General features: G+C 27.3%; 3 protein-coding genes and 1 long non-coding RNA gene across 6 annotated transcripts; 2 read left to right on the top strand and 2 right to left on the bottom strand.

Moving 5' to 3' along the window:
* Positions 1 to 14007: 14007 nt before the first annotated feature.
* LOC127244163 (uncharacterized) lies at positions 14008 to 20116 on the bottom strand. Of its 3 annotated transcripts, none has more exons than XM_051264562.1 (8): positions 19279 to 20116; positions 18480 to 18559; positions 17757 to 17846; positions 16693 to 16749; positions 16055 to 16099; positions 15105 to 15202; positions 14853 to 14968; positions 14008 to 14287 (listed from the first exon to the last, which is right to left on the bottom strand). In XM_051264562.1, exons 4-7 carry the CDS (start codon positions 16744 to 16746, stop codon positions 14887 to 14889), a joined length of 279 nt encoding a protein of 92 aa, XP_051120519.1. In that variant the 5' UTR covers positions 16747 to 16749; positions 17757 to 17846; positions 18480 to 18559; positions 19279 to 20116; the 3' UTR covers positions 14008 to 14287; positions 14853 to 14886. The 3 variants fall into 3 exon arrangements, with proteins under 3 accessions (XP_051120519.1, XP_051120518.1, XP_051120517.1); XM_051264561.1 differs by lacking the exon at positions 14008 to 14287 and adding an exon at positions 14294 to 14707 and having other exon boundaries at positions 17757 to 17841; positions 19279 to 20112; XM_051264560.1 differs by lacking the exon at positions 14008 to 14287 and adding an exon at positions 14294 to 14707 and having other exon boundaries at positions 19279 to 20112.
* Positions 20117 to 20426: 310 nt separating this feature from the next.
* LOC127244162 (ruBisCO large subunit-binding protein subunit alpha-like) lies at positions 20427 to 24053 on the bottom strand. The gene is made up of 8 exons (XM_051264559.1): positions 23843 to 24053; positions 23563 to 23752; positions 22996 to 23117; positions 22642 to 22849; positions 22403 to 22548; positions 21996 to 22302; positions 21265 to 21716; positions 20427 to 20961 (listed from the first exon to the last, which is right to left on the bottom strand). The coding sequence occupies exons 1-8, from the start codon at positions 23897 to 23899 to the stop codon at positions 20662 to 20664; spliced, it is 1782 nt and encodes a 593-aa protein (XP_051120516.1). The 5' UTR covers positions 23900 to 24053; the 3' UTR covers positions 20427 to 20661.
* Positions 24054 to 32246: 8193 nt separating this feature from the next.
* LOC127244326 (uncharacterized) lies at positions 32247 to 33509 on the top strand. The gene is made up of 3 exons (XR_007837149.1): positions 32247 to 32745; positions 32931 to 32983; positions 33197 to 33509. It is a non-coding gene; the product is annotated as an uncharacterized LOC127244326 (long non-coding RNA).
* Positions 33510 to 39828: 6319 nt separating this feature from the next.
* Positions 39829 to 43109, top strand: LOC127244322 (alpha carbonic anhydrase 7-like). Its single transcript, XM_051264807.1, has 7 exons — positions 39829 to 40020; positions 40498 to 40715; positions 41869 to 41975; positions 42070 to 42172; positions 42522 to 42689; positions 42767 to 42820; positions 42922 to 43109. Exons 1-7 carry the CDS (start codon positions 39930 to 39932, stop codon positions 43003 to 43005), a joined length of 825 nt encoding a protein of 274 aa, XP_051120764.1. The 5' UTR covers positions 39829 to 39929; the 3' UTR covers positions 43006 to 43109.
* Positions 43110 to 55797: the final 12688 nt, after the last annotated feature.

The following is a 55797-nucleotide window of genomic DNA, read 5'->3' on the forward strand; positions in this document are numbered from 1 at the left end:
TTTTTTAAATAATGAATATAAAAATAAATTGGACCACAGTTTGAATATGAGTTAAAGCTTGAAATTATTGGGGTTGATCCCATTTTATACTTATACGTATATGATTTATATTTGTTCTTAATGAAAGTTTAAAATTAAATAATTAATGGGAAGAATTGTTTTTATAAAAATAGAACCACAAGAAAAATAAGCAAAAATTTAAAATATACTCCTCGAGTTCACTTACAAAGAATATACGTGTGTTTACTTGTGAAATTTTGATTATGATTTTTCTATTCCAATAATTTTTTTTTCTAAAAAAAATCAAATCAAACATCTATTTCTTATTTATTATATTTCACTAAAAATTTAATTTTACATTCAAAACATCGTATCAATATATTTTTATATCACATCAAACAACTATTTCAATTTAAAATTTTACTATTCAAAATCAAAATCTCACAAATAAACACACCCATATATTTATGTTTTTTAAATGTATACTCCTCCCGTCATTCAACTCTATGCTCAATTTTCTTTTTGGATTGTTATCAAAAAATTATTTTCATTTCTTTTTTAAGTAAAAAATCATTATATTTTTGTATTTTTTTACTATAAAATAAAAAAATAACAATTATTATTCACTTTTATTAAAACTCGTGTCCGGTCAAATAAATACACATTTGCATGGCGGAGTATTTGTTTACATCAATATCATTATATCAATTAAGGAATATAAGGAGTATATCATAATTTTCTCCAACCATTTTTTTGACCATTACTTTTCATTTTCTGTTTTTACGTGGAAACCTGCTCTTTCTATTTTTCGAATGCATTTTGAATGAATTCCGATCAAACCTAGTAGTTTATAAATTAAGTTCGATAAGACAAATTACACTAGACAAATCATATATAACATATAAAACCTAATGTCATCGAAAATATGAATCAATGATTCCACAATCACTAGTTCATTTCATGTCATCGTGACCATACATTTCTGGATATATTTATTGTATATGCAATAACTCGACCACACTACATATATTGATTATTGACAATAATCGGACGATATATTCTCTCCTTTATTATAATAATAATAATAATAATTATTATTATTATTATTATTATTATTGTGTATGAAAAATGTGGGAGTTTCTTGAAAATAATGTCACACTAGAATTTATGGAAATATATATATATATATCCAATCTTTAAAAATTTCCTGATTGTGAGGGAGACAGTGACCTCTCACAAAATATATATTGTGGGACCCAACAAAAATACACACATAAAAAAATAAATAATAACAAATGTGGCCTTTCTTCTTTGTGGACAAAAATAACTCTTTTATACTAATATCCAATCCACATACCAAATAGATTCATATATTGATTCCACAATATATATACATACAAAGAGGGGTGAGCATTCGAATTTTTTGATTCGGATTTTTCCAAATTCGAATCGATCTGAAAATTCAAAATTTTTGAAAAAATCAATCCGAATCGAACTGAAATAACCGAAATCCGAAAATTCAAAATTCGAACTAAAAAATCCAAAATTCTAAATATTTTTAATTATTTTTTTAATCTGTAAATTTCTTTTATATTTTATTATTATTTTATAATATTAAATATATATAAAATATATAAAAGTAAATATATTAAAATATAATTAATAATTTTGAGTTTTTTTATATTAAAATATAATATTTTCTAATTTCGGATATTTTGCTCACCCCTACATATAAAGATTCCATAATTTTCAAACTCTTGATGTTTTCAAATTTTGTCTGTCACATTTTATTCGCCTATTGTGACTTATTTAATGGGCTAATAACATGCATAAATGATAATAATATTTTTTTTCTTCATGTAAAATTTGACAACTCAAAAATAATATAGAATACATACATAACTTGTACATAAATTGAAAAATATTTCTATATGAACTATTTGGGCATGAATTTTATAACATATTAATATATATATATATTTTGTGTTAGTTCATTTGATTTTTATTTACTTTTTTTTTTTTAAAAAAAAAGAAAAGGTTGAAATAAATTTATTTGAAGCAAATATCAAATAACTGGGCCAGCCCCTTTCAAAATTAAATCTGATCCACTTTTTATTTGGGGTCCAAATCTATATATAAAGATCTAAATATTTTTTCAAACTCAATATATTCATTTTATTATTTTTGTTTATCCTATTCAAAATATTTATTTTTCAATTATAGTAAAAGTAATTATATTTAAATATTAACATATTTCTAACTTTTATATAAATATTTGTTTTATCTATATTTTCAAGAACAAAAATATCAACAATATTACACACTTTCATTTACTAACAAAATATTATTGTTGATGTAATTTTTCAACAAAAATAAAGTAAAATTCAAAGATATAGAAAATATCCTAAAACTTGATTAATTAGTGCCTGAGATTAGGAATCTCTAAACACTGTATGGTACAGAAAATAAACTGGAAAATAAAAGACTGAAATTTAAAGTGGTGATCCCCAAATCTGACTTTGCTTTGTTGAAGTTGATTGAAGATGCCTTTTTTCGAACAACACCGGATCCTTAAATAACCCTGTTGAAGAAACGTTTCGAACCGCTATCTGGTCAGTTACCATAACCGTTGTTAACCGCCCCAAAAGTTCTCTTCTATTGACACGTGTGTCAACCGTTCTACTACGTCCGACCTTCAAAAACCGTTCGCCAGTTGCAACTTCCTCCAACCGTCCGCCAGTTGCAACTTCCTCTAACCGCCCCAGAACTGCTCTCTCACCCGACCTGCACATGTTACTTCATTGCCCGACCTCATTACGCCCGACCTTATCCTGCCTCATCTCCACAACAGACCTTACCATACCCGACTCTCGAATTCGGCCTGTTTGCGTCCGACCTTTAAGCTTGGCCCGACCAGGTCCGACCTTATCGCACCCGACCTTCCTCTTGACAGACCTCCGCGACTGCCGATACTTCTTCTTCGCCCGACCTTTATCCTGTTTGACTTCCGTGTCTGACTTTATCACGTCTGATCTCCGTGCCCGACCTTGTCCTGTCCGACAACGTATCGGTCGATCATCCTTCTTGTCCGACTTCTTTTTTGCCCGACTTCTGGGCCGTTTGGCTTATATCCAGACCCATCCGACTTGCTTCTCTGAGTGAGAACCAACCGACTGAGAACCCACCGACTGACTCTGGATACCTTATTATTATTATTATTATTATTTTTGTGCATAACAATTATTATTTTTTAATTTACTTAAAAAAAAAAAAAAGTACATTAAACCAAAATGGAGGATGTATTTAATATTTTAATACTTGCATATATATATATATAAATTAATGAAATATTTTATTAATAGCTTGGGGTTCAATGTTTATATATTACACTTTTTTATGATTTTCCACACCACAAGCAAATCATTAGGACTCTAGTGCTACAATTTTTTGGCACCCTAATAAAATTTATGTCACTTTTTTATTAAAAACAAAATATATGTTTCATTTGTATGTTAAAAAGCATATGAAAACATATATATATATATATTTTATGATGGAGTAGTAGTAGTAATTTACCTCATATTAAAAAATCAGTTTCCATTATATTAAAATATAAAAAATATTATTCTTGTGAATAAAAAATACTTCAATAATATGTTGTAATTGTAATTATCTGTAACTTCACAAACTACACACATATTGTTATCCCAAAATAAATATTTTGGACCAAAAGTCACTTGAGCCCACTGGATGGTGGCTGATCCTTTGTTTTCTTTATTATTATTATTGTTATATTTTTTTTAATTATTTTAGCTTTATTTTCTTTTTCTTTTTGTTTCATTCCGTTTAGTTATCTTTTGGAACATAATTTTAAAATTATTTTCTTGAGAAGATCGGATAATTCACCCGAACTCCGACCAGCTTGCTCTAATTAGTCACCAAAAAATATTTTGAATGACAACATCGCAACACATAGATATAGGTATATAAGGAGACAGACACAATTATTATGAGTTTATTTGATTTTGATTTTAAATTAATTTTTTAGATATAATAATGTAAAAATCAAATTATTCTTATTTTTAGATAAAAGTGCGTAATAAAGTGAAAGTAAAATAATAAATAATTGTAAAAAAATATTAGTAGTTAATGGTAGAGTTCACACTTACTTAAAAAAATATATATAAATTTTTGAATTGAATAAAAAAAAAATAAAAAAAATATATAAATATTAGAAGTGAATGGAAAGAATATTTTAATATAATATATTCTATAAAAAAAATGACAAAAAAATAGGTCAAGTATAGACCTACAAAAAATAATTTAACCTTTTTTTTCTGAAAAAAAAAAAATCTCCAAATAAATACAACTAAAACTACATGGGTTTGTTTATCTAATACTCCCTCCGTCCCAGATACTGTGTCTGCTACACTGTAGACACGATATTTTAGGAGGGGTGTAATTAGTAGATAATTAAGAATGTATTAGTGAAAATAATTATCCTATAATATAAATAATTATAAATTAAGATTAAGATAACTAATTAGTTTAATTAAAATTTAAAAAAAAATTTAAAAATTTAAAATGAGATTAAAGTGTGTAATCATTTTCCAAAAAAGGAAAGTGACATGGTATGTGGGACGAACAGAAACGACAACGTGGACATGGTATTTGGGACGGAGGGAGTATTTTAGTTTGAGATATTATTTTAATCTAGTGTATAAGAAATTTATAGATAATATAAAAAATAATATTTTATACTGTTATATTATTAAATTTATGAGAAAATAGTATTCCTTTCATTCCAATACAATAGTCTTGTTTATCATTTTTGTCCTTCCCAAAACAATAGTTTTATTTCCATAAAAACCATATCACCATAAAATTACCCTTATTTTTTTTTTATTACACAATTACCACTACTTTTTACACTTATACACTCGCAAGAACAAAAAAGTCTTTTATCTATAATTTTTACTAACTACAAATATAATATCAATATTCCTTAAATATCGTGTCCAACTCAATTAAGACTATATTTATGGGTCGGCGAGAGTATATAACTATTATATATATATATATATATATATAAATTGATAATCAAGGAAAAATTTTGGTTGAGCAAACAAATCCAAAATCTAAATAAAATTTTAACGGTTTGTTTCTTTGAGTTTGATTTGTCAAATCTTAATCTAGATTTTGTATTTAAATAATAGTATTTGATAAGATATTTTGTTTGAGAATTTTATTATTATTATTTTTTTAAAAAAACATAAAATTTAAATATTATTTTTTAAAAAAAAAAATTTGAAGTAAAAAAACACACCTTTAATAATTTTATTTATTTTATAGATTATTATGCCATTTATTTGTGAGTGGCTCCTAAGTCAGAGCCACTTTTAATTAAGATACTATAAATGTAATAATGTTCGTAACCTTCTTTTTCGGCTATATATTAATAATTTGTCTTATCCTCATAATTAATTAATGGTCGGCCAAGGAGCAATTGAATTAATATATTTATCATTTACAATTTTATTAAAAGTGTTTAGCATATTCTGATTCTATTTAGTATTTTGAATTTTTATATATTTAATACAAAAGTAGCTATGGAATAAATATTTTAAAATAAAATTAAAAATATTAATTATAATTTTTTAGAAGAAAATTTCTTAGATCTAACCGTATATAAGCGTTTGTTTATAGTGTTTCATAATAATTATATAATTAAAAAAAAAAAAAATTGAATCCAAATTTCAAAATAATTAGATAAAATATTTTAGTAGGTTTACTCATGTCAATGACACTTGTTTCATTTTTTCTTTTTCTTTTTTTTTTTTTAAAAAAATGATAGCAAGCCTTTATTACTAAATGTTGTTCGATTTTTTTGTACCACGAAAAATGCAGTATAAAAAAAGTTATAAAAGTGAATTAAGCAAAATTTATGGACAATTCTTGCCAAATTAACATAACATTATATATAAAAAGAATAAGGCAAATAAGGCGTAACATTATTTTTTTAAATAAGGCATGCCACGATCAATTTCTCAAATTTCAAGCTATCCAAATATTCGATACAAGATACATTGTCATTGTGGTTTCGGTGTTGATTGAGTCAAATCTACACGGACATACATAATTAAGACAGACAATAAATGTTCTATAATACAACACACTACATAAAAATATATGCGGTAAAATTTTATATTTGTGTTGTGTTGTATGAATATATTTATTATGTTGAAATCAATAATATATTGTGTTATGTAAATATCATGTGCTGTCAAGATATATGCTACATAAAATTATATCATTTACTATTAAATGTGTACTACCTTCGTCCGACTCTAAAGGTCTCATTTACTTTTGTGTGTTGATTTTTGAATATTAATTATTATATGAAAATGTAGTACAATTTAAGGGAAAGTGACAAAAATACTTCTATTAGTGCCTTATAATACTATCATAATGACATTTATGCAAAAAAATTATAAAAATATAATTATATTTTTAATGTTAAGTACAATGACGAAAAATGTAAATGAGATCCTTAGAGAGAAGGGATGAAGTATTGTTTATCTTGATTATATGTGTTGATTTGATTAAGAACTTTATATATATATATATATATTGTTAAATCACTCTTGTCATTACTCATTATTCATTATGTTGGAAACCAACGGGGTATCCTCCTTAAACCCAAAAGGCCAATTCCGAAATCACAATAGATAAACATAATTTATTTATTTATTTATTTTAATGGTTTTTCTATGTTATAGCTTGAGTTATTAACAACTAAACTAACCAAAATTCGATCAAGTGCGAAGTAAAAGAAATTATTCACAATATTTGTTGATTTAGATTTTTATCAAATTTATATTTAGGGAATTCAAATCCGCGAGATGTTTACTATAAATATATCACCAAATTAAACAAAAACAAATAAACCAACAAACATCAAACAATAACCATCATCTCCTACAAGTTATTTTACAATGCATTACATAAGAAACTATCATATTGTAGTAATGATACTATAAGATTATCCATGTAGTTGAGAATAAGCATGTTCACAGTGGAGTGGTTATTTTTTTGATTTTGTGAAAATAAATTTTGAAAACTGGAAAATTATATTTTATTGATCATCAAATAAGGAATCTATATATAGGTAACATAAAACAGACTCAATAGACTCAAATCTAAATAATTTAATATATTGATAAGACCAAACCTATTAAATCTAATAACTCTACAACTGAATATCTAAAATATCTCAACATTCCCCCTCAAATTCAAGTGGTGTAACATAAATCAGCTTGAGTTTGCAAAGAGAGATCGAAGATGACGTAGTCATATCGTCCATCATGCCATAATCAAAAGCAGTGTATTCAATTGAATTAGAATCAGAAAAACTCTCACAAGAGCCGGAAAATACAGAACTGGAAAACACAAAACTCTCTCCGAGTCTGGAAAACACAGAACTCTCACCGAAGCCGGGAAAATGACGGGACTCTCAACGCAATCGGAAGTAGCGTTTTATTCTGAACCATAATAAACGATCAAGGGCTGACAGACGAAAAATTAAAAAAGAAATTTGAAGGACAATCAATTGCTGACGGACATTAAAAATGAAAGACCTTCGCTGACTCTATAAAATCATAAACAAAAATCTCAAAATTGGAGACCTTCGGGTACATTCCAAGTTGAATGTACCGGAGAAACACAGGTTAGCATGCTATGTTTACTTTAAAAGAAAAATAGACTCTGATATCATATTGGATGCGCAGAATGACCATCTCCCCTAAAAGCTTGAACTTTTAGGGAAACACATCATTAATTTTTTTATCCTCAAACATGAGTTCCTAATACACCCCCTAAGGTGTAATGGGAGGTATGCAAAACTTGCACATATATATACCAAAATAGGGATGGTTGGACTTGAACTCGAAACCTAGGACCCTATTTGTTTGCCACATAATTCAATTTTTGTTGGGGAGGGTCCGGTATATAGGAGCCTGAAGAGAAGTAGAAGGCAATCCAATACCCCGAACGTAAGGATCCGACGGCGATCTCAAGACGGGTCGAGTTTGATTCGGAAAGCGCAGACAAGGAAATATCGCCACCTATTACGGAATCGGTCCTACTTCCGCCATCAGGTACTCTAGTTCATGCTACCGGTCTGGCCACCATTGGCGTCGCCATTAGAATGGGAGTTACCCTGCGGAATTTCAGCGGCGACCGCAATATTGATCACTAACTGTGCAGAAACAGGCGGAGTGGAAACGATTGAAAGGATTAGCCATAGGAGAAGATATTGTGAGATTAAAATTCCCGCGGACGATAAAAGCACACGCAGGACTCCTCGGCAGTGAATGCGAGCTTGTAGTGCCGCTGTTGGCAGTGGCGACGGTAGACGACAGTAACACCATCACAATTGAAAAAAATAGCAAAAGAATGAAGGATAGGAAAATCGAAAATATGGATGAAAAGAGAATGAAAATTGCAATGCAGTGTAGAAAGGAGACAAATTTCAAGAAGAAAAAAATTTAATATATAAGGGAGAGAACGAGACGAATTTCAAATGAGATGAAGGAAATATCAGAAGTGTTGACAGAGAAGAAGTGAAAGTTGCGCTGTGGATAGTAGGAAATTTCTGAAGAATAGAAGGGTTTAAATATTAAGTCATAAACAAACACAACTGACTCATCGGATTTTTCAAACCCTACGTAAAATCCAAAAATCCAATTAATATTAAATTAAGAGAGTAAATTCATTCCATATCTTGGCCCATTTATCTTAAGGAGAGATGTTGGTTGACTCTCGTTTGTAGATATATAAATAAATAATAAATATCCATAATAGTTTAAACTTTTAGGTGAATTGATCATTTATATCATGTAACATGATATCAAAGCCTTAGATCTCGAGTTCGAGTTTCACCGTTTCCGTTTGTTATTGTCTACGTGCAAGTTGATTTTGTACCAATGTTTGATGTGTCCAGTTAATATTTTGACCATGCAAAATACTCATTTTGAAAACAACACAAATATATTTTTGAATTACATGTTCATAGTGAAAAAGAGTTCTTCCTAATACATTTATATTAATTTTTATAATATATATTATATCAAATACTATCTATTTTATATTTTTTAAAAAAATATAACACAAATTAAAAATTTACATAATAATATAAAAATGTAATGGAACTATTGTCAACTTCAATGATCTTATTCAAATTTGTTTATTTGATATTTGAAATTAGATTTGAAATTTGATAATAATAATAAAACTGTGAAGTGAAATAAATTTTGATGTTACTTGAAAAATATTTAATGTAATATTCTCCATTAAATAATTGAACATTTCATATTTTTATAGTTTTCGTTGTCTTCCTTAAATGTTAAATAATATTTGACCATGCAAAACATCAATTTTGAAACAACACAAATATATTTTTGTATTATATGTTAATGGTGAAAAATAATTTAACATATTTATATTAATTTTTATAATGTAAATTATACCAAATACTATCTATTTTATATTTTTAAGAAAAATACCACAAAAAATTAAAAATTTACATAATAATATAAAAATATAATGGAACTATTATCAACTTCAATGATCCTAGTCAGATTTGTTGTTCGATAGTTGAAATTAGATTTGAAGTTTGATAATAATAAAAATTTGAATTCAAATAAATTTTGATGTTACTTAACAAATATTTAATGTAATATTCTACATTAAATAATTGTATTGGATATGTTTACCCAATCAAAAGTTTTTGATGATGTTTTTTTATAGAGATTATAAATAATACAACATATATGTTTATATAATATATATTCTATCATCTCAAAAAAAAAATATCAATAATTCAATAAAAAAAAAATTATGTTAACGATAAATTTTTATTTTTATTTTTTGCATTTGATATATAAAAAAAATAATCTCAAATTCAAAAAAAAACAACAGAAACGCACCCTTTATAATATTTTGAATAAATATAAATATTTGATTATATGATTATAATGAAAGAAAATGATGAATAGTATAAAATCCATTTGAACAAACAAACAAACAATTTTTGTCAATTCACAAATAAAAATGAAGTATTATAGAGATAGTAAAATGCTCATTCATGCATGTTTAAATTGATAACAAAAAATTTGGTACTTCGATGTGACAATTTGAATTTTAAAAGCTTTAATTTTGAAGTCTACATACATTGAAATAATACACAAATTAGGTTCATAATGATATAAACAAATAGTTCAATTAATATTCAATAAGGATGAAAATAAGATATAATAAAACCAAGCTTCAATTTTGGGTTTTGTTCATTTTAAAAAACACTATGTATTGTTCTAAATAAAAATAATATTATTTTTTTTTTAACAAAAATTTTTAAAAAAGCAAAATGATTTAATAATACATTAACAATTCTTAATAACTAACTATAAAAACTCCAAAAGTTTTTAAACAAGTTTATTTACCTTGTGTTCTTTTGTGTGAGTATTTTTAATGTTAAAAATGAGAATATGGATTAGTAATATAAAAATAATACTCCCTTAGTCTTTAAAAAATATAGTTACAATTTATAATATATTATAGGCAAAACTGCATAAAGCTCACATGTTATTTTACGAAATTACGCCAAATCTTTCATATTTTCAAAACTGCATCAAATTCTCTAATTGTTTCACAAGCTCTACGTCTAACCTGATCGTCGTCTTTATTTAACTGTATTTGACCTACATGCTCCCAAATTGCGAATGAGATTCAAAATCTCTATTTCTAAACTCTTGAAATTATAAATATATTCATTATTTTTATATTTAACCTCAAGAATTTGTAGGTATATAATATGTTAACTTATGTTTCTTTTGTGTTGAATATGCCTAATAGTTTATTGAATGGTAATCTATGCAGATGGGATGATTCAAGCAGATGTTGAGCTACGGTCATATATGTCGATTTTCATCTTTGAAAGAACTTTTACCATAATATATCTTCACATCTATGAATGTGACAAGTTCTCGGTGAATAATCTACAATTTTCCACCAATGATTGGAGAAATTAATATTTCTAATGGAAATTTTCATTTCTAATGGTTAATGATATTTCTTTTTTCAATCATAACATATTGAAATCTTTTACTTGCCTCCAACAAGTGTCATTCCACTTCACAATCATCTTGGAATGACAGTTTCAACAAGTTTCTCTTTGGAACTATGCATATCAAGGTGTATGACTTGTCAAAAGAGCCGTTGAAGAACAAGGATTTAGTGCCAGTACATTCTGTGGATGCAAAAAATATATTTTTGTCTGGATTAGTACTTTAACCTTCTCTATTTTTGTTAATGAATTTTGGTTATTAGATTCATGCAATTCATCAATCAATCTTTCAATGGATAATCGATTTAACAACTTGATTTTTATTTTTTTTATGCGAGACCAAAGACATTTCTACATTATTATAAACTCTTTATATAATATTCTTTCCATCAAGTTAAAAAGTATACACTTACTTTGATGGAGAATTTAAGAAATAATAATACTTTAATTGTAATGGGTGATAAATGAATAATTGGTAGTATTTTAATTTGATTTATTTACTTTGGTGGAAGACTTTGAAAGAAGTTCTTTGATCAAGCTCTGAAAAACAGCAAATTCCTGATTTTGGTGCTATGCGAGAATCAATTCTTTATCGTTTTTTTTTTTCATTCCATGAAACAAAAATTCCAGTCTTAAGTTGTTGCTAAAGTGTTTCTTTGCATCAATATTTTGTTTAATTGTAGCATATTGGCAATCTAACATCTGCAATATCCTATTTTAATTTCTTTTCAAATGAGGCTGACCAAAAGATGATGATAATAGATTTACTATCTTTACAAAGATTTATCCGTAAATTTACACACTATATTGTGAGCAGGGATTGAAAAATGCTAAATTGGAAATATAGGTTGACAGACCAGCAGGTCAATCCCACCCTAACATCCTAAGTAACCATAATTTTGTTTGTTACCCTGCTCTTGCCACATATAACTTTTTTTTTTTTTGTGTCTGTCTATAAAAGACGACCGTGTTCTGTTTATAATAAATTTATTCATCTTAAATATACTTGATAAATATAAATCGATTTAATTAAAATTTTATCCTCATATGATCCACTCAAAACTCTTTTATTTCTATTTCCTCCTCAATGAACAAATATTTTTATATATTCAAAACTTCTCAATTTTTATAAAATTAATTTTAAATTAATTATAAATAAATAAATATATTTTTATTTTATTTATATTATATAAAAATTTTATTATCTACAAAAATGATATTGTGTATATTTATATTGTATATATTTTATTGAGATATAATACTAAAAATATTTTAAATACCAACAATATTACTCGTATAAAAAAAAAACTAAATAATATCATAACTTATTAATCTATACTACCTAAAATACTTTATCCCTAATCGAATGTATCAATAACCCGGAACAGAAAGAGTATTACACATTTTGGTTGGGGTTTGGATTTGGCTGGTGTTTTCTATGTACATTACACGTTGAATTTTAGTTGCGGGAGATGCCGAATACTTTAGAGGATTTGGTTGAGTATTTTTTTATGCTGAAACTCAAAGATTGAATTTGAGATTCCAAGATTGAGACCACTGTTAGTTTCTTTACTTGCTATATATGATTTGGTTAATAGTCTTATTCCTTGATGTATCGAGCAGATTAAATGAAAATTTTTTTTTCTCACTTAAAACTTAGAATTGAGGTTTACAGTGTCCAAGACTCAGGTGTCAAGGGTTGACATTTCTGCCCCAGGTTCTCGATCATAATCTGTCTCATTTGTGCGAGCCTTTGTCATGTACGGCTGATTGACGACATATGTCTTGATGCAAATACGTGTTCCGCATGATTCTCCTATACTGTATAGTATATCCCGGGCGTGTTGCGCACAGGGACGGCTAGTCTGGGCCTCAGCGCGGGCGTGGCCTAGGCGCTGGGCGTGTCAGCTTCCGGATACGTTACTTATGGTATCAGAGCGAATCTTGACGGTGGTGGCGAACGAAGCGAACAAGTGGGACATTGCTCGGGGAGGAGCATGCCAGTTGGCCGAGCTTTGTTCGTGAGGAAAAAACCACGTTAAGTACAATCTTGGGCGAAAATCGCACAAACCGCAACAAAGGGTGTCCCGGATGGTGTGTGGAGATGCGCGGCAGAATCGGTCGCATGTGGTTGTCTATGACAAAAGATCTCGCTGGCTGTTGGTAAGCATAATGAGTGAGGGTATGCAGAAGAGAGTCAATAGAGTGACGTCGGAAGCATATCGAGGGTGCAAGAAACAATGTCAGTGCACTTGAATAGCGTCGCGAGAGGGCATTTGCGACATGAAGTGGAGGAGTACTGTCACGAGTTGACATTTCTGCCCAGGTTCTCGGCCATAATCCGTCTCATGTGTACGAGCCCCTGTCCTGTACGACTGATTGACGGCATATGTCTTGATGCAAGTACGTGTTCCGCATAATTCTCTCATATTGTATGTTATATCCCGAGCATGTTGCGCACAGGGGACGGCTGGTTTGGGCCTCACACGGGCGTGGCCTAGGCGCCGGCCATATCAGCTTCCGGACACGTTACACAGTTTGTCTTTTAATTTCGAAGCTTGCTGTGTCTATGGGATGAACAATCAAAGTCAGGAATTGTGTGTCTTCCTCTTATGTTGTGTGCATACAGGCTGTGGAAGACATAATAATCGAGTTGGAATCGCTCGAAAAAGCCCTCCAAGATGGAATAAGATGGATTAATGGCTACTACTACTAGCAAAAGTGTTGAGAGATTGAAATTCTTTTGTACATACATATATGTGAACATGAAGAATAGGATAAGATGTTCTGTTAATTGAACAGAGAACTGCTAAAGGTTAACAACCTATTAAGCATTAAGTATAACCCCTAGACACAAAACCAAATACCAAAATACCAATCAAACACATCATATAATCAAATAATATATTAATATCAAATAACCTGCCTCAGAAATAATTTCTACAAATAAACCAACCTATTACTAATAGAAAGAAGAAAAAAAAATCGAGGGACTTGAGATATCTTTTTCACAAGAAACTTAAACAATCCAATGCCCTTTCAAGACATATGCATAAATAGAAATCAGGAGAGGGATTCACTCGGATAATCCCAATTTTGTTGGCAACATCCAATGCAACGTAGCCGGGCATCAACCTAACATAAGCCTTCTTTGTACCATCTGGCCTGAGGTGGGGTAAAGAGAGAACACAAAATAAGCATTTGGCAACTTGAGTGAATCGAATTTGGACAAGAAGAGAATCCAGCAGGTCTGGGCCTCGTTTCTAGTAGCCATCAGTGCCTCGGCTCCAATGGGCAATGGAAACCCAGAATGAGGATGATGACTCAATAATTCAATCTCACTATCCCTAGCTCGTTAAGGACTACTGGACTCACTTATTAAAAATCTGATCGAAGATGCATAAAGTGCTATTACCAATTTGCATAATAATCCAATCATGCATCACTAATTACTCATTTTGGTTGGATAATCAATCACATCCGATAACATCAAATCTCAAGTACACATTTGTTCTGCAAGGATCCAAATGTTCAAAAACTTGACTGTCAATGCTGCCATATCAATTTCCCTTTTCATGCTGTGCCCTGATTAAAAAAATAAAAATTATTTTCATTTTTCAGGCTAACACATAATCTTGGTTGGTTGGTTGTTATTGCATTGTCCAATCATAATTTTAAGAAAGAATAATTTCAATGTATCTATCACATTTTGCAAGGAAAAGCCGAGTACCGCATCAACCAAGTACAGTTGAGGATGACCAGAATCAGGCCGCGCCTTTACTGAATTTTCGTCCAGTCATGCTCTCCGATTCATATATCATATGATTGATCAGTCCCCTTGCAGCACTGCTCGTCAAGTAAGAAGCAATATAAATGACCGCAATGTAAAAAGAGAGAATTAAAAGTAACAGATGCAAATGCAAGGCTCCTGTAACTGAAAAGAGTCAATAGCAAAGATATTTCAAGTTAAATCAGGACTCACTCGTCTTGCAACTTTTGAATCTTCTCAGGATCTGTCTCGTGCATGTGTTTTTTGAATTCATCTCTAACCATGGTAACAAGAATTTCCGTATTGTACTTCTGCATTCAAGAAGAGCAAATGTGAAGCATCAGTTCTATTTTATGTTTAATTACTTCGAAACTTAAGTAGTTCATAAACAAAACAAAAGTTAAGACATAACAAATTTAAAGGCTATATTCATCTTTTACCGACAATTCTTATAACTCTTAAGTGAGGCAATGTGAAAACCAAATGACCAAATGTAAGGATGAAGTTTATGGTTTCCTTAAGTCGACAGGACCGTCCTAAAATTTAAATTCGTGGTCTATGGTTCTTCATAATTTTGGAGGCAAGTTTAGAATTTGATTTATGTTCAAACCATATACACAGCCATTTAAAAAAGTCACTGCTCAAATACACACATATACCAATATTCAAGCTTTAATCATTATTTAATTATTAATTGTATTACAAACTAAAGACATTCAAACCCGCTCATACTTACAGTCAATAACCTACATAAAAGTAAATTTATCTAGTAGAGCACCAATTCAACAAAGGAATATATGTTGTTGCAGTTCTTTCTACTGCTTTTGCTGGAAGCAAATCCTACGAGAATTGAGCAAAAAAAAACTAGAAATAAAACTTTTGAAGCTTCCAAGAATTGATCAGTAGTGTAATGGGAGGCAAATGCTAGTGTGGCTAGTAAATTAGAAACAGAAAAGGCTGATATTTTTGTCTATGTTACAATCAATACCTTGAATGCATGCAATCGGCAGTTTTTATTTGGTTGAATCAGCTTATCAAATAGTAGACACCACAATTTCTAAAATAAAAACCAACAGTGGAGCTAAAACAAACTATTCATTCATATACCATATTATCATTCGGACATAATTTAATTTCTTAAAATAAAGTAAAGAATTGTATACCTTTTGACCAATAAATTTAGCTCTTCGTAGGCACTCACGATATAGCTGAAACAAGAACGCAAGAGCTTGTTTAGGCCCTTTGTAGAGTAACAGCCACCAAACTTATAATCACAATATTTAAAAGGTGAAACTGAAGACAGCTTCAGAGGAAGAATACAAGGTGGACTAATTTTTGGCCAAATTCTTCTTCAGATGATCAATTCAATATCTGATCAAAAGGATATATAGAAATCTATGCATATTAAAAAAATTTGGACTCTTTCTTGAAATCTTATTTGGCTATAACATTTGATTTCAACAGTGTAGTGGGAACTTGTAAGCTTGCTATGATGCCTATTTTTATAATCATAAATATACCTGAAAGGTGCTTAAACTAAGGAAGGAAACAAAGGAACAATTTAACACTAGATTTAAACTAACTCACCAATGATTTCGTGATACTACATTCAAACTTTCTGTTTTGAAATAAAAATTGTTATCTTTACTTTCTTAGTAATTAAAATGACTCAAAGGCGTGCTCTAACATCTATTAACTGCTTCAGAAAAATAACTCTTATGCATTTCTCTAGTAACTGTATGATGATAATTGAAAAATCGAAAGAAGATACAGAATAAAAATGAAGAATATTCTTTCTAACCCTTAAGGTATTATTGGCAAGCTCTGGAGGCATTACTGTTTGGAGAGACGGCATTTTCTGCGCAAAAAGATAAAACCGAAACAATCCCCGATTAGAGTTTATAGTAAATGATTATGGATAAGACAACTATTATTGGAAGGAATAACTCTTCTAACTATAACACCTTGCATTGCATTATAAAACCTGAAATGCAAACATACAAGTCTTCCTTTGGTTTCAAAATTCAAGCCAGGTCAAATCTTTTTGATAATTCACCACCACCATTAAGAAATGAATCCTCCAATAAAAGAAATTGCTTATAATACTGTAATATAATTGTGTTTCCATCTCTCAAAAGCCTTATAAAAAAACAAACGAATGCACCATAAACCGAAGAGAAGATCGAACAGCAAGCACAAGCATTCAAGCTCCTTGTCATAATTCAAATCACAGGATGAAATTCAAAATACAAATTCCTAAGCCAAACATCCAGAAACAAGGAAACAGTGACAACCATGCACTAATCCACAAACAAATAGAGAAGTCAACAATGCAACAACCATTCATCCATCCACCTGATTAATAACACTGAATAGAAATCAGGAACACAGAAAAGCCGCATAAAATAATTTGCAGAATGACAGATAAGTCTCGTTTGAGATCTTGGCATTATCAGCACAAAGGTGTTGTTGCGTTAAAAGCAAAATATAGCAGGCAAGAATATGAATCTAAAACCACACCAACCACCAGCATAAACTCCAAACCAAATCCATTTTCGTGTAATTTCAATCGCGAATAGTAACAACAAAAATTCACAGAAACGATCAGAAATGCAGCGAAATTAGAGTATTTGCAGTGGAATTTCGTCGGGTTTGGAGAGAGAGTTAAAAATTCGGGAGGGTGGTGGAAGGAATTGAAACTCAAAATCGTTGATCTCCTCCACATCAAATATCAATATGCAAGGTCTTCGTGTTTACAATAACTAGTGAGGGAGGAGAAAATAACCATTTTCGAAGCACATAAACAAAATTCGAAGACAGTTTTGCTTAAAACTCACAATATCCGTCAATCAAGAAATCACATACCTCGAACAGGACAGAAGAAAATCGGACAACAGTAGTGTTGGTGTTGGGTACTTCACGTCCAGAGTGATTTCAGATTCTGTCCAGTCTGCCCTAGTTTTAACAATCATGTTGATAAAAATAAATTGTTTGATATTTGTTATTGAAATGATAATTTAAAATATTTATATATTTTTTTAAAAAAAAGTATTTAATTGTAATTTTTTTAGTTTAAAATTTTTGAAATTTATTGTTATTAATTACTTTCATCCGCAATATATTAAAAATTGTAAAATATTATAAAATATTTATTATTTTTTTTAGATTTAAGAAAATAATAATGTTTTATTAAAAATATAAGTAATATTTTTTTATTATGAATGGTGTAAAATATGAAATAATATATCTTTCGGGTATGTATATAATTATTATACTATTAATTATCGATTGATTTATTATATATATAACTTTCAATAAATTTATTTTATTTATAATATTAAATTAATATAATAGAAATAAATTATTAAGATTTATATTTTTATTTAATTTTAATAAATTTATATATTTTACAAATAAAAATTAATTATTTTAAATTTATAAAGATAAAATTATAATTCAGTAAATAAAATATACTTGAAATAAAAAATAAATATTACAATCGAAATATATTTATATGATTAATTATTTAAAGTAAATAAAAATAAAAAAAACAGTCAATGGCCGGTTCGAACCGGAGATTCGGCTTACCGGCACCGCGGCTTACTTCCACCGGATCTAGAGCTACGATTTTTTATTTCCCGTTGTTGTTTGATGAGGCATACAGGACCCTTCTTTAGGTGAAGATGAAACGACGAAAAGAAAAAGAACAATAAAATGACGGCGGCAACTACCATTGACGGAAGAAATTGCAAACAAAAAAGAAATGCGAAAAGAGATAACAAAAATGTGAAGGCGGCAGTGCAACTTAGAAGTAGAAGGAAGGGGAAGGAGAAACACAAGAAAATGAGACAAAATAGTCGAAATATGGTATGCCACTGATATATCGAAGTTTTTAGTATATTGATATTTTTTCAGTACGACAAATTGATATTTCGATATTTTCGGTAAGTTAACCTGTTAAATATATCTTTTGGTATTATAATTTTATTGTTAGTTAGATTATTTTTTATTTTTAAAATTTAAAATACCTTGTTAATTTTTATAAATATTGATGAAATTTATAAATAATTTAGACTTGACCCGTATAAGGATGTTGGACCCGAGATTAGATCCAGTAAAAAAAATTTAAAGTTTGATGGATCCGATTTCGAATTCGAAAACCGTATTGAGAGGGTGGATACGGAATTGAATCCAACTCAATTGACAAATCTATTAATATATATATATATATATATATTTTTGAGATAACAATTAATACATTTTTTATTTTATTAAAAATTCACACTTAAACAGTTATTTAATATATCTTGTAGAAGGGATACTTTATCCTAAAAATAAACTCTATCAACATATAAAAACACGGTGTCAAGGCTAATAAAATCAATACCAATAAAAGATGCCCAATGGCTTTTTAGTTCCGGTTGATAGACCACAGGAGACGACGGCAATTCCGGTGGCGGCGGTGTTCCTTGTTCTTTTTGCTTGCTTTCGTCTTCCATGCTCTTTGGTTTGAGCCGAACAATATTGTATACCATTTTTTTCTTTGGATTATAATTTGGATTTCACACTGAGAGCACTAACAATGGCTCTTGCCTCAATTGAGCCCTTCCCACCAACGTGTCAACCGAAGCCAGCGTGTCGAAGGATGTTTTCCACTATAGGCGTAAAATTCTTTTACAGTGGCTTTCTGAAAAAATCCTTCGTCAATTCCCTCATCACCGAACTTCATTCCAATTCCCTCATCAGCAAACCTTCTCCCGCAAACCCTAGGATGGTGGAGGCAGGCCGGCAGTCGCTATGCTTTAGAGAAGAAGAGGAAGGAGGACGTCGGCGGTGATGAAATTGGATTTGGGAAGAGGAAGGAGAGCTTTGGCGATTGGATTTGGAGAAGAAAATAAAGAAAAGCGTCGGCGGCGATTGAAATTGGATTCAGGGAAGAAGTGGTAGGAGAACAACTGGATTTGTGGAAGAAGAGAAAGGAGAGCGTCGGCAATGCCATGAAACTGGATTTGGAGAAGAAAAGAAATGAGCCAATGCTGGGATTGGGATTGAGAGGAGAGAGAAAGAGAGCTTGGACAAACAGGAGATGAGCTTCTATTGTTCGAGGAGGGGAGGGCGATGTCTAGAGAGGATAGGGAGAGAGAAAGATGGCGTCGTTTATTTGATCGCAATTTTTTGCGGTCGAAATTAAGGCCACTGCGAATAGTTTATTTCGACTGAGGGGGAAAAAGCCGTCGACGGTGCTTTAAGCCATTATAAAATCGAAATAAAACACAAATGGGGTGGAGACATATTAATGAGTCAAAATAGAGATTTTTATTTTGTTTAAATAGGATATGAACAAATTTTATAAGGATAAAAATAAAATAATGAAATGAATATATATAGATTGAGATAATATTATTTTTAATCACAAAATATTATATTCAAATAGTTGTCTAGTATGATTTGCCTTCGAAACTAATTTGTATTGCGATTCCCACGTCATAAAAAAAAATAAATAATAAAGAAATATTTTATTTCGCTGTATATTAGCGAAACTAAGAAATGTCATTTGACAAATCTTATTAAACATCCATTCCAACTACTACCTAAACCAACATTATGTAGATAGATAGGTAGGAATCGTTTATTTATCAATCAATCAATCCTTGTTCCAATCAACACTCAACTCAACTAACTCAAAGTGCAATTTCGTTCTCTTCTTAAATAAAGATGAAAAGTTACCTCAAGAAGAATTCCTCCTCAAAATTTTCCTACCAGATCAAATTTAGAAACCACCCATGCCTGCCGGAACACCCGGAGCCGCACCCGCCAACGTTTTAGGCTTGGGCTTGTCCACAACAATTGCCTGCGTGGTCAGCACCATTCCCGCAACAGATGCAGCATTCTGCAGTGCACATCGGGTCACCTTTGCCGGATCAATCACTCCAGCCGCCACCAAATTCTCGTACCTATCCGTCAGCGCATTGTAACCAAACCCCCACTCCCCCGCCTTCACCTTTTCCACCACCACTTCGCCTTCAACCCCAGCATTCTTTGCAATTAGACAAGCCGGCGCTATTAGAGCCTGCAACCAAGCTCATTCACATTATGAATATCACAAACCAAACCTAGAGAGAGAGAGAGAGAGAGATGTTAATCTCATTCTTCGATCATTAAATGCCTAACAATGACCACAGCTACTTATTTCCTAACAAGATTGGTATGAACTAAAAAAGATGATCTGAACTCGACTTGTTAACTAATTTTTTACTCCAGCTGAAAAGCTTAGGCTAACGTTAAACGAGCTACAAATAAGCAAATAATAAGACAGGAGCTAATAACGAGCAAGCCTAATTTCTAACTAATGAAACTTTTCAAGGTTAGCTACCTTTTGCACAATATCAGCACCAATTTTTTCATCGGAATCCTCAAGCTTGTCCTTGATGGCAGGGACACACGCAGAGAGATGAACCAGCGCAGCACCGCCTCCAGGAACAATGCCTTCCTCAATGGCAGCGAAAGTTGCATTTTTGGCATCTTCGATGCGGAGTTTGCGGTCCTCAAGCTCAGATTCAGTTGCAGCACCGACTTTGATTACAGCAACCCCACCGGACAATTTGGCAATTCTTTCAGCAAGTTTCTCTGAGTCATAAACAGAATCCGACTCATCCAGTTCCCTTTTAAGTTGAGCAATCCTAGCCTGTATCTCATGTTTTGATGCAGCATCTGCAATGATGGTTGTCGAGTCATTGCTGATGGTTACCTTTCTAGCAATGCCCAACTGGTCCACATCAGCATTCTCCACAAGAAGGCCCAATTCGGAAGCTTGATATTCAGCTCCTGAAAAATAAATATAAAATATTCGATAAAATGTATGCAAGCAACTTTGAGACAATACAATAAGGCCCACCTATATAATTAGGGTCACTATAAAATCTTAACATTACATTATAATCTAATTTCAATATGGTATGACTAAACCAAAAACACCTTAATCATACGATCATTTTGATTACCTAATTCATCTAAATATAATATTAACGTAAACAGGCTTAATCTATAACTTCTAATGATCTATGGCATATCGTTGTATCACTCAAGATGAACAAGCTCCCTTACCAGTCAAAATAGCAATATCTTGAAGCATAGCTTTTCTTCTTTCTCCAAACCCAGGAGCTTTAACGGCAGCCACATTCAAGACACCCCTGAGCTTGTTCACAACAAGAGTAGTCAGAGCTTCTCCAGTAATATCTTCAGCAATAATGAGCAAAGGTGCTCTTAATTGAGCAGTCTTCTCCAGCACTGGAATGATATCCTTAATTGCCGAGATCTTCTGGTCTGTCACTAAAATCCTTGCATTTTCAAATTCAACCAACAGCTTTTCGGGGTTGGTGACAAATTGTGGGGAGATATATCCTCTATCAAACTGAAACCAAAAAAATCACCGTCACAAAACAAGTTCTAACTAACATAGATCAATCAAAAGAGAATGTGAATATACAAAATGCATCTATTTGCAAACATACCGCCATTCCTTCTTCGACATCAACAGAAGTTTCAAAGGAAGATGATGATTCAATGGATAAAACACCATCAGGCCCAACCTTATCAACAGCATCAGCAATCATAGCTCCAATGATCTCTTCATTCCCAGCAGAGATGGAAGCAATGGCTGCAAGAAATGCAGTTCAGCATATCAAATTGCTATAATGACGTGAAAATCTCAATTCGAAACCATGATGATCGGGACCTCATGAGAAAATACCTTTAATATCATCCCGGCCCTTAATGGGTCTTGCTTTCCTTTCAAGCTCATCAACCAAATACTGAGTAGTCTTATCAATACCCTTCTTTATGGCAACAGGATTGGCGCCAGAAGTAACACTCAAAAGGCCAAGCTTAATAATTTCCCGTGCAAGAACCGATGCAGTAGTAGTTCCATCACCAGCAGAATCATTGGTCTTGCTAGCAACCTTCACACAAGATTCAAAACATCAATAACAAACAACTTAAATAAAATCAAGGGAGGAGTCACTGAAAACATAACAACACAATTTGTTAACACATGTAAAGGGCAAAAATAATTTGCAGTAGGAAATATAAAATTTTAAAATCCAACCTCCCTAATCAAAGCTGCACCGGCATTTTCCATAGCATCAGGCAACTCTATAGCACGAGCAATTGTCACCCCATCATTGACCACTTTCAGGGTTCCATACTCATCCAAGACAACATTTCTTCCTGAAAACCGTTAAAAAGGAAAAACAATGCAATGTTTAAGTCCACTCAGATTACTACACTGTTGCCCTCTTCACACAACAACCAAATTGTATCTTTCAAGACCAAACAACAAAATCTATCAAATGTAAATAACTCCATCATAATTTCTACAGGAAATCGAATTTAAAACAGTCGGCATAAAATTACTGCAATTACCATTGACGATTACGAAAGCAACAAATAACACGACTGCTACATATCCTTCGCATGTCAAAATAATGAAACGACGCCGACAAGATCTAACCCAATCAATATCATTTCCAGAGTAAAGAATCCATTGCACGTTCATTTTCAGCCATCACATCATACTGTCGCCAACAAATAAATGGGACACAGAAGTACCAACACACAGAAGCACGATTCATTAAATAAAAACAAAAAACTAGCCCATGAACACAGAGGTCACCTCTGGGACCGAGAGTGAGACCAACGGCATCTGCAAGCTTGTCGATACCAGACTGCATCGACGACCTCGATTTCTGGTCAAAAGCAATTTCCTTCGCACTAGCCCTCACAGCAAACCTGTTCCTCGGCTGTTTCTGCACGAACTTCTGCCCCCGAGGCAACGGAGTCCCTCCCATACTCCTCAACCCACTCTGAAACAAAAAAAGCAACACACAAATCAAAACAAAATCCATCACAAAAAAATGTTGATATAAATAACGTCGACCAAATTAACTCACAACCTTCTTAGAAAGCGACGGCAGAGTAGAGGAAGCGGAGATTGCACCCAATGAAGCCATTTCTGGAGAAAAAACTGAAGAGGATCCCGGCGATCGCTCGAAGACGTAGCTGAAGAAGCGAATGCAAATGCAAATGCAAATGCGGGGCGTGTGAGAGAGAGAAGGGTTTGGAGTGACAGTTGGAAGTAGCGACGAATAATAATAATAAGCGCAGAGGTAGCTAGGGCTTGCTTGCTTCTAGTAGTGATGCCGACGTTCCAGAACGTTCTCTACGCTCTGTTTGTTTCGGATTGTTAACCAACTTCGAATATTCATTCATTTCTCAAAATTAATTAATTAATTAATTTAAAATATACTGTACTATTTTTGTCGAGAAGCAATAGTTCTGTCTTATAATAATAATTTCATCGTAAAATTATCTTTATTTTCTTACAATAATACATAAATGTCAAATGTCACTATAATTAAAAATTATAATCGTTATACATATATCACCTTTTGTAAGAACTATTACCTCCCATAAAAAACGAAAAAAAAATAATAATAATAATTAATTAATACAAATATAATTTAAATTTATTTCAAAATTTTATCTTTATCTACATATTTTTCAATTACTTAGATTTATCTAATTTTATACTCCATATCAAATTTCAATAATTTTATTTCTCTAAATTTTTATACAACATATGAGTTCAACTAAATGACCAATACAATTATAAATCTTTTCAATTAACTTTTGAATTAACTGTTTAAAATGAAAATTGTTTCTATAATACATCAATTTAAAATTCTTTTAATAATTCTATCTCTCAAATGTCACTAATCTCACAAACTTAAATAATTTTAATATTTCTAAATTATTATAAAAATTATATAATATTATCACAATTTAATATCTTGAAATTAAAATATATTATTTAATAATTTTTACATGATATAATAAAAACATATATTAAAATAAATAAATTAGAATGAATTTTATAAAATAGTAAAAATAATAAATTAGAAGTAATAATTACAACTAGTATTCAAAGAAATAATTTAAATATTGATGTGGATGAAAGAGATACACGAGATAATAAAATTAAAATAATTAGTACGACATATATTCTAAATAATGTTTCAGTTCAATTATAAAATATACATATTTTTATTTTAAGTACTCAAATTACAAAAAAAAATCGTTTAAGCAATACATCATTTTTTTTTTCCTACAAATACCTCCTTAAGAGGTGATAAACTCTCATAATTGGAGATAAGGCATGTCAAATAATTATTTAAATTCAATTTTTTACTATTAAAAATTTCAAATCCACAAACAAACACACTGATTTTTTTACTACAAAAATTCCGTTGTTATATTTGTCTATTATTGACGTAAAACTTTTAGTAATATGAAAATAATCGCTTACAAAATTTTCTAAAGCTTTTGTCCATGTTTAATTTTTAAGAAATATCATACTCTCTCTGTCTCAATACAATAGTTATGTTTACCATTTTTTTCCGTCTTAAAACAATAGTCTCATTTTTATAAATAATTATATATCACTATAAACTACATTTACTTTTTTATTATTATTACACAATTGTCACTACTTTTTACACTAATACACTCACAAGGGCAAAAAAGTTTTTTACACGTACGTTTTACCCACTGTCAATATAATATTAATATTTCTTAAATTCTGTGCCAAATATAACCGAGACTATAGTTTTGGGACGGGGGTAATATTACAAATTGAGCATAGAATGAAATTATTCATGTTCTTTAAAGGAGTTGGTTCTGCGAGTGGGTCTTATTTATTGTACTCTAACAATATTGAATCGTTTTGTTAAACAGATTTTGGTAAGTTATTTTGATAGAAAGTATTTCGATTTTGATTTTTGACTAGTTCTTTTTTACTCTATTTTTTTTTAATATTGATTTATTTTAGACACCGATACCAAAATTAAAATAGGTTGACGGATATAGGAGTGTGCATTCGGTCGATTCGGTCAAACCGAACCGAACTTTCAATTTTGATCGATTTTGATTTATAAAATTTCAAATTGAAATTGAACCAAAATTTTTTAAAACCAAACAAACTGAACCGATGGTTTAAAACCAAAGAAACAGAACTTTTATTTATTAATATATATTTTACATATATAATCAAATACAAATACTCAAAATTACGTCGCCGAATGGGAGGCGATCCAGCACGCCCGCATCGGCCGCGCCCCCAACCGACCGCCCGTCGGCCCCCGAGCCGGAAGCCGGCAACGCCTCGTGGTGCGCCAGCCCGACGCCCGGAGGGGCATCATTCTCGCTGCACGGCGCATGCCCTCCCCCGGCTCGGGCGCCATCGTGCGGCCCGTCGTGCAACATTCCTGTCGCTGAATTTCGGTTAACCAAAATTAAAAATTGAAAACCATAATCGAATCGAAACAGAAATTTATAAATTCGATTTTGGACCGAATCGAACCAATTAACCGAACAGTACAAACCAAACAGTCCAAATTGAAAATCCTTTTTAATTTTTTCGATTTGAACCAACCAATGCTCATCGCCCCTAGACGGATACAATAATAAACGGCAATAATTATTTTGAGAGAAAATTTTTTTACCTTTATTAATGTTATAGGAAGAGACAATATGTAAATACTAATAAATAATATTACTAGATATATTAGAAAATAATGTAAATTGCTATTTGTTAAATTTTATATATTTATATAAATAATTTATATTGCTACTAATATGTTTTTATGTTTAATGAATTATATACTATTATTTATTCAATTTTTATTAATTATTCATTATTAATTTAAAAACTGAAAAGTCTAAAAGAGCAAATATGAACTACATACTTATTTAATAAATATTAATTTCTGCAATCAAATTAATCGCATTTACTTTAATTTAAAATTTTAATTATTTACTACAAATTTTCATCTTTAAAATTTTCTACAAGTTTTAATCTACAGTCATACTTTTATTTTAATAAAAAATACTCAGACATTTTAAATAAAATTACAAATAATACAACTAAAAGATAAATAAGTTTAAGAACAAAATTATCTTTTTATTACTATTACCTATAAAAATACTAATATATAAAATCCACATGTAAGAAGCAAAATAGTATATTTGTGCCGGACAGAGAGAGAATTTAGAGTGCGTTTGGTTACCATTTCGTTTCGAATTGATATTATGATTTCAATTTTTTTTTTATTTTTTTAAATATTACATCGTATGAGACCAAATCAAATTCAGTTAAAATGATCTATTTCAATCTCTTTTCAATAAACAATACTTTATATACATTTAAAAAAATTCATTTATTAATAAAATTTTCTTTATTTGTATTATATAAAATTTTATTTTTTACGAAACCATTTTCATATCCTATAATATATTTTATTGAAGCATATTGTTTGAATTATTTAAAGGTATATTTTATATATTTTTTAAATTATATATATTACTTTTTATTTTTAAATTATTAATAATACGTCAAATAATAAAATAATATCGTAACTTACTATAATTAACTTAATAAATTTGATTACCTTAACTATTTTGAAACGTCCAGTGAGGCGAATTGATGAGGCAAACCTGGGACCCAACCCTCAAGCAGGATATCTCACTGCTTGATCTACAAGGATTTAACTATTTACTCACAAATTTACGAATCAAAGATTTATATGCCGCAACAAATGATACTTGGTCAATGCGACGCTTTGTCATCGTCAACCCCCCAACCGTCGTCTATAGCATGTGCAATCATCCTTCGAGCTGTTATTGCTCGGTCGGCGGCCTTTTCCGCGGTGGCTCCAAATCTTTCGGTGGAATGAAACGGAACAACAAATCATCGCACTCACTAAGCCCACGAACACTAAATGGGCAACTAATGGAGTTGATAGCCTCACGAGCTATAGTAGGAAACAGAGGATTATGATTAGAGTTTGTAGTAGGTATCAGTCTCACAAGAACTCTGCACATACTTGCCTAATTCACCAAATCACGATGATGCTTCTAGAATTCAATTCATTAAAAGTAAAAATATAAAAACAAATCTCAACACATAAGCAATTGGCATTACCAAGGGAAGACGTTTTGAATATTGTCATCGATGTTGTGTCATTCACCCAACGAATCACAAATTTATTTTTCCAGCAGCTTCTCGAAGTCAGTGGTGCTAGTGCTCGAATGGAAGCCAGTCAGATCAAGAACATAACTTGTACCACAAATTACTGAAATCAGAAATGAGATATAGTCCAACAGTCATATGTGAGGAACAACGTCGAAGAAAGTTTCACATTCAGGGTTTCCAGCAAAAGATTTGGAAATTTGAATGCACATAAAATTTGGCAGTCATCAAAGTAAAATTGAAAAAACTCCAATTTTTGCATCTCCCTCTTACTTCCACACTAAAAAACAAAATCTGTTGAATCGTTTATAGAAAGACACATATAGATGATCAAACCAATATAAAACCGAAACTTTTGTGAATTTCTAAAACTCCAATCCTTGCATCACAACATTATATAAATCAAATTCATCAATACAAATATTCCTATTGGGTGGTGGTCAAATGATGGATGAATCATTCAACGGCGGAAACCAAAATGGGAGAATGGAAAGTCATAAGTTGGGAAGAGAGGCGAATGCTAATAGTTGCAGGATTAAAGAATGAGGACCTATTGTACAAACTGTTGTTAGATGATCTAAATGACCGTCTTACCTAAAAGTTCAATGAGACGGTCATTTACATAATCTAATATGGTATTAGAGCCTTAGGTCTCGAATTCGAGTCTCACTGTTCCTTATTTGTCATCGTCTATGGGGGTGTGTTAGTTGACTTCCATTTATAGATAAATAAATAAATGATGTGTATCCTTAACAATTTAAATTTTTAAGTGGGTCAGTCATTTATATAATCTAACATGGTATCAAAGCATATTTTATGTAACAGGGTAACATGCTCTAATACTATGTTAGATGATGTAAATGACCTTCTCACCTAAAAACTTAGGTTGTTAGAGATATAAATCATTTATGTATTTATCTACAAATGAGAGTCAACCACCTCTCATGGCAAGAGGGATAAACGCCACCAAACTAAACTTGTCCGTGGATGACGAAAAATGGGGGACAGTGGAATTCGACCTCGAGACCTTAAGATTTTAGGTGAAAGAGTTATTTACATAATCTAACAACTACAGGTTTTGTTGAACTAAGGTGCGGTCTCACGCGTAATTGTCCATCCACAGTTTGGATTTTTGAAATTTTTGAAATAAAAATTTTGAAATTGTTTTTGTTTAAAGGTTTTGATTTGTAATGACTAAAGAAAAACATTTTCTGCTTTCCACGTACTTTTCAACACACACATATATATATTATTTTGATTTGTACCACATATCATGCAATATTTTTAAATTAGGAAATAATTAACTACTATTTTATCCAATTACACCATTCAAATAAAAAAATAAATACATACTTCTCTCATCACATCACTTAAATTTCAATTTATTCTACTTAATACTGTTTACCTAAAGTCTCATGCCGAAAATCAAAATCTTCAACATATTTAAATTAATTGAGTTAAAAGTGTTATGTGATATTTTAAAAAGAACAAATATTTGTTGTATTATTAATCTGTATTTATTTATATTGTAATTGCAATAGCTAATAGATAGATTAATTTTATTTGTACTCGTTTTAAAATTATTTGCATAATAATGAATGAATAGGAATCGGCTTCAACTTCTCAAATAGAGAGAGGTCGAAATTTCAATTAGGATACAAGCACAAATTCATTAATTCAAATTGCATTTTTGTCAAATTATTTTGAAGGATTAAACAAGACTTAGGTTATGTTTTTTCGCAAGAAGCAATGGCGTCAAAAGCTCGCAATACCTAAGCTGAATGCCGCTGGATAAGTCACCCTTCCTCCGTGCGTCTGAATTTGAAACCGAAAAGACGACGACTTGAAAATATGAGATATAGTTTGTACACGGCAAACTCCAACAACCACCTATTTTGGGCACGTGACGACGCCGTGCGACGCAATTATTCTCCCCGACATTGACAATGTTTGCACACAAGAGTAAAATGAGAAACCACGAAAGTAGAATCCATGCGAAAAGTAAACAGTGAGAACATTATAGATGGCTATGGTTGACAAACGAATCAGAGTCAGATTCAGATTTAGTTTAGCTATAAATGAGTTAAAAAATCTTTGGTCTGAACCTAACTCATTTAATTAAATGGGTTGATATTAGCAACTTTAACATGATCTTTTATTAATAGGGTCAGCCGGACATTTATAATCTATTTAAGTTTAAAATTTTTAAATTTTAATTTAAAAGTATAATTTTTACTAACAAAATTTTCAAATGCATAATATATATATTATAGAGCAAAAACTATTTATTCATGAAATCGATATTCAATATTGGAATTAACAAAAACTACATAATAGTACACAACACAAACAACTTTTTTTTTCAATCTACTGAAAAAAAAAAAAAAAATCAAAGCCTTTCCTTTGTTTAACATTAATTTTGTAGAATTTTTAAATAAAATTATATTATTTTATTATTTTTATAAATTTGGCCATGAATATTTGTGTCTGATTAGTAAAATTTAAACAATATATGGAAATTTATAATAATATTAATTAAACAGGTTAGACGAGTTATTTTCAAGTTGAAAATTTAGATCTAAATATGACCCATTTAATTAAATGGGTTAAACAGGTTTGACCAAATTATTCATTAATTACAAAATCTCAACTCAAATCTAATTATTTCGGATCAGATTCAGGTCAAATTATCATATTGAATTAATTTTTACCAGCCCTCTAGATGGCCTCCCGATTGGAAGATATTTTTCTCCATAACTTAGATAAAATTTTTCATAAATAAATATTGTCTACAATATTTGGTTTCTCTTTTAATTAACCTACGAATCTATTAAATACTAAAATCTCTTTTAAGAAATGCAAAATATGGAGAACTCTTCTTCTTTCTTCTCTTCTAACATGTAAAGTAAAATATCTATTTATTTAATTTTTCCCTTTTTGTAAAACTGTATTAGTAAATAGAGTTAAATATTTGATATAGTTCTGTTTTCTAAAACAAAACCTTAAAATTGAACAAAATATACTAAAAGAATTAATTATAAATTACAATAATTAATTATGATCTTATTAAAAAATTATGATCAATTTTGTTAATATTAAAATTAAACTTAATTAATTTTCATGTTGTAAAGGATGATATAGATTGAATACTTTGTTATTATTATTATTATTATTATATTATTATTATTATTATTATTATTATTTTATATCGAGATTGAATACTTTATTATTTTGAACATAATTGTATTGAACGATTAAAATTAGACTAAAATTTTACATATAGTCAATGACAATCGCATTGGACATAGTCGCATTTAATACAACTATGTTCATCGTACCATTAAAACTATTTAAGATATATATTTATCATTCAACTAAAATATTTTTATAATTATTTTAAAATATAAAATATAAAATTTTAATATTTTAATATATAATAATAATCATAATAATTAATCAATATATAATATATTAAAGTTTCAATAAATTTACTAATTAAATTTAATTCATAACTTATATTTTTTAAAAATAAAAAATATAAATATTTTTTTTAATGTATGTGTTTTTTTATATGTGATACAAATTTTGTGTTTGAATTGTTAATTTTGTTTGTAAATGGACAAAATATATTATATTATACATATATGATATTAATATTACGTATAAATTACATTTTTTAAAATACTAATATTTATAAGTAATTGTTCAGTACAAAATGAACAAATTTATACCGGGCTAAGCCAAAAATAATTAAATCTAATGTTAATAAAATCAAAATTGATAGAAAATAATAAAAAAAAAATAATAATAGACTAAAATTGACCAAAAATATCAACTATATAAAAATTATTGACAAAAGTTATTATTATTATTATTATTATTATTATTATTTTATTTCTACTATTAAAACAAAAAGTGTGGCTTTGAAAAATCTTATAGTGAGGATAAAAAGAAGAAAACTGAGTTAGTTTTATTTGGCCAATACTCAGAGTTAAAAGGGGTGTGTTTGTTTGGGAAATTGGATTGAATTTATACTATTCATTCAGCCTATTTAACAAACACATTCAGTCTTTCACTCATTTATTACTATTCTTTTTTAAAAAAGCATTACATCAAATATATTTTTTCTTTCGAATCAAATAATAAAAAAAACTTTAAAAACATTTGAGAACGGTAAGAATAGATGAATAGCGATGACAACTTGCTCCGCACAAGGAAATTAATGAGGCTATCTCTCCTTATAACTCCATTACAATCGATCTTGAAAAGAAATTAGTATAGGAAAGAGTAGCAGGAAAACCCTCCTCGTCGACATCCACATCTGATCAACTGGCCGAGGCACTCCACAGTTGTCCAAGATTTATTCATTGATTCATTTTTCCTCTCAAAGCGGATCCGCTCTCTTCAAATTAAATACGGAAGAAATGAGTATATATTTTTTTTAAAGAAATTTGTTGGGTATAGGAATTGAGCCAGATAAGATTCTAATGTATCTGGCTCTGGTTTGTAAGATTTTAGAGCAATTTATTTCTTGTATTTGAGATTCTTGTTTTGATCAAGAGAAATGAGAACGAGGGACAGTCCTTTAAAACTTGTCATGAGATTTTCTTAAGTCTCTCTGATTCTATTCTTGAAGGTTTGTAATTTGGCACAGTGAAACTGATTTCTGGCTGCTTGCTTATGATTGTTGCTGCTATCCTAAAAAAGATTTATCACTGGAAAAGGAATCAAATTCTAAAGTTGGGATTTCACAATCTGATGTAGAACAAGGTTGCTATTATTCATTGGTTTTCAATATAGTATATTCTTACCAGATCCTAATATTTTCTTGCAGCAGCAAAGTTTTAGTCATATCTTGCTCAATGTCCTGTTTTTATAGCTGCATTATGTCTTATTAATTACACTACTTATGTTTTTTCGCCGGCCATAATTGATTGTATATTGTCTTGTTGCAGTTCTTCTAATTTGGTAAATGATAGCCAGGAAGGAGAGAGTGCTGGAGAGGGTGGTACATACATTTATCCTCTTTAAATTCCTTTGTTTGGATATCTACATTATAATTGGAGGTTACATTGAATTGAATCTAAGTGTTTTTTTTATTTACCAAAAATCTACTTTACATTCGGCATCCACTTGTCATTGTTCTTGCCTATCTACTTTGAAGTTCTTTTTCCTTTTAAAAAAAAAGTTGGTGATCTGAGTGTCACAAATCTCCCTGCAGACTTCTTCCTGGATTTTGCTTCTTAGGAACATCCAGTGTGAATGGATACCATATGAGTGCAGATTTTATATAATATGGATTATTTGCAGCTTCGATCATGGCCAGGCAATGACATTTCTTAGTGGTCTGGTCTTGTTCTGGCTGTTTATATTGTTTGGAGCTTTAGAAATTCACAAAAGGTTGGGTTTTTATATTGGTCTGATCAACTATATGTGTCTTGCTATAAACGATTCAACGGATTTTGTTTCATTGTGGAAGTGAGATGCAAAGATTGGAGTTTTTCAATTTTACTTTGATGAATATGTTGATGAATATGTGCATCCAGATTTTCAAATCTTCTGCTAGAAACCCTGAATCTGAATGTGAAATTTTCTTCGACATTGTTCCTCGCATATGACTGTATAGACTATATTGCATTTCTGATTTCAGTAATTTGCGGCGCAGATATTTTCTTGTTCTGACTGCCTTCTCTCCAAGCACTATCACGACTGACTTCGAGAAGCTGCCGGAGAAATTCAAGGATAAATTTGTGATTCGTTGGGTGAATGACATAGAATCACTGGCAATATTCAAAACGCCTTCTCTTGATAATGGCAATTGCTTATGTGTTGAGATTTGATTTTATATTTTTATTTTTAACCGATTGAATTCTAGAAGTATCGTCGTGATTTAGTGAATTAGGTAAGTATGTGCAGAGTTCTTGTAACTCTAAATATAATCGTGTATTTCCTACTGAAGTTCGTGAGGCTATCAACTCCATTAGTTTCCCATTTAGCCTCACGAACTTCAGTGGGAAATATACGATTATATTTAGAGTTTGTCATAGGTATTAGTCTCACAAGAACTCTGCATATACTTACCTAATTCACTAAATTACTAAAATACTTCTAGAATTCATTCGGTTAAAAATAAAAATATAAAATCAAATCTCAACACATAAGCAATTGTCATTATCAAGAGAAATCGTTTTGAATACTGGCAGTGATGTTGTGTCATTCACCTAGCAGCTTCTCGAAGTTAGTCGCGATAGTGCTCGGAGGGAAGCCAGTCAGAAAAAGTACATACTTGTGCCACAAATTATATAATTAAAGAAATACTTAAATTAAATTTTATTCGAGCTCGGTTGCAAGGCCGGCCTTGGCCCGGGTGAAAAGGGCGCTCGCCCAGGGCCCAATCTAAATTGAGGTCCATTATTTATTTATATTATATATAAATTATTTATATATACAAACTATTTGATGTTAGTGTATTAATATAAAAATATGATTCGTGGTTAAGTTCTAAATTGGGGTCCCTAATTTTTGTTTTAAGATTGTTTAGACAAAATTAATATTAATACTATTATTATATTTTATCTAAAAATGCTAAAAAAAAGTTGTATTTTATTTAATAATTTATATTCTATTAGGCAAAATTGTCAATAAATCTTTTGTAGTTTCGAAAGTAAATTCTCTGTATCCTTTAAAAATTACATAAGCTTTTTATACTTTTAAAAACGTCTCATGAAACTCATTTTTATATTTTTTGGGTGATGAGAAGATGGTGTTTTTTATCTATATTTGTTTTTGCACGGTGGGAGTTTCATATGGCGTTTGTTAAAATACAAGGGGCGTTACGCAATTTTTAAAGTAAATAAGAAATTTATGCTAAGTTTCGAAACTAAATTTATACTTAGAAAAAAATATTTTTTTTTTCATTTATATTTTTATTATAGGTAAAAAATATTATATATGTATATATTTAAGGATCCTAAATTTTTATTTCGCATCGGGCCTTTCGAAAGTCAGGAACAGCCCTGCCCGGTTGGTCTAACCTAAAAATTATTTGTGTCTAATTTTGAAGCCTAAGTATTTATTTTTCATGTTGTGCCCTGATCGAATTTTTGAGCCATGATTATTTTTGCCGACTATTGTGGTATTGACACGAATGTGGGAGTCGGGAGTAGAGATGGACTTTGGATTAAAAAATGTAATTTATATGGGTATGGTAAAATTTTAAAATTAAGAAAAAAGACTTTTGAAAAACTATGGTTCTATTTACTTATGGGATTTTATTTCTAAGTTTATTATTCTAATTTTTTATTTTTTTTCAAAAATATTAAATCAAATATTCATTTTTTAGTTACTTTATTATACTAAAATTAATTTTACATTCAAAACATTACATTAATATATATTTATATCACACCAAACAACTATTTCAATTCAAAATTTTACTATTCAAAATCAAAATTTCACAAATAAACACACATGTAACAATATATCTTTTTTTATTAACTTTGATAGTTTAAAAATATTTTTACCTCTATTATATTCAAATATTTTAAAAAAAAATTATTTTTATGAAAATTTAGCAAAATACAAAATCAAAATGTTTGTACCTTTTTACTAAAATACCGTAATACTCTAGAGTTAAACAGACTAGAAATTATTTTTAGGGTGTGTTTGTTCGGGGGTTTGGATTTTAACTTGAGATTTGAATAGTAAAAATTTTAAATTTGAGTAGTTGTATGATGTGATATAAATAGGTGTTGATGTGATGTTTTGAATGTAAAATTGATTTTTAGTATAATATAAAAAATAAGCGTTTGATTTGATGTTTTTTCGGGGAAAAAAATGGGATGATCAGTGGATTGGAAATCCAATCCCCCAAACAAACACACAAAATATTGATAAATTAAAATGTCAATAATATTTACGTTTATTTTTCAAAGCTCACTTAAAAATAATAATTAAAAATAACAACTGTCTTAATTAAATTAAATATTTTAATTATTTATATTTCCTAAAATGGCTTTCTCATATCGTGTGCGTGTGTGTGTGTGAAACTTGGAATATTGATATCTTATAATGCATGCCATTATAACTTCCACAACAAATCATTGCATTTTTATTTATTTATTTTGCCACAAATTCTTGTGACACACGTTTTCTACTATTATCTAATGTAGCCATTTAATTTATTTATTTATTTTTATATCATAATTTGTTTTTTGACATTGGGCATGAATTTTCATTCCACTGCAAACATTAATTAGTTTGGTCACATTCACAAATTAGTGGGTCAAAATCATGGGCTCTATTTATTTTATTTTATTTTATTTAAGCTATTTTACTATATAACAATTGTAATTTTCAATAAAAGTCCAATATTTAATTTTACAATACATCATATTCAAAGTAAAAAATAAAATGAGACTCCAAAATGACACAGTAATTTATTTTATTTTTCTATTCAATGTATTTGTCTTATGACTTTCAAGTTGAAATTAAATCAATGAGGAAATCAAGTCTGACCCTAATTTTGATCATGTGACGAATCTAATTATGTCATCAATTGAATACACTTCATTGCTGATGTATGCATTTCTTGAATGAATATACTCCCTCTGCTCTCGGACCTATATATTCATTTGTTTTTTGCACGAAATTTTAGAAATATTAGTATTATATTAAAATAAAATAAAAATAAAAATAAAAAGACTAAATTAACCCTATTAGTATTGTATGATATAAAGATAATGATATTTGTGTAATATATTGTAAATTTGAAGGGTATTTGTAATGCTAGATATATAGTACAATTACTAAAAAAAAGAAAATAAAAACTTTGTTATGGAACAGACCAAAATAAAAAAATAGATAAATTGTTAAGGAACGGAGGGAGTATATAATTATTTAATTCCAATAATACATATATATATATATTTAATTTAAAATGACTCCCTCATTATTATATATTTTGTCTAGAACTTTCTTCAACCTTTTCCTCTCATTGCCAAGAAGTTTCCATTTATTATAATATATACTTTCTCCGTCCATTAAAATTAGTTTATTTGGGCCCGACATTATGGGAATTAATAAAAATAAATATTTTATTAGAAAAACGACAGATAGTTGGAGATATTTTTAAAAATTTAGTTAAAAAATAAAGTAAATGAAGAGAGATAATATAATACAGTGATATTTGTTGTAAATAAGCGTTGGAATGGAGGATAATAATTAAATATAGATTTATTGACTTTGCCAAAATTAGTAATATAATAAATTTAATAGACAAACTATAAAAAAAATAAATAAATAAATTTGACGGACGGATGAAGTATTTATAAAAATAATATATATATATATATATATATATGAAATAGAAGCAGTGATAATCAAATTAATTTTGTAGCACTCCACCATGTAAAGCAGCCTGATGATTTATTTATTTTTCAAAGCTACGATTTTGAAAGTCAATTTATATATATATAATTGATTAATTAATAAAATAGGACTTGCATGTGTTATGGACTTGTGTCTTCATCTTTAATTTTATGAATATGATGGTCAGTCAAATGTCTCGACATTTTCAAAACTATTGATCGAAGCTTCCAAAAATTTGAAATGTTTTTTGCTGCCTTTTAATTTATTATAATTTGGGAGCAAGGTGTGACACACATATATATATATATATATATATAGATTTTTTGTTTCACTTTTTTATTGAAAAAAAGAAAAGAAAAGAAATAATGATTTGCAATGTGAAATTATTCATTTTTGTTTTACTCCGGCACTAAGAGTCTCATTTATTTTTTGCGTATTGATCTTGAATATTAATTATTATATCAAATAACAAAAATATAGTAAAAAAATACTTTCATTAGTGTCTTATAATACTAATAGAACGATATTTGTATAAAAAATTATACAAATATAAAGATATTTTTAATGTTAAGTACGATAACGGCAAAAAGTAAATATGACTGTTAGACGCGGACAGATGAAATATTATCTTTTTAAAATACCAACTTGGATGGGATGTAATGTAACGGTAGTTTTAATTTTACAAGAGTTGATTATTTTTCTTAGAGTTCATAAAAATTCATCATATAGGTTTGTTTGTGTTTTTAGACAAACTCTACCATTCAATTTTAATTTATAAATTTTAAATTACGATAACTCAACTAAATTTTCGGATAATTCTTACATACTGAGGATGGTTAGGGTGTTAATTATGATTAATCAGCACGGCTCTAATTAGCCCGAATCAACACATAAACAAAATAATTTATCACATAGAAAAATAATATGTGCATAAATCAATAGTAGTATATTTTGCGTATTTTATGAACTATTGTCACATGCTGTCAATTTATATAATGTATTTATTAATATAAATTATATGTTATTAATATTTTGTTCGTCCATTTTCAAGGTATTTGTTTCATTTTCTTAGTAATTATATTTCTCACTTAAATAAAAAATATTCCTATTATGCTATATTATAATGCCCTTAAAAAATCAAGTTTAAAGGTCCAATTTTTTTTTTTTTTTTATTATTCTATTTTATTATTATTATTCATAAAATGTTAATATTCTAAAATTTATGTACAAAAATTAAATAAATACAACGGAGGAGGGAGTATATAATTTCAAAATATGATATTCAATATATATATATATATATCATTCAGCTAATATTTAATCCAAAAAGACACCCAACATTTTTTTAACCTTATTCCTACATCAGATATGTTATGTTTAGCAGCCACGAAAGTCTGCTTGTGCGTTTGGATGTTCCAACCCCACTTTTCATTTGTTTATTTATTCTAGAAAAAATATTATATTAAATATTTATTTATATTATATTAACCAATATATTTTTATTTTTTTTCTGCAAAATCATTTATTTCCTTCATCTACTATAAAACTATTTATTTGATTTTTGCATGTAGATTTTAAAATATTAATACTTTACAAGTAAATAGTACAATAGAAAAATAAAAATAAAAATAAAAATCTTTTTAATTTTAAACTCATTTTTTATGACATTTTTGTAGTATTGTCTAAAATATTAGATTTTTTTTTTTTTTTTTTAATGTAATATTGAGAACAAATTAAAACGGTAAATAGATAGATAAATAATGAACTCAAGTAGTGTATATATATATAATGTACTATCACATTAATATATATTTTTTATTTAGAAAATATTACGTTTATATTTAATTTTTTTTTTAAAAAAAAATGCTTACGAATCTTTTAAAGTAAAATAATAATAATAATAATAAAGTATTTGATACAACATTTTTAATTGGGGAGAAATATATATATATATATATATATATATGATAGAATAATGTTTTACACATTATACAAAAGTTGGGTATGTTTGGTTGTAGGTTTGTGAATTGAAACTTTAAATTAAAATAGTTGTTTTACATTATATAAATAAATATTAGCTTATTATTTTAAATATTAAATTAATTAATTTTTAATACTATAATATAAAAAAAAATAGATACTAAATATAAAGCTTTTAAGATATATATATATATATATATATGAAAGCCAAATTCGAAACCAAAAACATAAATAAATAGATAAATAAAACCCTAGACAAACAAATTTATTTATTTATTTATTTTTTTCTTTTTGATCGGCAAAGTTATAGATGTATTTTCAAAGATATCGAATGAGGTGATAAGATTTGGTCCACACCCGATATGGTAAGAAGTGTATTCAATCAAATTCAGGTCATATTTCATTAATATTTTAAGCCATGTTCACACATTACACATATTGTATGTATCAATATATATATATATATATCTCTTCTCCCTCCCCTCCCAACAATCATACAATTATCAACTCACATATCATATCAATTGATATTTAGCAGAAAACGAGGTTGTAGTTCTTGCTAAATAACAAGTATAACAAATATTTCATCCATCGATCGATCAAACATGAACAAGATTCATCGTATTGTCACACTATTGCACTACTCTTTCTTCTTCGCCATCCTTCTTTCTTCCTTAATCTCGGCTCAAGAAGTTGGTAAGCTCTCTCGACATTCATGTCCGTATTTTAATTCTAGTTTAAATAAAATTTAGATGTCATATTTTGTGACAAAGAAGTAGCTTAAGGATCGCATAATAAATTAAGAACCTGAAAAATAAATTCAAAGATAACATAACTCTACATATATATGTGTGTGTATAATTGGTGAATTATTGGTAGTAATATACTCCATTTCGTCCGCCTCTGAGGATCACATTTATTTTTTGCGTCATTGTACTTAATACTAAAAATATCCTTATATTTGTATAATTTTTTGTACGAATGTCCTTCTATTAATATTATAAAACACTAATTGAAGTATTTTTGCAATTTTTTCTTAATTTGTACTACATTTTGATATAATAATTAATATTCAAAGACCAACACGCAAAAAGTAAATGAGACTTTTAAAGCTGAACTGAAGTAGTATTTATTTATTTATTTTTTTTACGTGTTTTGGTTGTATCGATGCAGAGGATGAGAAAGAGTTTAGCTACGATGAAAATAGTGAGATCGGTCCTGCGCATTGGGGAGAAATCCACGAAGAATGGAAAAAATGCAATATAGGAAAAATGCAATCGCCGATCGATATGACCAACGAGAGGGTTCAAATAGTGTCGCATTTGGGAAGACTTAAAAGGTTTTACAAGCCGGCAAATGCTACCCTAATCAACCGAGGACATGATATGATGGTAAAATTATAAATATAGTTACGTACACTTATCAATTAGGTTTTTTTTTTTTTTTTTTTTTTTTTTTTTTTTTAATTTGAAGGGTGGTGAAAATTGAAATGTTTTAACTAAATATGAACTTCACAATCCTTCCATTGTAAATCTTTATTATATTTTGATTTTTGTTTTTTTTTTTTACAATCATCAAATCAAATAGATATTATCTCTAATATTCTAAAAACAAATTAGGGTTTGTTTGATTTTTATTTAAAATTGAGGTTTTATACAATTTAAATAATATTTTATGAGAAAATAATATATTTTTATCGAAAATAGTATCGATTGAATAATGTTAATTTATGTATGAAACACAAACAAAATATTTTTAATTTTTCAATAGTCTTTTTTTTTTTTTCAATGTTTTGCGTTAATATTGATTGAATGCAAAATTTTATAAGAATAAATATATATTTTAATACAAAATTGTGGAGATTGTATAATTTCAAATAAAAAACTAAAAAATCTTTTGAAAAAACAAAGTATTTAAATCATATCAAATATACTTTAAAGTTTAATATTTTTTTACAATATACACTTGAAGAATATATAGTTATGCAAATTCCCACGTCATAATATATATATATATATTTATATATTTAAATCTATACTCATTTTTATTTTTGGATTGTCATAAAAAAAAAATTCCATTTTTTTAGTAAAAAAACCCATTATTTTTTGTATTTTTTATTATAAAATACAAAAATAATAATTATTATTAGCCACTTTTATTAAAATATCCGTCTAAATATTTAAACACACAATTGAACTTTATTTTTTTACAATCTTAAACTAGCCTAAACGAGCCACGTCCCAAACAAAGTTATTTTAATAAAAAATGTTGGGTGACCTAATGAAGGAAGAATAGTTATTATATACTATAAAATATAAATTAATATATTTTAAAAGTGGGATATATATATATATATAATATAATATATGGCTGCTGGTATAGCTATAGTTACGTACCACGATTATCAATGCTCTTTAATTAATAAGTAATAATTAAAATAACTTCATTTAGTCTAGCCACCATTAAGGACTAATAAATACATTAATTAATAAGACCATAATTAAATTAGAACCCTAATTAAGAAATTAATTAATTAATTTGCAGATAAGATGGGGAAATGGAGCTGGGCATATTGAGATCAATGGAAGCCTTTATCAACTTAGACAGTGCCATTGGCACACACCTTCTGAACACACCATCAATGGCAGAAGGTTCTTATTTTATTTTATTTTATTTATATATTGTTATTTTATTTTATTTAAATCGACAAATTTATTAATGACTAATTATTTATAATACTAACAGGTTTGATATGGAAGTTCATCTCGTCCATCAAACTAATGACAATCGAACGGCTGTGATTGGCATCATGTATAAAATTGGACGGCCCGATTCCTTCCTTTCCATGGTAAATATTTAAATTTCATAACTGTTAATATTGATGATTTATCATTACTTTAAAAAAAAATAAGATGGACGTTACGGTAGATACGATAGTTTAGGTAAAGTATAATTAGTAAAAATAATTATAAATTAAGATAACTAAATAGTTTAATTAAGATTAAAAAAAATTTAAATTTTAAATTTTAGAATATAATTAAAGTGTATAATCAATTTTCCAAAAAATAAAAGGACAAATTATGTGAGACGGACGAAAATAGAAAATAAGGATAAATTATGTGGAACGAAAAGAGTAATAATAATAATAATAACAACGACTAAATTTGATTTTTAATTATATTGATGTCCATATACAGATGAAACACAATTTAAAGGCAATTGCCGACACTCGTGATGTCGAAAAGACCATTGGAATTATCGATCCAAGACTCATAAAATTTGGAAGTCGCAAGTATTATAGGTATATTGGATCATTGACGACCCCTCCTTGCACACAAGATATTATATGGACGATTGTGAAAAAGGTACCTTTTTTTTTTATTATTCAATCTAAGTTAATTATCGACATTTCGAATAATCGGTTTTCTTTCTTTTTTTTTAGATAAGAACAGTTACAAGAGAACAAGTAGTTACGATTCGCGACGCTGTTCATGATGTAAGTTGCACTAATTATATTTCTAAGTCTATATACACATGTTTTGAGTTTTTTCTTTATTATTATTTATTTTGATTATTGATCGTAATTAAAAATTGTAGGAATCCGAAAGGAATGCAAGACCTGTTCAATCGATACATGATCGCCATGTGAATCTTTATAGGCCAAGGGATATCGAAAATTAAAATTCATTCGCAAACTATATGTTTTTTAGTGTGTATGAATAAGACCATGTCTCATTTATTTATAGGTTAGAAATACGAACAAATGAGATCATAATATTTGTTGTTGTATGGCATGGGTATATATAATAATTCTTTGAATGTTTTATTTATTGATTAATTTTTTGTTGATTATTTATTAAAGCAATGTTAATAAAATTATAAGTGGATAAAATATTTTAATATAAATAAATTATGTATGAATTAACAAAAGATAAACTAGCATAATTTTGGGGGACAGTGAGAGCATGATTCAATATATACGTGTGAATGGTAATTAACATGTTAAACAATAATAATTAATGTATAAAAATAGAAATATCATCTATCATCGTAGGGAACTAGCTAATATAAAAATAATAAATATGTATAATATATTATTTTTTAAAAAAAATATGTATATTATTTATTTATTTATTATTATTATTATTTTGCAAAAAGAACACATTATTAAAATTTTGATTTTATTTTAGTTTGAACAATTATTTGATGTCATGTTTTATTAGTTAGGTAAAATAGTATATTTTTTTAACCGTGAAAATTATAGTAAAAAAAAAAAATAAATAAATAAAACAAAGTTTGAAATAAACAAAGTGCCTTTTTATATAAAAATTCATAGATACATAATTATATTCCTCAATGAAAGTTTGAATTCTTCTAGTTCCATCCCAAATTCAATGTGAATACAAGTTTGTTTATCCAATTTATTTTTTCATAAATACAAAAATAATATAATATATGCATATTAATATAATCATATATAATATACTATATTTATTTTTTTTAAAAAGTCATTAAATCAATACAAAATATTATTTCTATATTGCCGACATGATTTTCCAATTCTAACATTAAAAATTTATTTATCTAAAAATACAAAATAAACACCCTATTGTAGTTAATTTAATTTGATTATTAATTTATAGTATCATTACATGTTACTTGTGTTTTTCTTTATCCCAAATTTGTCAAACCTTACGATTTACATTATACATTTTTCAAAAATAAAACCTATTATTTGTTTTTTCTTTATACTATATTAGTATCATTTATCAAACTTTACTATTTATATTATTATCATTTTTCTTTATCTCAAATTTATCAAACATTTTAATATTGAAATGATTATTACCATTCACAAATAAAAGGCCATTGGATAAGTAAAATCAATTATTATTATTTTTTTGGATTTTTTTTTCTTAATTATATCCTCACAAATTGGTTGCGGACTTATCATTCTCATTTTATAATGAAATTGTGATTTTGTTCGTTTCACAATTATTTCAAGTTTTTTTTTACTACTTAAAATATTTTTTTTTATATAGAAAACATTACATTGAAAATATTGTTCAAAGAAAAAAATTTAAAAATTAAAAATTAAAAATAATGATGTTATATTATATTATATATTTAATATTTAACTAATAATGACCATATAATTCGAAATGTATGCTATATAATAATCATCATATCTATATATATCAATATATATATACATACATAATGTGTGTATATATATACACAATTATATATATTTGTATTTTTTCTTTCAAATTAAATTAAGTGTTATTTGTAGGAAAATTATATGAATATGTTCTTCCAATATTTTTTTAGATGATACAATTTTTTATCAATATTACAAAAAAATAATATATACATATATGTTAACACAATATATATAATATATATTGTTTATTCATTCCAAAAAATCAATAATTCAATATAAAATATTGTTTTTTATTATATTATCACGATTTTTTATATCTAACCTAAAAAAATTCATTCATCCAAGAAAACACAAGGGAACAAAACCTATATTTTTATATAAAATAGTACTATAAAAATATTGAAAAAAAAAAAAAACTTTAAATACACAAATAAAAAATTGCTATATACAATAAAAATTGGTACAACCAAAAATGGCAAGGAGTTTGAAATTTACAACATCATATTGACATTTGGACCCAAGAGTTTGAAAATTAACTTCACTATTATATTTACATTAATTATGAGTACACTTTGTGGACACATTTGGTCAATTCACTATTATATTAATATTTCAATGAAAATAAATTAAATTAAATTAATTATATACTAAACCTGAATGTTTCATTTAATGATTTTCTAGTTGAAATTAGATTAAGGAAGTCAAGTCATACATTTTTTTTTCTATCAAGTCACCATTTTAATAATGTCATCATTTGAATATATATATATATATATATTGTGTAAGTAGTGAAATAATTTTATGTGGCAATAATTGTATTAAGATTTGACCTAAGTTGATAGTTGATGCTACCGCGTAGCATTGATCGGTTCGAATCGAATTTTGAATTTTGATTGATTTTTTATTTGTAATAATCAAAATCGAAATCAAACTAAAATTTGTAAAATTAAATTAAATTAAATGAACCAAACTAATTCGGTTCGATTTAAAATCTAACAAATCGACTTTTTTGGGACCCTTATGATGATGCTCAATTAATTCGTTTTCCAACACTACTGTAAATTCATCAATCTTCAATTGTATGTTCCTGACAACTTACAAATGGGTCAAATATTAAAATACAAATACTTAAAAATCAAAATTATAATATATATATATATATAAACTTAAATTTTATTTTATTTAAAGTTTAGTTTTTTCGGTTTGAAAATTGAAAACGATAACCGAAATCGAAACTGAAATCGAAATTTATAAGTTCAATTTTAAATCGAACCGAGCAAATTAACCGAACAGATCAAACAGATATGTCATAATTGAAATAAATTTCAGTCTTTTCGATTTGTTTGGCTAAACTGTTTGTGATGGATTCAAATATATTATGTTTGATGAAAATATAAATAAATAAATAAATAAATATTTGATTTATGTTTGATTGTAATAATTTCTATTTTTGTATTTCAAATAATATAGATTATATTAATACATAATCAACCACCTTTATTTTCGATGTCATCGGGTGGATGTGGAATGATGAGTAATAAACGAAAAGAAAAACAAAATTGTGATAAGAGAATTATTGATGATAGAACATGGATTACATCTTAGTACTTTTGAATAAGTGTTTAAATTATATCGTGGTTTCTTTAATGTTATTATGTAATTATTTAATTATACATTAAAATATGAATTATAACAAAATACAATATTTATTCTTTTATAATTTAATTTCATATTTGATTGGAAATATACAAAATATATATTTCCATCAAATTCTTCTGAACATTTTTACGAAACAAGTATTTGTTCACTGTTATTCTAATTAAGATAAAAAAAACATATTTCTCAACCAAATTACTTCATTTAACAATTAAATTTATCAAATTTCTTGTTCATCCAGAAAAATCAGATACATTCTTTCAAATTCACAACTTTAATCGATTATGCAAAAATTTATGAACTGACCGCATATGTCATGGTATATTCCCAATTTATATCCTTATATTTGACCGTCTTTTCAAATTTTGTCCATCTAATATTAATTTTGTAAAAAATATCTCTAATTTTTACTAATCAGTGTCAAATATAATCTAATTATCAATAATACTTGTGATATTATATCCCCTCTCTTTATATTAATGTTTTTTTCTCCTTCTCTTTTCTTATTATTATTATTATATATATAGATATTTAAGTTTATTATTATTATTATAGTTTGCTATGTGGTTTAGGACGGGCAATTAATTGAATTAACTAGTAATGTTTATATTGGAATCGTTGCCCTCAAAATCATGTGAATAAAAGATATCAGAACTATAATTTGGGTTGTATTTGACACGGGATTTAAAGAATATTAATATTATATTAGTAGTGGGTAAAAAATACAGATAAAATACTTTTTTTGTCCTTATAACAAAGTGAGACTATTATTTTGAGATGGATAAAAATTTTAAAAGGACTATTGTATTAAGATGGATAGAATATAAAATATAACTTGAACATTATATGATTAAAATTGGTACCGCTAAAAATGGCAACGAGTTTGAAATTTACAATATCATATTGACATTTGGACCCGAGATTTTAAAATTAATTTGACCGTTTTTCACATTAATTGTCGAGTCCATTGTGTGGACACATTTGGTCATTTCACATTATAAATTGTGTGTTTGGATTTTGAATTTAAAATTTGAATAGTAAAAATTTTGAAAAATAGCGAATGATATGATATAAATAAAAATTAATTTTCAATATAGAATAAAAATTAAAAAAACATGTATATGATATGATGTATTTTTTTAAAAAAATAATATAACTCATAGAAATTTGGAAAAATCGCCCAGAAGAACACACCTTCGTATAATCAGAATTACGATTGATTTTTCAACAAAAATAAATTAATTTCTTTAATTTTATACTAAACTTGAATGTTTTGATTAATGATTTTCTAGTTGAAATTAGATTAAAGAAGTCAAGTACTCTTTGTCTATCAAGTCGCCATCTTAATTATGTCATCCTTTGAATATATATTATGTAAGTAGTGAAATAATTCTATGTGGCAATAATTTTATTATTTAAATAATAGGGATTTTTTTAATATATCAAGAAAAAAAAAAATCTCATGCTAAACAATTCGTAGTAAATTTTTCTTCCCACAATTTCTCGAAACCATTTCTCATTGTAAATTATACATAATTATAAAATAGTTATAAAAATAAATTTAACATGTATATAAGCATATTTGTATACTAACATAGAAATAAGTGATTATAACTTATAAGTAGGTTTCACTTAAAAATAATTAAATTACAAAAGTAATTTAAGCTAAAAGTAAAAAATAAATTTATATTCATTTTGTACTTTTTAATGAATTTTATGTTGAGTATGCAAAATTTTGTCGATAATATAAAATATAATGTTTATATTTAATTATTGAGTTTCTGTAATGAATAAAGTATATAAGATATATATATTATATTAATATATGTATATATTATATTTTTATAATATTTATAGAAAATTGTAAAAAAAAAAATGAAGAAAAGAAATTGGATAAATAAATGTCAAGTGTTTCAAACATACCCTAATATTTTTGGATTTTGAAGATTAAAATCATGGGGATGAATTTGTCTTTTATTTTAAATACAAATCAATATTGTTTAGTAGACACTAATTCCCCTAAAAAATTCATCATTTCATATAAAATATTACATGAAAAAAAAAAAAAAATTATACCAAAACTCGAAAAAGAAAAAAAAGAAAAAAAAAACCTTTAAATTGAAATAAAACATATTCTTGATATATTGAACTTCTTATTATTAATAAATTAAAATTTCAAAAATATTTTTCTATCTAATTAATAATAGGAAGAGAAGAAAATTGCTAAATACCAATGAATTTACTCATATATTATAATTCCAACAAAATTAAATCAAATGGGACATAATGGGATTTGTATGAAAAATTAAAAAAAAAATAAAAAAATAAATGTTAATATAATATTAAAAAATAAAAAATAAAAAATAAAAAACTCAACTAAATCTCAGAAAAAAACAAACCCTAAGTAAAACTTAGATGTGTAGACATGAGACCCTAAACTTTCAAATGAAGATAAACAGTAGTCAACAATTCAACATATATCGATCATTTATTCTTCTAGAATTTATATATATATTTATTTATATTCATAGAATAATGTTCCAAACTTTTGTCCTCATGAATTAATGGTCAGTCAAAGGCCTGTCACGATTGAATAAATTTATTAATTTTTATTATTACTTTTTTTTTATTTAAACACAATTTTCTTTTCTTTTCTTTTTTTTTCTTCTCTTTTTACCTCTTTAATTAAGATTTTTTAATTAATTTTTTTCTTAAACAGTTAATAAATTGCTAGTTATAATAATTAGGCAAAATTGCTCGTAATTTTTCTGTAGTTTCGAAACTCAATATAACTTTTTCTATACTTTAAAAATTAAAATACGTTCTTTTACTTCAAAAAATATTGCATGAAATCCTTAAAAATATATATATATATCGAAATCATTTTCTCATCACAAATATATATAAGGGATTTTATGCAACGTTTTTATATAAAGGGCGTTGTGGAATTTTTAAAATACAATGAATTTACGCCGAATTTCGAAACCAGAAAATTTTGCTTAATAATAATAATAAATAAATAAAAATATGAAATGACTGAATGTGCTATTATAAAAAATTTTAGTCCAATTATTACTTATATAACCGGGCTAGAACTCAATTTTGGCAAATATACCTTCTTCTTTTTTCAAATTGTTGCAACTTGTTTCTTTCAATTTTTTTATTTTTATTTTTTATTATTTAAACTTTATATTTTTTTGAAATATATATTATAAAACATCATGTCAACTATTATTTTAACATATAATTCAAATTAAAAAAAAAAAGAAAATCAATTGAAACCCTAAAGAAACACACTAAATTTGTATAAAAACTTATTGGGACAAAAGTGCTATCCTCCACGCCTTAAATGAGATTTGAAGTGGACTTTTTATCTTAATTTTATTGCTTGCAAGAATTATTTTCATATAAAATATAGAAAATCTCTGTGTGAAATTTGTATTTCTACATGCATTGTTTAGGGTTTTCCAAGAGTGGATAAACATAATTACGGGTATGTTTCTTTTGATAAATTTGGTAAAATTTTGGTTTGAATTTGGTATTAAAATAATGTTTTATGGGATGTTTTACGAGAGAAAAAAATGTATTTTTTTCGAGAAATGCAAAGTCCAAATAATAAAATTTGAGAAAATTTGGGATAAAGAAACATACCCGTAATAAAATACAATTCATAATAAAAAATAATAAAAAAGAAGACAAATTTTATTGGGTTATTCATTATCAATTTAAGAATTTCAAAAAGTTCTTTTATGACTAATCACTTAAGTTGAGAAAGTCTTGGTGAAATATTTAAATTAGAAGCATATATTTTTGTAGTGTTGGTATTGATACATCTCTCACACAACACAAATTCATACTTTGTCGTCATTCAGTGTTTTTAGATGAATTGAATTGTTGTGTGCAATACGAATAATTGTGTTAGTAATATAAAAAATAATATTTTGCGTTGAATAATTGACTTTTTATAATGGATGATATATTATATTAATATTTGTGTATATTTATATTTTTTTAATAATATTTATAGGAATTTGTTCCATTGAAAAAAATTGAGTGAACATACTGTTATACTTTCTTCCCAAAATGCGAGAAAAAGACGTCGAAATTTTTGGAGTAAAACTTTTAGCATTTTGAATTGAGAAAATCATGGTGAAGGGTGAGAAATTGTCATTGTAAATTTCTTGGTTTTTAGAACATTATGATCTTTTGGGGACTTGCAAAGTTAAAGAGAATTCACTCGCTTGTTAATTAATTTCCATTTTTGGTACGTATTGTGGATCAATGCCGATTTGGCTAATGATTTCGACGTAAAATTTATCCTGAATTAATTAGTAAAAATGAAATTAAAAAAATAAAAATCAGAAACTTATATTTGTGCTTCGTGAGGACAATACATTTGAAATAATAAATAGTCGATTACATCGCATTTTATTGTGTGAAATAGTACCATTTATGAATCTATAGTGTGAAATACTTGTTCATATCTTGGTTATAGTGAAATTAATTAAGAAATTGAAGAAGGTCGTCATTAGAATTACAATTAATTAAATATGTACAAAAAATAAAATAAAAAAATTATGTTTGTTTTTTACCATCAAAATCTCAATTTTTTACTATTTTAACTATGTGACTTTTTGAAACACATAAAATATCTTATTATACATTATTTTAATATCAAATTCAAACAAAAATATTTCAAACCGAATCAAAAGAAACACACTTGTTCTTAAAAAATTGCTCTCTAAAAAAATAATAATAAAAAATAAAAAATCCGACGATCTTCGTAGTTCGGTTTGTGGTGGAATCGTTTAATTGGTCCCAATTTAAATTTGTTATATCATAGGAGGCGATCAGTGGTGACCAAAATTCACTTCAAGAAAATCGCGTGCAACACGAGACCCGAATTTGATTCTGAATCTGCTATTTGATTTCGATGTTATTCAATCTGTGGTTTCGATCTTTCTTTTCTTGCACACAAATTAAATCTAGCTCTAGAAGCTAATTAGATATATATCACTACCAGAAAATTAGGCTATAGTTGCGGTAAAAAAAAATCACGATTTTAATACAAATTGGTGATTTTTTACTAAAAAGTCACGGAAAAATATACGGAACCATTTCCGTGGAATTTTTCTGGTGACTTTTTTTAAGTGATGACATTTCTGTGACAATAAGTTATAGAATAATACCCGGACATGTCCGTGACTTTATATAGCTGCAATAAAATTTCGTGAATATTTTATAATTGTGACATTTTAGTGACAATAAGTTACAAAAAAAATCAATGCAACCACACACGATTATTTTTTTCGGAATTACTTCGTACCACACTATTTGACTTTATAACTATTAAAGACTTATACGACCTGTCATGTCAACTTAGCTATCTACTCTAAAGTATTATTTTTTGTTTGTTATTATATTTTAACTATATAAATATTATTATTATAAATTTATCTTTTAAAAATATATACATATTTATTTAATATATCATCATGAATTTTTAACAAAAAATTGAATAGCTACGAACGATATTGAATAAAAATATTGAAGATGATTTTATTATTTTGTTATTACTTTGAATAGCTACGAACAATAATAAGAAAAATTTATAGTTATTTTCGTTACTTATGTTGTAACATTTGATTTTAAAAAATCACAAAAATTATACTATGACAATATCTGTAATAATTTAAAGTGTTGAAAATATTTTGGTTAATTTTGCCGAAACTTAAAATAGTCAATAAAAAATTTCGTGACAATTTTTGTGACGAAATAGTCAAAAGACATGAAATAGAAATATCTTGGACATTTTCGTAACATAAGCCATTACTTTAAATAGTCACGGAAAGTTGTTTGTAACTTTTTCTGTAAATGTTACTTACGGAATAGTCAAAACAAAAAATTATGATATAAATTTGTCACAAAATTACTTTCCATGACTTTTAATTGTCACGAATTAAAATTTGCGACAAATTTTCGCAATTATCAATCTTTTTTCTAGTAGTATATATATATATATATATATGCTTGAAGAAATATTTTTCCAAGAAATGCGAAAATTAAGATTCAAATATGAGCCATTGATTCTAATTAATGGAAAGTCGGACAGCTGCTTCTGTTTGTCCAAAACAAGACAGAAGAAGAAGATTATATAATAAGAAACAGAAAGTAAACAATTACAACTCCCTTGGGTCATTTTCTACTAATTATTTATATATATATACATATATATTATATCAACACCATATATATATATATACATACATATGTGTATATATATATATATGGGTTTGTGAGATGCGATTTGACTTTCATATATTTTCTCCCTCTAAGGATCATATTTATTTTTTGTCGTTATTATACTTGATATTAAAAATATTTTTATATTTGTATAACTTTCGTACAAATATTCTTTTATTAGTATTACAAGATACTAATAGAAATATTTTTGTAATTTTTTCTCAATTTGTACTATATTTTGATATAATAATTAATATTTAAATATCAACACGTAAAAAATAAATGAGAAACTCTTAGAGTAGGATGGAGATAGTATATATAAGAAAGAAATTTATTCATCATTTATATATATAATAAAGAAATTAAGATAAAAAAAAAATAGTGTATAATTAAAATTTTAAAAAAATTTAAATTTCGTTTTGTTTGGAATGAACTTGGTGAAGTGGCATTTGTTATTATAATAATAATATTATTATTATTATTATTATTATTATTGAAAATCAAAATTAAAAACAAATACCGTCAATGAACTTTGATTTGAATTGAAATTGAATTTTGATTTAAATAATATTTTAATCTATATTTTATAAAAAATTAATATATATATAATTTTTATTGACAAATATAGAAGTTGTCGTAATAAAAATATAAAATAGGGTGAAAAAGAGCATACCCAAATTTAATTTCATATGTTTAAAAAAAAAAAATCTTTTCTACAATTTCATCATTTATCGGAATATGAATAAGTTGTAATTATTGTATAAGGTTTTAGTAATTCCAATTCCATAAATAATGGAATGGTTTTGGAGTATATATTTGTTTCTATTTTTTCCAATTTTATATTCCCAATACATTTCAAAATATTCCGAAAATGAAAACAAACACACTACACGTTTCATTTTTTCGTAAGTAGATTTTTAAATATCAATAGTAATAACTTAAAGATATTTCTAATGTGACAAATGATAAAATTTTACCAACTTGGGGTGTGTTTGTCTGTGGGTTTGAGTTTTGGGCCGGGTTGGGATTTTTGAATAGTAAAAAGTTAAAATTTGAATAATTGTTTGATGTGATATTTTGAATGCAAAATAAATTTATAATATTTTCTCCATCCCATAATAAAGTATCCATTTGTCTTTTGGATCATTGTACTTAACATTGAAAATATCCTTATATTTGTATAATTTTTTATACAAATGTCATTATATTAATATTATAAGACACCAGTAGAAATATTTTTGTCATTTTCTCTTTATTTGTAATATGATTTGATATAATAATTAATCTTCAAATATCAACACGCAAAAAATAAATAGATACTTTGTTATGGGACGGAGGGAGTATAATATAAGAAAAAATAATTATTTTATTTGATATTTTTTGGGAAAAAAAACTAAATACTTAAAAATCAGTGCTAAAACTCACAAAAGAACACAATATTGACATCTTACCGTGCAATAATTAATAAATAATTTATTTAAAACTTAAAAGTAATATTATTATAACATTAGTATATTAAATATTATAAAAAGATAAAAATTTTATGAAAAGAGGGCATTTTAAATTTGTGTTCCCTGCTGGGGTCTGTTTGTTTGGGTATTGGATTTTGAGTTGGAATTTGAATAGTAAAAATTTTGAATTTGAATAGTCGTATGATGTGACATAAATAGATGTTGATGTGATGCTTTGGATGTAAATTTGATTTTTAGTATAATATAAAAATAAAAAATAAGTATTTGATTTGATGTTTTTGGAAAAAAAAAATTGAATGAATAATATAAATCCAATCAAATTCCCCAGACAATCACACCCTAAAAACATTGCAAAGAAAGGGCTTTTCTAATTTGTATGCCTATGAAAAAAACCTAACTCCATATTTTCATTCACACTTTATAAAGATATTCCTTGGCCTCTTTTCAAATTATTATTTTTATTATTTTCGTTCTGATTATTCAAAACGTCCTTATTTTAGTAAAAGAATTATGTATTAATATTAAATATTTTTAATTTTTATTTAAATTATAAATATATTATCACGAATATAATTAAGACAAAAATAGTAAAATCTTTTACACATTTTTACTAACTTATGAATTTGTTTTTTACATACTTAATATTAAAAATATTTTTATATTTATATAATATTTTATATACATGTCATTACATATATATATATATACAACATAAATAAAAGTATTTTTATTTTTTCTTATTAATTTGTATTATATATGAATATAATATTAATATTCAAAGTTTACATAGAAAAACAAATAGATATTTACTTAATAAACATAGTCATTAGACCTAGCAATGGGTCGATTCGTATCGGGTTTTTGTCGGGTTGAATACCTTTGAACGGGTTAAATCACTCAATCTAATCCGATTTGTTTATTATCGTGTTGGATTCGTGTTAACTCGTTTAGTATCGTTCTGGATTCTTGTTGACCATATATATAATTAGGTCGAAATTTTTGATCCAAATCCAATGATTTTTTATTCAATTGTCGTGTTATGTTAGTTTTAATTGGTTCTAATATACTATATATAGTGAATTATATTGAATTAAAATTAAACATAGTTCAAATTAATACGTAAATCAATTATCAAATTAGAATTATTTTTATATATATAAATATATTAATTAATATTAATATATTATAAACAGATTGTCGTATCGGATTTGAATTGAGACTTCAACCCGAACCCGATCCGTTTATTATTGTGTTGGGTTCGTATCAACCCATATACATAATCAGATCAAAATCTTTTACTCAAACCCAACTATTTTATGTCGGATCCGTATCGAATTGTCGTATTGTGTTAGTTTTTGTAAACTCTATATGTAGTATTATTTCTATATTTACTATAAAATTTAAAAATAAAAAAGTATTTTAAGGTGGGACGGGATGGAGATTAAATTTACTATATATGGTATCATAACTACTCCATCCGTTCGGATTGAAATGATTTTTTTCATATGTGATACTGTATTTAAAATAATAAAATTTAATTAGTTAATAATATTAAATTAACATATTATTTTATTATTTTTTTATGTGTTTTATTGTTATAATTTTAATATAAAAATTAATATATAAGATTAGAAAATAAATTTACAATATGTGTTTAAACATTTAAAATTTCATATTTCAGTAAAATATATAATATGAATATTATTTTGTAGAGAAATAAAAATTTAAATAATACAAATAACCTAAAAGTATATATATTTATATATAATTAAGATAAACCAAATATTGTTAAAAAAAATTAAATGAAGATAAAAACATATTTATTTATTGAAAAAATATATAGAAATAAAAGAGTTGAAATACATTGTATGATATTATATATTATGAAGTTACTTAAATTGATTTATATTTATTAAATATATTTTAATTCAATAAATT

Source organism: Andrographis paniculata, unplaced genomic scaffold (assembly GCF_009805555.1).
Source record: "Andrographis paniculata isolate CXL003 unplaced genomic scaffold, ASM980555v1 Contig9END, whole genome shotgun sequence".
NCBI classification, from domain to species: domain Eukaryota; kingdom Viridiplantae; phylum Streptophyta; class Magnoliopsida; order Lamiales; family Acanthaceae; genus Andrographis; species Andrographis paniculata.

Bases quoted from the DNA above. Each gene is read 5' to 3' on its own strand.
- LOC127244163 (XM_051264562.1), bottom strand. From the start codon at position 16,746: ATGCCGTCTCTCCAAACAGTAATGCCTCCAGAGCTTGCCAATAATACC. The intron at 16,100-16,692 runs GTTAGAAAGAAT...TTCTTGTTTCAG, and splicing joins TTGCCAATAATACCTTAAGG to CTATATCGTGAGTGCCTACG. The intron at 15,203-16,054 runs GTATACAATTCT...TCTTGAATGCAG, and splicing joins CTAAATTTATTGGTCAAAAG to AAGTACAATACGGAAATTCT.
- LOC127244162 (XM_051264559.1), bottom strand. From the start codon at position 23,899: ATGGCTTCATTGGGTGCAATCTCCGCTTCCTCTACTCTGCCGTCGCTT. The intron at 22,850-22,995 runs GTTGGATTTTAA...TCTTGTGTGAAG, and splicing joins GTGCAGCTTTGATTAGGGAG to GTTGCTAGCAAGACCAATGA. The intron at 22,303-22,402 runs GTATGTTTGCAA...TTTTGGTTTCAG, and splicing joins ATGTCGAAGAAGGAATGGCG to TTTGATAGAGGATATATCTC.
- LOC127244322 (XM_051264807.1), top strand. From the start codon at position 39,930: ATGAACAAGATTCATCGTATTGTCACACTATTGCACTACTCTTTCTTC. The intron at 41,976-42,069 runs GTTCTTATTTTA...TAATACTAACAG, and splicing joins CACACCATCAATGGCAGAAG to GTTTGATATGGAAGTTCATC. The intron at 42,821-42,921 runs GTAAGTTGCACT...TAAAAATTGTAG, and splicing joins TTCGCGACGCTGTTCATGAT to GAATCCGAAAGGAATGCAAG.